This window comes from Oryctolagus cuniculus, chromosome 4 (assembly GCF_051225735.1).
Source record: "Oryctolagus cuniculus isolate XC-2025 breed Fujian yellow rabbit chromosome 4, ASM5122573v1, whole genome shotgun sequence".
Taxonomy (NCBI): Eukaryota; Metazoa; Chordata; class Mammalia; order Lagomorpha; family Leporidae; genus Oryctolagus; species Oryctolagus cuniculus.
The window spans coordinates 142,813,157-142,884,003 of record NC_142870.1 but is presented as its reverse complement, the minus strand read 5'-3'; the positions used below and the strand labels follow the sequence as shown (position 1 = coordinate 142,884,003).

At 49.8% G+C, this 70,847-nt stretch overlaps 2 long non-coding RNA genes and 1 pseudogene across 7 annotated transcripts; 2 read left to right on the top strand and 1 right to left on the bottom strand.

Moving 5' to 3' along the window:
- The first annotated feature begins 12,434 nt into the window (after positions 1–12,434).
- Positions 12,435–13,346, top strand: LOC100352941 (THO complex subunit 7 homolog pseudogene; annotated as a pseudogene). The gene has a single exon (XR_016232791.1). The product of XR_016232791.1 is annotated as a THO complex subunit 7 homolog pseudogene (transcript).
- Positions 13,347–26,017: 12,671 nt separating this feature from the next.
- Positions 26,018–33,283, bottom strand: LOC149127150 (uncharacterized). The gene is made up of 2 exons (XR_016232790.1): positions 33,150–33,283; positions 26,018–26,940 (listed from the first exon to the last, which is right to left on the bottom strand). It is a non-coding gene; the product is annotated as an uncharacterized LOC149127150 (long non-coding RNA).
- Positions 33,284–42,048: 8,765 nt separating this feature from the next.
- Positions 42,049–62,306, top strand: LOC149127149 (uncharacterized). Of its 5 annotated transcripts, XR_016232786.1 has the most exons (4): positions 59,029–59,171; positions 59,676–59,795; positions 60,332–60,515; positions 62,177–62,306. It is a non-coding gene; the product is annotated as an uncharacterized LOC149127149 (long non-coding RNA). The 5 variants fall into 5 exon arrangements; XR_016232788.1 differs by lacking the exons at positions 59,029–59,171; positions 59,676–59,795 and adding an exon at positions 42,049–42,129; XR_016232785.1 differs by lacking the exon at positions 59,029–59,171 and having other exon boundaries at positions 59,178–59,795.
- Positions 62,307–70,847: the final 8,541 nt, after the last annotated feature.

Below are 70,847 nucleotides of genomic sequence, written 5' to 3'. Positions count from 1 at the left end.
TTATTAAGAGACCCAAGTGGGTATCCAGGGCAAGGTCACAGGCTGCATGTTGATGATCTCTCAATCAGGATTGTGGCACTGTGCAGGCCACCCCTTCTTGGTCCACTGCCTTTGAACAAACAAACTTTTGTTTTACCAAACCAAAGGCGAAATGTGCTGACTAAGCCTTTTGTTGCCAGGAAAACTGTATTGTATTTCTGTGTGTGTGTGTGTGTGTGTGTGTGATACAAAAGGTTAAAACAAAAATATGTGACCATGCAGCTCTGAGCTCTGAGGTTATACTACATGGCTATGAAAAAAAACCCTGCATTTAAGTGACAGATTTTATCTGAAAAATTTATGTATTTTTCTGCTTAAAAGCTTTTTCTTAATAAAATGCAAAATTCAGATTCCTTGTCCTCAAGGAGTTTCTAATCTAGTTGGAGAAATAAGATTAGTTCAAGCAGAATTATGGATTATGGGACTAAAATATCTTATTTTGAATGTTGGCTTAGAAACCCATTTAGGGCTCAGACAATAATATCCCAAAATGTGCCACTTTGGACTTCAAACTGAGAGCCCCTGGGATACAGAAAATGCAGGAAGAGCTTTCTCTGCAGTTCTTTTATCTATAAAGTCCAGATCTGCCAAAGAGGAATACAATTGTCTTCTATCTTCCTACTGAAATTTCATTACCCAAGAAAGATTAAACTCCTATCACAGATGCGGGCATTGTGGTGTAGCGGGTAAAACTGCTGCACCTACATGGGAGACTCAGAAGAAGCTCCGGGCTCCTGGCTTCGGATCGGCCTAGCTCCCGCTGTAGTGGCCATTTGGGGAATGAACCAGTGGATGGAAGACCTCTCTTTCTCTGCCTCAGCCTCTCTGTGATTCTGCCTTTCAAATAAATAAAAATAAATGTTTAACAAAAAAAGGTTTTTTTTTAAAGATGTACTTATTTATTTTGAAAGTCAGAACTACCAAGAGAGAGGGAAAGACACAGAGAGATCTTTCATGTACTGACTGACTACCCAGATGACCGCAATGGCCAGTGCTGGGCCAGGCTGAAACCAGGAACTCCATCTGGTTCACCTGAATGGCTGGCAAGGGCTAAATACTTGGGTCAGCTTCTACTGCTTTTCCCAGGCCACTGTCAGGGAGCTGAATCAGAAGTGGAGCAGCCTGGACACAACTCAGTGCCCACATGGGATGCTGGTGCTGCAGGCAGCAGCTTTACCCGCTACACCTCAGTGTCGGTAAGAGACTGGAAACAGAACATCATACCCAGAGCTCAAAGGAACTTAGGTCATTGTCTGTTCTCTGAGCTGATCTTTTTCCCCTAAAAATCATTTACTTTGAAATTTCCTAAATTGCCCCACTTTCTTCTTCCTTGAAAAGTGGGTATGTAAGCCTCAATTATCTGGTCCTCCTTTGAGTTTCATATTTTGTGTGGCTCCTCTGTACATCTGAACATTAATATATTTGTATACTTTTCTCTTGTTGACCTGTCTTGCTAGTTTATTTTGGCAGGCTTAAAAACTGAACCTTGGGGCTGGCATTGTGGTGTACATATTAAGGCACTACTAGCATCCCATATGGGCATTGGTCCAAGTACTGTCTACTCCACTGCTGATCCAGCTCCCTGCTAATCACCTGGGAAAAGCAACAGAAGATGGCCTCTGCACCCACACAGGAGACCTGGATGAAGCCCCTGGCTCCTTGCTACGATTTGGCCAAGCCCTGGCTGTGAGGTCATTTGGGGAGTGAACCATCAGATAGATTTCTCTCCCTCACCCCCCCCCCCATAAACCTGACTTTCAAATACATAAATAAATAAATATTTAAAAACAAACAAAAAAATATTGAACTTCCCTATACCCATCTGGTCTGAAACTGCCTGCCAAGGTGGAATTCTTCGTACAAGATACTCAGTAAATAGTCTTTTTTTAAAAATTTTTTTTCTGTGACAGGCAGAGTTAGACAGTGAGAAAGAGAGACAGAGAGAAAGGTCTTCCTTCTGTTGGTTCACCCCCCAAATGGCTGCTACGGCCGGCGCACTGTGCTGATCCAAAGCCAGGAGCCAGGTGCTTGCTCCTGGTATCCCATGTGGGTGCAGGGCCCAAGCACTTGGACCATCTTCCACTGCACTCTTGGGCCACAGCAGAGAGCTGGACTGGAAGAGGAGCAACTAGGACAGAATTCGGTGCCCCAACCGGGACTAGAACATGGGGTTCTGGTGCCGCAGGCGGAGGATTAGCCTAGTGAGCTGCGGTGCCGGCCTCAATATTTTCAATTGAATAGGCTATCTCTTCCCACTGATTTATAACAACCTGAATTTATACACGCACACACACACACACACATTTGGATACTTCAAAAATTTGTGGAAAATAGAATTAAAATTTAAGTTTAGGGGTGGGTGTGTGGCACAGTGAGTTAAGCTGCCATTTGTGACACAGCATCCTGTGTCAGAGCACTGTTTCAAGTCCCAGCTGTTCTGCTTGAGATCTGGCTCCCTGCTAATGCCCCTGGGAAAGCCATGGAAGATGGCCCAAGTATACGGGTCCCTGCTACCCACAAAGGACACCTGGATGGAGTTGCTGGCTCTTGGCTTCATCTTGGACAGGATGGCCCAGTTTTTGTGGCCATTTAGAGAGTGAATCAGCGGATGAAAGATTACTCATCACTCTCTCTGTCTCTCCCTCTGTCACTCTCTGCCTTTCAAATGAATCTTTAAAAACTTTTAGGTTTATTTGGATGCAAAAATATTTGAAATCCATGTATAAGGGGATCTTCAAAACATACATGGAAAATTATGGAAAAACTATGCATCAATTTCCTTTTCTTTTTTGTATCATTTGTTATTATTTTCTTTAAAAAAAAAAGATTTATTTATTATTTATTCAAAAGTCACAGTTACACAGAGAGAGGAGAGGCAGAGAGAGAGAGACAGACAGAGAGAGAGACAGAGAGAGAAAGGTCTTCCATCTGATGGTTCACTCCCCAGATGTCTGCAATGGCCAGAGCTGTGCCGATCCGAAACCAGGAGCCAGGAGCTTCTTCCTGGTCTCCCGCGTGGGTACAGGGGCCCAAGGACTTGGGCCATCTTCTACTGTTATTCCAGACCACAGCAGAGAGCTGGATCAGAAGAGGAGCAGCCGGGACTAGAAAGGGTGCCCATATGGGATGCCGGCGCCTCAGGCCAGGGCATTAACCCGCTGAGCCACAGCACCAGCCCCATTTGTTATTATTTTCATAAAATGAGGTATTTCAATGTGCTATCAGATATAGTATAGTATTAAATATGTGCATTCTGAAGAAATTAAACACAGAATTTTGCATTTACCCAGTTCCATGCCTCAAACATGAACAAATACATTAACAAGAAGAAACAGGCTAGGAAAAACATATTTACATACATATATTTATGTATATATCTTTAAAAGAAGTTTCCTAGTTCAAAAATGATAAAGTAATATCTATTCAAAACTTTAAAAATTCATTTTCATATGAAAATTATGAGTATCAAATTTAGTTATGTCTCAGCATCATACTACAGCATATGGACAATGTAAGAATTACTACAGTATATAACAAAGATTAACAATATATTTGCATATAAAACATGCTCTTCAAACATTTAGGTATTATTACAGAACTCAGGTGTGTGCTGCCAGCCTGATATTGGCTGCAAAAGCCATCTCTTATTACCCAGGATGTGTACAAAAGGCAGCTGTGTCAATGGTATTTGCAGAAATTCCCCAGGGATATGAAATGGCAACTCCCTTTTGGCATCTGCTGAAACAAAAGCACCATTTGTAAAAGAAGGAAGGACTTTCTGTTGTTCAGAAACCTAGAACAAACAAGGTGATTTCCACAGCCCCGAGGCTTCCAAACTGTTATTAGCTGAAGCTAGAAGGACCATCAGCATTCATCACATCACCAAGCTGAGGTTCCAGCAGAACCCCACATGGTTTCCCACCCCAGACCCAAACTCAACAGAGGAGTGATTTCAAAGTAAACCAATATTCTTAATGTCAATACAATGTTTGTTTACAAAAAAGATAACGACATCAAAACGTGCAAAGTGGTAGTAACTGTCCAGTTTTGAGAAACATTTAGCAAGTCCAAGTGTGTTCAGTTTTCTTTAGCAACTGTGCTGTCTCACCTGCAATTTTTCCCTTTCCAGCAAAAGCAGGTGCTCCTGGGTCTGAGGGAGTGGACGTACTCAGCAGCCTTCATTGGCTGGCCATTAAGACACTGCTGGGGATGCACACATTCCATATTGGACTGTCTGATTCAAGTCTGAGCTACTCCACTCCTAACCCAGCTTCTTGCTGATAACGCATCCTGGAAGGCAGCAGGTGATGGTCTATGTACTTGAATCCCTGCTACCCATGTTAAACACCTGGATTGAATTCTGGGCTCCTGACTCTGGCTTGGCACAGCCCCACTGTTGGGGGATATTTGTCTTTCAAATAAAATGAAACTAATAAATTGTTACATTTATAGATTAATTTATTGTGAATTGTCATCTTTATAGTAGTCAGTCTATCCTATATATAGGGTATGTATAAATCTTTGACTATATATATTTACAGATTTATTGATTTATTTGAAAAGCAGAGTGATGAAGAGAGAGAGACACAGATCTTCTATCTGTGATTCACTTCCCAATGTCTGCAATAACCAGGTCTGGGAGAGGTCAAAGCCAGGAGCCAGGAACTCTATCCTGGTCCAGGGGCCCACATACTTGGATCATCTGCTGCCTCAGAGGCACATTAGCAGGGAGCCATATTGGAAGTGGAGTAGCTAGGACTTGAACAGGAGCTCCAATATGGGATGCTGGTGTGGCAAGCGGCAGCTTAATCTGCTGTGCCATAATGCTGATCACCCAAAATATCTATTTTCCTCCTACCAACCTACTTTTTGAGACAACCCACTCAATCATTGGATGGTTCTGATTATTTTTATTTTATTTTTTAAAGATTTTTTAATTAATTTTTTTATTAATTTGAAAGAGCTACAGAGAGAGGTAGAGACAGAGAGAGAGGTCTTCCACCTGCTGGTTCACTCCCCAGATGGCCGCATCTGAAACCAGGAGCCAGGAGCTTCTTCCATGTCTCCCACATGGGTGCAGGGGCCCAAGGACTTGGGCCATTTTCCACTGATTTCCCAGGCCATAGAAGAGAGCTGGATTGGAACAGGAGCAGCTGGGACCAGAACCGGCACCCATATGGGATGCCAGTGCTTCAGACCAGGACTTTAACCTACTGTACCTCAGTGCCAGCCCCCAGTTCTGATGATTTTTAAAGTTCTTCCTTATTTGATGTACATCTCTTTCCCTGTATTTTCTAGGCATTGGTTCTAATTTTGCCCCTTGTAAGCACATGAGAATCAAAATGATAAATCTTTATTCTCATTTTTTAAAGATGTATTCATTTATTTGAAAGGCATAGTTACAGACAAAGAGGCAGAGAGAGGGAAAGGGACAGAGAGAATCTCTTCCATCTACTCCCCAAATGGCCACAGCAGCTGGGGCTAGGTCAGGCTGAAGACAGGAACCACTTTTTTTGGGTGCACATAGCCTGGAGCGAGTGCTGTAAAATAGTTAACAAAGTGGATGCCATTCTTATTATGGGACTTAAATTAAGATATTATGCCAATAAGATATTTAACACGGAATCAGACATAGTGGCCCTACCCCTATCACAATTAGAACTGTCCACATTGATGCAGAATAGCATGCTCTTTCAAACTTTAATGATAAATTTCCCAGGACAGGTTGACAATCACCTGCCGGCGGACAGACTACTCCAGATGTTACAAACCTTAGAAATAGACTATCCAAACATGCTTTCCCCGCTAATCAATCTATATCCATGGCACCATGCGTATTTACGGATGCCAACAAGTCACTATTTGGAGTAGTGATCAAATCCTCAACAGAAAAAGATAAGATCCATGTAGAACCCCACAGGGATCAGTACAGTTGGGAGAAAAAAGGGCAATAGTCATGATTCTACTCCTTAGCCAAGATGGGATGGTAAATATATTTTCGGACAGCAAATACTCAGTACAGGTAGCAAAGACAATCCCTTTTGCAGTCTTTAACCTGACCAATAAGCCAATTGACCAGATGTTCACAACACTTAAAGAGCTAACTGAGAATAGAAAACACCCACGGTATATCTCACATGTAAAATCACATACTGAGCTACCTGGCTTTACTTCCCAAGGCAACGAAAACGTTAATCGTCTTATCTCCTGCAACACAGCTTCCATTGTCCACCTAGAACAAGCCCGTATTCTACACCAAAAATTTCATGTCAGCAAGCAACATAAAATCACTTTTCCCGGAGCTAACAATGAACCAATGCAAACACCTAGTGTGCTCTTGCAAGAATTGCACCCCCCTTGCCCCGTTAGGCCCACTGCAACAAGCGGGAGTGAACCCACGAGACCTTGCTCCCAATATGCTCTATTTTCAGCAAGAGGACGTCACCCACATTAACTCCTTTGGTAAACTTAAGTTTGTCCATGTGGTGGTAGATACTTATTCAAAGGCTGTTTCTGCAACAGCTCAATCCAGAGAAAAGGCTATTAATGTCAAGTCAGCCATGCTGGTCCTTGGTGTCCCCTGGACCATAGAGATGGATAAAGGGCCAGTGTATACATCACAGGAATTTAATTCCTTCCTGAGGTCCTGGAACATACAGTCTGCCACAGATATCCCATACAACCCACGGGGACAGGCAATCATTGAAAGAACTCATAGGACGATTAAAGATCTCTTACAAAGAAAAACAATCATATGCCACCAGACCCACAGCTTGCTTTGATTGAGGTCCTTTTCACTATCAATTTTCTTACTTTTCATTCCCAAGGAGTCAGTCCAGCTTATAAACACTGGGGATCCTTTCCATCCCAGACCCCGGCCCCTGTGGTTAGGTAGAAAGACCCTTTGACAGGAGAATGAAGGGACCACACCCTCTGCTAACCAAAGGCAGAGGATATGTTTGTATCTTTCCAGAGAATGAGGGACAGCCCATTTGGGTACCAGCCAGAAACATCAAGCCTGCAACTGACAGTCAACCAGAACCAGCTGAACAAGACTGAGAGTCCACCTTGTTAGCAGGCACACCTGCTACCAATTGTCAAGCTGCTGCCCTATCATCCTGCCCTGAGGAACTGACCACAGCCCCATCCACTACTGCTTTATACCCCTCTAGCTCTGGTCAGCCACTCGAACAGCCAACAGCTTGCACGCGGTCATACCATTCCTGATTGCTATTGTTCCTCATTCCTACTCGATCTGAGCAAGCACTCCTGTGTTCTGTTTTGAAGGCTGGTTAGTCAACGATGGGTAAGATCCTCTGGGGGACAACCTAAGACAGGCACAGCTACATGAGGAGACTACAAGGAAACGGGGTCAACAATGGTATGGCCAAGGATCATGCCTCCCGTTGCTCAAAAATAAATGAAAAGGGGGAAATGTGGTGGAATGAGAAGGCCGTGCCAAGATGGTGCTAGCAAGTGAGCATCAGTTACTCAGGAATGGCTTCGGAAACCACATGGCAAAGGAGCCTGCCTGGCAACAGGCAGTGATTGGTTATGATTGGTTATAGCATAAACCGCCCCTTCACCAGATTGACTGCCTCAGCTATACAAGCTGCTGCACCAACTGAAATAAACGAATCTGTGAGCTGCTCACCTCTAGCCCCGCTTTCACCCAACTCCCAGTGTCTGTGTCATGACTCTGTGCCTCTTGCCCCCACCACGCTTCTCCTCTCAGAATGAATCCACAGCAACACCTGAAGCTCCATCCAGATATCCCATGTGGGTATAGAGGCCCAAGGATTTGGGCCATCTTCTGCTGCTTTCCCAGGCATATAAGCAGGGAGCTGGTTTGGAAGTGGAACAGCCAGGACTGGAACCAGTGCCCATATGGGATGCATGCATTGCAGGCAGAGGCTTAACCTGCGGTGCCACAATGCTGGCCTCCAAATTATAAACCTTTAACATGACCTAAAGAAACCTGCTTCAATACTTCCCCCTCCTTGTGTACTATGAAACACATAATAGTATATGTCTATGGAACACCAGGGTAAGTACAGTGAACTTTTTATAGTCCAAGGTGGTAGGGAGGGAATCAAGCTGCCTAGGGCCCTACTCTGATTTTGAGTGCTGGGGGGATGAACAGTGGGACCAGGTGGGACCCCGCCCGTGACATATCATCTAGGAAACCCTTCACTAGGTAGGGGTGTCCACTCTTTGCCCTCTCTGTACCTGTTTCTTTATTTCAGCTGCAAGAGCCAGTTTTTTTCTTTCTAACACATTCTCACTTCAGAGTTGAAACAGAAGTTTGCTGTTCCTTCTACCTAGACTGCTATTGCCCAGAAATTTACACAGCTCCCACTCTTTATTGTTTTATAAGTTTAATTTATTTGAAAGGCAGGGAGCAGGAGGGGGAGAAGACAGACACATAGAATGGTTCATTCTCCAAAACCTCCAACAGCCAAGTCTGGGCCAGGCCAAAGGCAAGACTTGATGCAAGATGCAGGCATCATAAACAGTAGCTTAACCTACTATGCCACTATTCATCCTTTAAATCTCAGCTTTATGTGTGTGGGGAGCAGCCCGGACTGGACTGAGTTACTGGAATTAAGACTTATTCTATGCATCTGCTCTCCCACAATATGGCGCTGGGAGAGAAGTAAACAGCTTCCGCACAGCTGCCTCCAGTTCAACCAATAAACTGTAGGACTTGCTCCTGATTGGAGAGCAGCGTACTCGGCGTGTGGGCAGCCGAGTTGGGATTGGCGGAGGAGGACTATAAAGGAGGAGAGAGACAGCATGCACCAGGAACATCTATGGGGAACATCTAAGGGAACCCGTGCAGCCCCCGAGAAAGCCGGCTGGCGGTGTGCCGCTCCCCTGCGGAAGTGGGGAATGCGGCCAGGGGGAACTGCCCTTCCACGGAGGTGGAAGGGATAGTAGCCAACCCGGGAAGAACCAGCAGCAAACCCGGGGAGGGCCGAGCAGACGAAAGAACAGCGCAGGGTCCTGTGTCGTTCCTCCACGAAGAGGGGGAGCGACAATGTGGACTCTTTAGGCTGCCCTACCTAAGGGAGCAACCTATTCTCTAGTAGTGGTAACACTACTTCCAGAAAATATCCAAATGATTTGTATGCTCATTGCTTCTTTTCCCCCACTAGAAAATAAGCTCCAGAAATGCAGGATTCTTGCCTATTTCGTTCCCATCTATGCCCAAAACTTTAGACTGTGTCCCACATAGGCACTCAGTAGGTATTTACTAAATAGATTAGTAACTGGGCTCCCTATTCTTGGAGGATATTTTTCATGACATTAGTTCTTAATTCCAGCTTAACTTCTCTTCCTTAACTTGCTTCCCACAGCCAAACTTCTTGGTATCATCAAAGGGCTCTGGGAGAAATTGCTTGCCCAGTTATGACTCTTGCTAAGTGCCTTCTCTCCTACTTTTCCTCTTGGTCACAGAGAGATCATCAGACCTTATCAGCCCTCTTGCAGAATCTAGACACACTGTGACTGTAGTATTCTCGGAACCCATCCAGTTTAGTAAACCTATCAAAAACGGAAATGAGGTTAGCTTGGCAGGAAATGAGATCAATTTGGCAATTGATGGTGAAACACTGAACAATGTGGGAGTTAACAGTAGTCTGAGTTAACACAAGGCGTGTCCTAAGGCACTACAATAAGACCAAATAGATAGTGAGGTGTGCAGGGCGATTTGGGCTCACAGAGGGACAATCCTTGTAAACTGGTGATTTATTGCTATGTACCTTGGGCAGTGGATGTGCAGTGGAGAACTGTTGAGTCTTCCACACCTGAGATACAGATCTCTCTGGGTATCTATAGGATAATGGCAGAATTAATAAGCATAATTTATTGGGTCTCTTACACCCTGTACTAAGTGTTTGTTATTTGTAATCCTCCAATATCTCTTAAGTGTAAAGGACTAAAAGACCTACCCAATGTCATAAAGTGCATGGTAAGGCAGGGGCCCTTTTATCTTTTCCTATGGTGAGGGGGAGGCAATGCAAACCTTGGGCTCTAAGGAGTTATTTTTCAAGCGAACATTGGTTTGAATTATCTACTATATAAACTGCTTAATCAACTCTGAAACATTACATTTAATTTGTTAGCATTATTCTTAACAGACCACAAAACTGCATTAGAAGGTTAAGAGTGGGGACCAGCGCTGTGACGTAGTAGGCTAAGCCTTTGTCTGTAGTGCTGGCATCCCATACCGGCACCAGTTTACATCCCGGCTGCTCTTCTTCCAGTCCAGCTTTCTGTTTATGGCCTAGGAAGATGGCCCGCGTGCATGGGCCCTTGCACCCATGTGGGAGACCCGGAAGAAGCTCCTGGCTTCCAATCAGCTCAGCTCCTCCCGTTACAGCCGTTGGAGAGTGAACCAGCAGATGGAAGACCTCTTTAGTCTCTCCCTGTCTAACTTTGCCTCTCAAATAAATAGATCTTTTAAAGAAGAAGAAGGGGGGGAGGAAGGGGAGGAGGTAAGAGTCAATATAGAACTACAGAACAAGATGAGATGGTTATCAAAGGTGATCAGCACACTCATGTTTCTTATGTCACAGCTCATCAAAAGCTGGTGGGAGGTGGTGCTGTGACAGAGTTAAGCCACCTGGGAAGTCAGCATCCCATACCAGTGTGCTGGTTTCAGTACCATCTACTCCATTTTCGATCCAGCTCCTTGCTGGTACGGTTACAAGTACTCAAGTCCTTGCCATCTACATAGGAGACCTGGATGGAATTCCTAGCTCTTGGCTTCAGCCTGGCCCAGCCTGGCTGTTGTGGACATTTGAAGAGTGAACCACCAGGCCTGCTTTGTGGCATAGTGGGTGAAGTCACTGCCTGTGAGCTGCATTCCCACATAAGCAAGGACTCCTATCTGGGCTGCTCCACTTCTGATGCAGCTCCCTGCTCATTGTCTGGGAAAAGCCCAAGTGCTTGGGCTCCTGCTACCCATGTGGGAGACCCGGATGAAGCGCCAAGCTTCTGGCTTCAGTGTGGTTAAGCTCTGACCGTTGCAGCCATCAGGTGAGTGAACCGGCACATGGAGGAGCTCAATCTCTCTCAAATAAATAAATAAATCTTAAAAAAAGAAAAAAAAAGAGTGAGCCACTGGATTAAGGTCCCTCTGTCATTCTGCCTTTTAAATAAACCAACTTTTAAAATAATACAAGCTAACAGGCATACAAACTAACCAACAAAATATGAATGAAACTAATAACGTTAAAAAAAAAAAAAAAAAAAAAAGGCCGACGCAGCGGCTCACTTGGCTAATCCTCTGCCTGCGGTGCCGGTACCCGGGGTTCTAGTCTTCCAGCCCAGCTCTCTGCTGTTTCCCGGGAAGGCAGTGGAGGATGGCCCAAGTGCTTGGGCCCTGCACCCACATGGGAGACCAGGAGGAAGCACCTGGCTCCTGGCTTCTGGTGGGTGCAGTGCCGGCCGCAGTGGCTATTTGGGGGGTGAACCAACAGAAGGAAGACCTGTCTGTCTGTCTGTTTCTCTTTCTCTGTCAAAAAAAAAGAAAAGAAAAAAAAAATTAATGATGTTGTTAACATGAGGGATCCAGTTTAGCCCATTAACCTATTTCATCCACATCTTTTCTTAATTTGTAGAAATAACTATGAAATTATAACTAGCAAGAACCAGAGGCCAATTAGAATTATAAGGCCATGTGGAAGACAATATTTTCACTGATAGCCTCACATCTTCCACTTCTCATAGTCCAAGCCCCCCGGCTGCTTCCCTTCGCCCCCTTCCCCAATCCCGGGCCCCAGCTCTGCCCTAGGATGGCTGAGCCGGTCCCAAGGGAAGAGCGTAGAGCTCTTCTGGGCAGATGTGGCCTGAAAACGCGCCCCAGCGAGCCTGGCATTCACCTGCAGGGGCGACGGGGCTGAGGCGGCGGAGACGCCCCCCCGCCCGGAGGACACGGGGACAGCGTGTCTGCCGCCCTCCAGGAGCCCCCGGGCCAAGCCAGGGGGTTGGGTCTTTCTCCCTTGCGGCGAGGGTCTGACTGACCTAGCTCGCATCTCAAAGACTCCAGCCCTCCAGGCCAGGCCGGAGAAAGGGACTCCGTGTGGGCTGGTGAGGAGGCGTCCCCTCCCAGCCTCTCTGGGGCGTCTCTATCCTGGCCAGTCTTTCGTCCCCAGCTGTTCCTGGGACCTGTGAATACGTTTTCACAGTGACTTAGCTGAAATAAAGTTAGTTGTACGTGTTAGACCAACCTCATCTGTTAAAAAGAAACAAAAAACAGTACTCCTGGGGCGGCGCGGCTCAGGCGTCGGGGCCCGCGGGCGCGACGCCGCCCGGCCCGCGGCTGTTGGCCCCGCTGCATTGTGGGAGCTCGGCCGCCGCCGCCGCCAACCGCCGCCAACCGCCGCCTGCGCCTGCGCCTGGGCCGCCGGCGCCGCGCACGCCATGGGGACCGTGACCGACGACGAAATCATACGGAAGCGTCTCCTGATTGACGGGGATGGCGCAGGGGATGATCGGAGAATTAATCTGCTGGTGAAGAGTTTCCTTAAGTGGTGCGGCTCTGGCTCGCAGGAGGAGGGACACAGCCAGTACCAGCGTATGCTGAGCACGCTGTGGCAATGTGAATTTTCCATGGGCAAAACGTTGCTGGTATACAACATGAATCTCAAAGAAATGGAGAATTATGAAAAAATTTACAAAGAAATCGAATGTAACATTGCTGGAGCGCATGAAAAAATTGCTGAGTGCAAAAAGCAAATTCTTCAAGCAAAACAAATACGGAAAAATCGCCAAGAATACGATGCGTTAGCAAAGGTCATTGAGCAGCATCCAGACAGGCATGAGACTTTAAAGAAACTAGAGTCTCTGGGGAAGGAGTTGGAGCGTCTTTCACACATTAAAGAGAGTGTTGAAGATAAGCTGGAATTGAGACGTAAACAGTTTCATGCTCTTCTCAGTAACATCCAGGAACTGCAACAAACTTTGGAAAATGATGAGAAGCTTCCAGAGACAGAAGCTCACAGAACAAGCGTGGAAGCAGATCCCAAGCCAGGGACAAGCTCATCCCTCTTCATTCCTGAGACTACTGAAACAGCGACGTGATCTTAAGATAGATTTAGAATGTGTGGTGCTCTTGAGATACTTAAAGTGTTGGCAGTGAAATTCTTTTGCTTTTAGGTATTAATGCAGATTTCATATTTCTTCACATGAAGATGACTTCAGTATAGATTTGTTTTTGTTGAAATGCATTTTTTTTTAATTCTAGAAAGCAGCATTCCAAAATGCTTAATAAAATGTTTACAAGCTGGGAAAAAAAAAAACCTGAGTGTGATGTCAGCTGTGGGATGGTGAATAAAGTACTGGGTTTGGAGTCAGGACAGAACTTCAATCTTTGGGCAAGTTTCTTCAAAGTAAATTAATCCCCATCTGTTAGATGAGCTGCATATGGGCAAGCACCTAGTTTGGTGCCTGGTGCACATTGCGTACTCAGTATATGTTTCTTAAATGAAGAATTTGATCAAAGAATTGAATCCCCATGTCCCTTTTTGAGTCTGCTATACCGACAATGAGTTCCCTTTGATCTGTAGGTCTCAAATTCATTCTTAGCCTATGGGACCAACGACCCTGCTCCTCTCAGTGTGTTTAAATACCAAAGCCCTAGGAGAGAGTATTAGATTGGCCAAGCTTCTGTCATGCCCCAGGAGGGCAGAGAGCGGAAGTTTCTGTTGGATGTCTTCTCCAAGGACAGCTGCAGCTTCCTTAATGAGAGGAGAGATTCTTGCATCTGGCCAATGCGTGATGGGGAATCGCTAAAAAATTGAATTCAAAGGTTAATTTACCACCAAATGGTCACAATGCACTTCAAAATCACATACGTTCCTGGAGTTAATTCTCAGGGATTGTGCGAGGCTTTTCTCTGCTCCGTTGGCGGGAATGATTAGATGTGACTACAAAAACTCCAGAGCTTCGCCGTCAACCACGGTTATTTTACGGAGCTAGAGCCAGAGAGAAGAGCTGGGGATGTGGAGAGGTGGCGGGTCCCTGGTCTCAGCCATGGAGACCTTACTACAGCAGTTTTCACTTAGGAATCCACACACCTGCTTGCTGAAACTGCTCTCGGGGCCCAGATGGCAGGTATACATCCGTGCGCCTTGTGAAAAGGGGTTTTAAAGCATTAGACTATCTTGATAATTTCCAGGCTTTAATATGCTTTCCTGTCTCCTTGACTCTTGTAAAGTGAATGTTTATGTCCTCTGATTATGAGTTTATTATGATTATGAAAGTCCTGTGGAATCTTATCCCCTGGTGTTCAGGTTCACAACTGGGTTACATTAAGATGGTATCCAAGTGGCAGCTGCTTCTCTGGAAGCCCAGGCCCTCCTACCCACGAGCAGGATTCAGCTTGCTCCAGGCGAGTGCTGTTCTATGTAGCGCAGTTTTGGGCCCTGGCAGGTTGTCACAAGAGTAGTTTGAGACCAGCACCCAAGCTAGGCCTGCTTCTGTTGGCCATTGCTCAAGTCTAGAGGGGTGTTGCTGAAGGCTGTTTTTGTTATGGGCTGGGTTGGGCCTAAGTTAATTTCCCAGACTCTTGCCTTTTACTTAGAGAATAATTTTTTTTTTTTTTTTGACAGGCAGAGTGGATAGTAGCTAGTGGATCGGCGTAGCTCCGCCCGTAGCGGCCATTTGGGGGGTGAACCAACGGAAGGAAGACCTTTCTCTCTGTCTCTCCCTCTTACTGTCTGTAACTCTACCTGTCAAATAAATAAATAATCTTTTTTTTTAAAAAAAGCATTGTCTTAAAAAGTTATGTTAAATATCATTATGATCAGATCTGTTCTAAAAGTATTATAATCGCCCTGACTAAATGTTAAGAAATTCTATTTTGACCAGATACTCTAAGTTCTCTTGGCACCTTTAACAGACTTTCTGAAAATCAAAGTTTAAAATTCTCCAGACTTTTGATACCTCCAGAGGGGCCCCTGGAGATGTCAAAAGATGTATCCCTCATCTCACAGAGATAATAACCAATTGGGCTGTTTAGATTAAAAGTGGTGCCAAGATGTGAAATGATGCTAAACTTCAGTTATAAACGTGTTTCTTCCTCGCTGCTCCAGTCTCTGGTTCAGAAGCTAGATCCTTTAAAGAGGGACTGACAAAGTCTAAGAAGCGTCCCATGGTCGTGATTTACATCACCTTAATGCCCAGACCTTAGGACTAAGATATGGAATCACCCAGGAACAGGCAAGGCAAATTGTCAAATCCTGCCCTTCCTGTGTTACATTTCTCCAGGTCCCTCACTACGGTGTAAATCCTAGAGGATTTATGCCTAATCAGCGTTGGCAGATGGATGTTACCCATTTTCCTAAATTTGGTAAGCTAAAATACATACGTGTCTCTTTAGATAACATGTTCAGGTTTTGTTTTCACCACCCCGCAATCGGGTGAGGCTGCCAAACATGTCATCTCTCATTGCCTTCAGGCCTTTGCTGTTTTAGGAACCCCTATACAAATAAAAATTGATAATGGCCCAACATATAAGCACTTCTGTACTAACTTCCACATCTCTCATATCACCGGGATTCCTTATAATCCCCAGGGACAAGGTATTGTGGAATGTGCACATGCCACATTAATAAAATTATTTACAAAAAATAAAAAAGGGGGAATATGGGACCATAGCACATTCCCCACAAAAATGGCTATCACATGCTCTTTTCATTTTAAATTTTTTAATACTGGATAATCAAGGGAAATCTGCGGCCGATTGTCACTGGCATCCTGAAGCCAAAAGACAACAAGTCTATGTGAAGTGGAAAGACCCTCTAACTGCTCAATGGTATGGACCTGACCCTGTTTTAATAGAGACAGAGAAGGAGGAATTGACCGTAGGAGTTACTTTAACAGTTTTAACCAATACATTGGCCGGCACCATGGCTCACTAGGCTAATCCTCCACCTAGCGGCGCCAGCACACTGGGTTCTAGTCCCGGTTGGGGCCCCGGATTCTGTCCCGGTTGCCCCTCTTCCAGGCCAGCTCTCTGCTGTGGCCCAGGAGTGCAGTGGAGGATGGCCCAAGTGCTTGGGCCCTGCACCCCATGGGAGACCAGGAGAAGCACCTGGCTCCTGGCTTCAGATCAGCGCGGTGCCATGGCGGCCATTGGAGGGTGAACCAACGGCAAAGGGAAGACCTTTCTCTCTGTCTCTCTCTCTCACTGTCCACTCTGCCTGTCAAAAAAAAAAAAAAAAATCAACGAGGCCTTTTTTCCAGAATTAACAAAGGTATACCCCGGAGTCTGACAATGTGACCAGTTTGATATGCTAAAATCAGTATTCTCCCTTTTCGATTGATCAGTCACATTAAGCCATTGATTTTCAACTATATCCCTCCCAATACGGAACAAGGTTTGATTGTTCCTTACCCATTGTACAAACCCTGCTGTTTTAATTCCATTATCATAAGTACATGAACAATTTAGAACTAACAGCGAACCAACAGAGGTGGTAACGTAGGTTTGACTTGATGTAAGCCGGCAAGCTTCATTCATTTTCAGGGGGATCCCGATCAGTAATGTTATCATGATGAAGATCAAGGGGCTGCTTCGTGACATTGTCTGTTTGCTGCACCAGTGGCTCAGGTAACCACCGCACTTCATTGTCTTTCTGCGAGAATATAGAAACATGTCCTTCTCTGTCGAAAGTAGCAATTTCTGGCTACATTTAGCTGCCTCGGCTAATACGTCATCCTTTTGTGTAAATACAGCAAATTCTCCCACCAACCTGTTAACTAACAATATCCCGGGAGTTCCTTCTACTAAAAAGGAGTTTACAAAAATTACCGGCATAAATCCTACTTCTCTAAAAATTAGCAATTCGACCAAAAGGTTATACTATGTGCCTTGGCAATTAAACAAAACTCAGCTTTCTCACTTCAATGGGAGGGAAGCTCCTAAAGGATGTTTTTTTTTTTCTGTGTGACTATTATGCATATAGCTCTCTAGCTCCCCATGATAGGCATAGATGCTCCCTTGGACGGGTTGCACCCCTCCTTCTCAAACCTGCTGATAAGAACCTGTACAAAAGAAGATATACGCGTATGATTTATGAAGGATGTAATGATAACTTCCATGTTCCCAGGGATTGGGAAGCTTTTGGTCTTGCTGCCTCCATGGCAGGAGCTGCTGGTCTTGCTTATGCAAACACTCACAGATTAAGAGAACTAGCATGTATTGTTACCAAAACTGTGAACACGACTGCTGCTGCCTTAGCCAATATCGATGAGGAACTTGATCGGGTCCGGACAGGTGTGTTGCTCAACCGGGCTGCCATTGACTACTTACTACTGAAATATCATATAAGCTGTGACTTGATTCCTGGAGGTTGCTGCTTTAATATCTCAAATAATGTTCCTTACATAAAATATCTGGTACAGAAGCTAATAGGTGAATTCAGCACATGTTTCTAACTAATCCCTTTTCTTTTGGTGGATTTCAATGGACCCACTGGCTTTTGATGTTGCTGGGTCCTTTATTGCTGCTCCTGCTTTTCTTCCGTGCCTCCCCTGTATATTCCAAGGCCTCTCTGTGTCATTTGGTGCCATTTGGTCTGAGATTTTAAAGTTGCGTTCACAGCTTCACCCCGAGCCAAAAAGGATGGCAATGAATTCCAATGACGGGTAAGACTCGGTCTCCTTGTACCAACCTAAGACAGGAGCCTCAGAGAATGTCTGGGGTGTCCAATGACGGTTAAGGACAAGAAGAGACACGGGCAACCTAAGACAGGAACAATGCCTCAAAAAATAAAAAAGGGGGAAATGTGGGCAGCTGCAGGCAGTTTTGTTTACACTTAAACATATGGATGGAGACATCCTGGCACAGACAAAAGGCTAAGGAGATTCCAGGAAGAGGCAGGAAGAACTGTATTTCACTGCTAGACTTCTCACAAGAAATGATGTAGATAATCAGCCACACCTGAAACCAGTATTTATTACCTAGGTGTTTCATTATACCCTTGTAATCTATGATTGATAACATTTTGTGATCTGTTAAGCAAAGTCTTTTAGATATGTAAATTCCTCTGTGTGCCTTCTTGTGTACAACTGGTCATGTTTAAATACTACTGGACTTGTTGAATAAACGAGCCTTGATCAGAATTTGTCTTGGCTCCATTCTTTGCATCCTTGTCCCCACATTCCCACTCTCTGTTTCAGGAAACCCGGTTCATTGTGCTGCAGGCTGGCACAATGGCCAGGGTGAGGAGCTTCATCCCAGTCTCCCACATGGGTGCAGGGGCCCAAGTACTTGTGCCATCCTCCTCTGCCCTCCCAGACACATCAACAGACAGCTGGATTGGAAGTGGAGCAGCTGGGATATGAACCAGCACCTATATGTGAGGTTGGCATTGCATAACATGCTAAGCCACAACACCAGCCCCTGGAGTCTTTCTGATCTAGAACAACCCCAAAACTAGTTGGAGAAGTTTCTATAGAACCCCAGAACTGGGTCTGCTCACCTGGTAAGCAGGAAGCCAGTCACCGACTCTCTGGTGGAAAAAAAGTAGGTATTTATTGCAATGCACAGAGTAAGGAACCAGGCAGATATGCTCAGTTCCTGACTTCCCAAGAGAGTAAAGGCAGTGAAAAATCCAAAGTTGGGGCTGAGCAGTACTCAACTGTGGGCCTCTGATTGGTACACAGTGTACTTGGCCTTTGATTGGTCAGTGATGGGGCTGCCATGTTAGGGATAGATTGGGCATTACTTTCTGTGATCAAGCCTTGAAATTTCTGAAAGACATCTCAATTTAAGTCTTAATATGAGGATGCTGGGGTGACAAGTGAATTTTCAGGCCTGCAATTGGAATTTCTGCCTGTGTGTTCTTGCAAGAGCTGTCAGAACAGAGATTAGCAATGAGATGTTAAGGATAGGGACAATTGTGCTACCTCCTTAACTTAATGAGCTGAGTTTTAAAGAGGAATTGCAAGCTAAAAATTGCATGCTAAGGACGAGATATTGGGACCTGATAATTCTACATCAAAGGATACTATGGATAGGACTTGGTTACACTTCTAGCCCAATGTGGCATTAACTTCTACCATGAGGCAGAGCAGGAATGAAGATAATGAAGATAGGGACTTCAATAGAAGAGGGAGTGTTCCAGATTAGATAACATCTTTGGACACAGACTTCCAGTGAAGAAGGAACAACACAATTTGAATGCCTTTCCGTGTGAATCTCAACTAGGTTAAAAATTAGTTACACAAAGAAAAGGGTCTGAGAATATTTCATTAGAAAAGTTGATAGGGCTTTCTATTAATGATAGGATTTCAGATGATTTGTCTCCTTTTATTTATTTATTTATTTTTTGGATTTTCTACAAATCTGTATTACCTTTTCCTTTTTGATTTTTTTTTTTTTAATTTGAGAGGCAAGGAGAGAGAGCTCTCCCATCTGCTTGTTCACTCTAATGTAGGCAGGGAACAATGAGTGAAGAGGAACTGACACTACCAGCAGCATCTGTGTTGCAGCCCCCACCTCCCAAACCCTAGCACCTTCTGTGCTGATCAAACATGGCTGCAGGCTGGGCACACTCATTCCCCATGGTACATCTGAGTCCTACTTCCCATCATGCACCAGAAGCCATGACACTTTTCTGGAGAGCACCATGCGCACTGCAGCCCCGCCCAAAATTCCAGCTTATTGGAATAATCAGTTAAGCACTGGCCCAGGCACCACCCCCTATCTTATAGCAAGATGACCCCAAACTTTTTGTAAATAACAGTTCATTCACTTTCCCGAGCTTTCTCCTACTTGTGTCTGAGTGTGTATTATTTCTTTCAATAAATCTTGCTTTCCTGTACAGCTTTCTGTCTACACTTCCTCCTTGAATTCTTTTCTGCCTTGGAGGCCAGAATTTGGAACTAGTCCAGCCAGGGGTTGAGTTCCCACACAACAACTCCAGAAATGCCCACAACAGCCTCCTGACTGGCCCAAAGCCAGGAGACCAGAATCCAGGTCTCTCATATGGGTGTCAGAGACCCAACTACTTGAACCATCATGGCTCCCTCCCAGGATGCACATGAAGAGGAAGAGAGTTACACAGAGAGAGAAGGAGAGGCAAAGAGAGAGGTCTTCCATCTGCTGGTTCACTTCTTAATTGGACACAAACACTAGAGCTGTGCCCATCTGAGGCCAGGAGCCTGGAGCTTCTTCCAGGTCTCCCACGTGGGTGCAGGCAGACCCAAGGACTTCGGCCATCTTCCTTTTTTAAAAAAAGATTTATTTTTATTTATTTGAAAGACAGCATCATAGAGAGAGGTGGAGACAGAGAGAGACAGAGGTCTTCCATCCAATGGTTCACTCCCCAGATGGCTTTAGCAGCCATAGCTGAGCCGATCCGAAGCCAGGATCCAGGAGCTTCTTCTGGGTCCCCCACATGGATGCAGGGACCCAAGGACCTGGGCCATCCTCTACTGCCTTCCCAGGCCATAGCAGAGAGTTGGATCGGAAGTGGAGCAGTTGGGACTTGAACTGGCGCCCTGGCGCCCAGAGGGGATGCCAGTGTTTCAGGTCAGGGCCTCAACCTGCTGCACCACAGCGCCAGCCCCTCAGAGATCATCTTGAAGGGGTTAATGTTCCACTAACCTGTTTGGACAGTATTGATTAGATTATAAACTCTGGTTTGGCAGTGATATGGTCAAAAGTTACAATTTGGAGAGGCTGGCATTGTTGTACGGAAGATTAAACTGCCCGTCATGACACTGGCAACCCATTTTGGAGTTCCAGTTTGATGGGCCATCTTCCACTGCTTTCCCAGGCCATAGCAGAGAGCTGGATCAGAAGTGGAGCAGCCAGGACTTGAACAGGCACCCATATGGGCTGCCGACACTGCAGGCAGTGGCTTTACCTGCTATGCCACAGTACTGGCCCCTCACCACTGTTTTTAACATTGAATATATAATATAGACTCATTGTAAAAAATCTTCAAATCACACAGACAAATCTATATGAAAAGTGAAAGTGTCACAATACCATTTCCTTTTATGCCGGTCCTTTCTCAAGATGTAAACACTGATAAAAGTGTATTGTATGTGTACACATGCAAAGATATGTGTATTTAAGGATAATTCTATTTAAACATGACACGGTTTCTCTTAACACTGTGGAAAACCTTTCATTGCCGGCTCTATTATTCTTTTAAATTACCTCTTGGTATTTTACATCATGAACGTAATTGGCTAAATTTCTTACTAATTGGACTTGGAGGGTATTTTCAATCTTTTGCAATTACAAACTACACTGAATTCAAGATTATTGCATGTGCGTCCCTGTGCACATGCCTGTTTCTTTATGATCAGTTTGGAGAAGTAAAACTTATTGGTCCAGGCCGGCGCCGCGGCTCAATAGGCTAATCCTCCACCTAGCGGCACCGGCACACCAGGTTCTAGTCCCAGTCGGGGAGCCGGATTCTTTCCCAGTTGCCCCTCTTCCAGGCCAGCTCTCTGCTGTGGCCAGGGAGTGCAGTGGAGGATGGCCCAAGTGCTTGGGCCCTGCACCCCATGGGAGACCAGGAGAAGCACCTGGCTCCTGCCTTCGGATCAGCGCAGTGCGCTGGCCGCAGCATGCCGGCCGTGGCAGTCATTGGAGGGTGAACCAATGGCAAAAGGAAGACCTTTCTCTCTGTCTCTCTCTCTCTCACTATCCACTCTGCCTGTCAAAAAATAAAATAAAAGAATAAATAAATAAATAAATAAAAAGAACTTATTGGTCAAACATATATGCACATAAATTCTGGATAGAACTTATTAAATTGCCCTTCCAAAAGCCTTACCAATTTTTGTTTAACAATAAAAGAGGTAGGGCAGCTGTTTGGCAGAGCAGTTAACTCACTGCTTAGAACCCCTGCGTCCCGTATTGGAGTGCCATGGTTCAAGTCCCAGCTCTCCTTCTGTTTTCAGCTTCCTGCTAATGTGCACCCTGGGAGGCAGCAGATGATGGCTCAAGTTCTTAGATCCCTGTCACCCACGTGGGAGACCTGGATCAAGTTCTTGGCTCCTAGATTTTGCCGGGCCCTACCCAAGTTGTTGTGGGATTTAGGGAGTGAACTAAAATAAGAAGAAAAGTGTTTTTAAATATAAAACACAACAATAGAGGGATGAGCATTTGGCATAGCAGTTAAAATGCCTACATTTCATACCAGCAGACTTGCATGCGAGTTCCAGCTCCACTGCTGATCCGGCTTCCTGTCAGTGCACACCCTGAGTGGCTGCAGGTGATGGCTAAAGTACGTGGGTCCCTGCCATATACATGGCAGACTCGGGTTGAGTTCCAGGTCATTTGGGGAGTGAACCAGCACACACAGGAAGGCATCTCTTTGTCTCTTGCTCTCTCTGCCTTTCAAATAAAATAGAGTAAAAGCAATAAAGAGGGGTGTGCATTTGGTGTAGTGGTTAAGATGCCTGCATCCCATATCTGAGTGTCTGTGTTTGAGTCCTGTCTCTGCTTCCCATCCAGCTTCCTGCTAATGCAGACCCTGGCGGCAGCAGGTGTTGGCTCCAGCAGCTGGGTCCCTGCCACCCACCCAGGAGACTTGGGTTGAGTTTCTGGCTGCTGGATTCAGCCTCCTGGCCGGTGCAGACATTCCAAGTCTCAGTCCTACAAAGGCCAGCGATTAATTATTCAGTGGTGAGGATAGGTGCATGAGTTTTTCACATTTTGGTTTCTTACATAAATGGTGATTTATAAGAATCTATTGTAAAGTTTTATATTTGTGTTTAAATACCACTGTAATGGTATTGAACTAACTTTTAAAAAAGAAACTTTCATGCCCTTCCCATCTTCCCACCTAGAGGTGTTACTACTGTAGTGTGAAAGTCATTTCATTTCTTTCTTCTTTCTTTTTTTTTTTAAGATTTATTTACTTATTTGAAAGGCAGAGTTACAGAGAGGGGAAGGGAGGGGAGGGGAGGGGAGAGAGAAAGAGAGAGACAGCGAGCTCTTCCATCTGCTGGTTCACTCCCCAAATGGCTGCAATGGCCGAGGCTGGGCCAGGCTGAAGCCAGGAGCCAAGAGCTTCTTCCAGGTCTCCTACACAGATGCAGAGGCCCAAGGACTTGGGCCATCTTCTACTGTTTTCCCAGGTCATAGCAGAGAGCTGGATTGGAAATGGAGTAGTTGGGACTTGAACCAGTGCCAATATGGGATTCAGGCACTGTAGGCAGTGACTTTACCTGCTACGCCGCAGCTCTGGCCCCTCTTCCTTCCTTCCTTCCTGCCTTCCTGCCTTCCTGCCTTCCTGCCTTCCTTCCTTTCTCTAAGATTTATTTATTTATTTATTTGAAAGGCAGAGTTACAGAAAGACAGGGAGATACAGAGATAAAGAGACATCTTCCAACTGCTGGTTCACTCCTCACATGACTGCAACAGCCAGCTGGACCAGGCTGAAGCAAGGAGCCAGGGGCTTTCTCCTGGTCTCCCACATGGGTGTAGAGGTCCAAGGACTTGGGCCATCTTCTGCTGCTTTCCCAGGCGCATTAGCAGGGAGCTGGATCAGAAGTGGAGCAGCTGGGACACTACCCAGTGCCCATATGGGATGTTGGTGTTGCAGGTGGCTGCTTACCTCCTTACGCCACAACACTGGCCCCAAGTTATTTCATTTCCACATATTCCCTTGAGTGGTAATCACACACAGTCATATTTTTGCCTGGATTGCCATGGTGTAAAGAACGTTTGCTAATGCAAATATTTCTCATACAGGTGACAGGTGTTTTTTTTTTTTTTTTTTTTTTTTTTTTTTTTTTTTTTTTTTCTTCTCTATTAAGATGACCAAAACAAAGTGTAGCTGACCCAGGACAGGCATTTAGAAAACTCAGAGCTATGGTTCCAGCCCCGAGGCCAGAGCAGGTGATTTAGCTGTAGCTCCTGAAAGGGGAAATTCCTGGAGGATGTTAGCTAAACATCACACAGCCTCTTAGCCAATGTGCCAGAATGGAACCAGGGTCTGAACTGCAAACCTTTCTACCAAGGAAAGTGTTGGGTCAAGGGTATGCGACTTGGGACACTGGCACCCCATCCTGGAGTGCTGGCTTGAGCCCTGGTTGCTCTGTTTTCTATCCAGCTCCCTACTAAAGCACCAGAGAAGGCAGTGGAAGATGGCCCAAGTCCTTGGGCCCCTGTTACCCCTGTGGAAGACCAGGATGGAGTTCCTGGGTCCTGGTTTTCACTTGGTGCCTCGCCAACCATTGAGGCCACTTGGGGAGGGAATCAACAGAGAATATCTCTGTCTCTCCTTCTTGCTCACTCTGCCTTTCAAGTAAATTAATAAGTAAATCTAAAAAAAAAAAAAAAAAAAAAAGGTGGGGGCCAGCATTGTGGTGTAGCGGGTTAAGTCACTGCCTAAGACGTCGGCATCCCATATGGGCATCAGTCCGCATCCTGGCTGCTCCACTTCGAATGCACACCTCGGCCAACAGAAACCTGCTGTGCCCACCTACAAGTCCCAAAACAGAGAGCAGCAGAAGATGGCCCAAGTACTTGGGCCCCTGTAACCATGTGGGAGACCTGGGAGAAGCTCTTGGCTCCTTGGCAGCCCTGGTTATTGTAGCCATGTGGGGATTGAACCAGTGGATGGAAGCTCACTCTCTGTCTGCCTGTAACACTGTACTTCAAATAACATATATATATATATACACACACACACACACACACACACATATATATATATATTTGAAAAAACTGTGCTCTCTGTTTTGGGACTTGTAGGTGGGCACAGCAGGTTTCTGTTGGCCGAGGTGTGCAGAGATTTCTTGTTCTTGGAGAAGAAGAGAATAGTGAAATCTACCCGAAGTGTCTGCTCGCCCATGGTCACCTTGAGGAAGCAGCTGTGGTCCTTGCTATGTGGGCGTCCCCAGATTGGCTCCCCAAATTTTCCTCCTAAGTTCTGTTTTCAGGTTTATCTGGACTCTGACCTCCATTCCTGCCTCACTAGCTATTCTCACACTTCCATAAAACTCCCCAGTTAGCAGTCAGGATCTCAGAATGGCCAGTGAATAATTAACCACACGGGGCGGGGGCGGGGTTTGGAAATGTCCCTCAAAAATGAGGAACTCCCAAATTGAAGAGTCTATGTTGGTTGATCCAGGGCAATTGTACTTTGTTCTGCCCCAAACAAACCTCACGCAGCTCTAATTTCAGAAAATAACATGTGTTACTGAGAAGGTGGAGAAAGTGGAACCTGTGTGCCTTGTTGGAGGGAATGTAAAATGGTACTATGGTTACTCTGAAAAAAGCATGGCAGTTCCTTAGAAGATTAAAAATAGAATTACCATCTGATACAGCAATTTCACTTCTGCATACATGGCTAGAAAAAATGGAGTGTAGAGATTTGAAGAAACACTGTACACCCACATTCAGAGCAACATTATTCACAGTATCCAAGACATGGAAGCAACCCACACGTCTGCTGACAGATGAATGGCTAATCAAAATGGAGTTCTTACACACAGTGGAATGTGATTCAGTATCGGAAGGAAGGCGCTGTCACATGCGGCCACACACGTGAATCTTGCAGCCGTTATGCTGAGTGAGATAAGTCAGTCTGCAAAAGACAAATATCATACGATCCCACTTCTGCAAGGCACTTGGAGTAGTTGAATTCATAGCAAGGGAAAGTTGAATGGTGGTTGTCAGAGGTGAGGCATAGCAAGTTGTTTCATGGGCACAGAGTTTCAGTTTTTCAAAATGAAAAGTTCTGGAGATTGGTTGCGTAGCAATGTGAATGCACTTTTAAGAGTACACTTACTGGATAAAACATAAGGGAGAGGGAGGAAGGGAGAGGGGGAAGGAGGGAGGGAGAAAGGGAATATCATTATGTTCTTGGAATGTATCTATGAACTATATTGAATCTGTTAAAAACTAAAAAAAAACCTAAAAATAAAAAAGGATAAAACAGTACATTTTCTGTTTATAGTTAAAATATAAAAAACCAATAATGAGTATGTTGAGAAGTGAATGAGATATAATTGAGAGGAAATTAATAAACCAGAAGATGAATCTGCAGCAATTATCCAGAGTGTGGTGCAGAGAAGCAGAGATGTTAGAAAACAAGAACGGTGCAATAAGAAGTCCTCACACAGAAAGAGTGGAGAAAATGGAGGCGAGATAATATTCAAATAAAAAAAGGCCTGAGAAAATGTTTAAATTTGATGGAAAACGTAAATTATCTGATCCAGAAAACACAATGAATCTCAGGAATGATAAGCAATAAACCTACTCCTTCACTTTTCATATGGCAACTGCAGAAGATTAAAGATAGGGAGAGCATCCAGAGAGAAATGAAGATGAAATTCAGCGGGTGAGTGGATAAACCACAGTATATGCATAGAATGCAACATTATTCAGCTTTTTTATAAATGAGGTATCAAGCCATGAGAAGACACAGCGGGCCTGGTGTTGTGGTGCAGTGTGTTAAGTTACCACATGGGATGCCCAGATCCCATATGGGAGTGCCAGTTTGAGTCCCAGGTGTTGTCGTCGTCTTCTTCTTCTTCTTCTTCTTCTTCTTCTTCTTCTTCTTCTTCTTCTTCTTTCTTGAAAGGCACAGTTACAGAGAGGGGAGGAGAGGAAGAGAGACAGAGAGACTTTTCCATCTGCTGGTTCAGTCCCCAAATGGCTGCAATGGGTGGGCCAATCTGAAGCTAGGAGCCTGGAGAATCTTTTAGGTCTCCCATGTGGGTGCAGTGGCCCAAGCACTTTGGCCATCTTCTACTCCTTTCTCAAGTGCATCAGTAGGGAACTGGATTGGAAGTGGACCACCAGGTCTCAAATGGCGTCCTTGTGGGATGTCGCAGGCTGAGGCTTGACTTACTGTGCCGCAATGCTGGCTCCAGCTGTTCCATTTCTGATCCAGCTTCCTGTTAATGCACCTGAGAAGACAGTGGAAGATGGCCCAAGTACTTGAGTCACTGCTGCCCATATGAGAAACCCAGATGCTGTTCCTGATTTCCAGCTTCAGCCTGGCCTAGCCCTGTCTGTTGGGGACATTTGGGGAGTGAACCAGCAGACAGAAGATTTCTCTTGGCCTCTGTCCCTGTCATTTTGCCTCTCAACTAAATAAATATTTTTTAAGACACAAAAGAAACTTAAGTGGGCATTACCAATAGAAAGAAGCCAATCCAAAAAGAGTGCATACTATAATTCCAATTATATGACAATCTGGAAAAATGCAAAGAATCCTGCAGAACTAGGAGTTAAGATTCAGGTTTAGGGAGGGATGAGTAAGTGGAGCTGGGACAATGTTTTGGACAGTGAATCTATTCTGTGTGATACTACAATGGGAAATACATGTCATCATATGTTTGATCAAACTCACAGAATGTGAAACACCAAGAATAAACCCGAATGGAAACTGGACTTCGAGTGATAATAATTTGTCAGTGTAGGTTTACTGATTTTAAACCACTCTGATGGGGATGTTTATAATGGAGGAGGCTGTGTGTATGTAGGGGTTGGGGATAAATAGGAACTCTCCGTACTTCCCACTTAATTTTTCTTTAAACCTAAAACTTCTCTAAAAAATGAAGTGTATTAAAGAACAACAACAATAACAAACCAAGGCTCCCCCAGAAACGCATCCACAGGGGAAAAAACAAGTGATAAAAATAAACCAACAAAAGAACAATAAGTATACTGACAGCAAACACATTAATAAACAAAACAAAGATTTTACATTCAGAAAAAGGGGTGAGTGTTTGGTGCGGCAGTTAAGATGCTCTTTGAGACAACTGCATCCTGTGTTGGAGTGTTTTCGTTGCAGTTTTGGCTCTGCTCCTGACTCAAGTTCCTGCTAATGTGCACCCTGGGAGGCAGCAGGTGATGGCTCAAGTCACTGGGTCCCTGACTCTCAAGAGGGAGATCTGGGGCGAGTTCCTGGCTCCTGGCTTTGACACGGCCCAACCCTGGGTTTTACGGGTATTTGGGGGCATGAACTAGCAAATGGGAGATCTCCCTCTCTTTCTCTGTCTCTCTTTCAAATGTTTTTAATAAAGAAAAACATACACATGTAACAAGGAATGTAAGGTTAGCTCTTGGCTGGTATGGTGGTGCACTAAGCCATACTCCCTTCCTTCTACTCTGCATTAATGTCAGTGGCAGCTCTTATTCTGCAACTAGGAGAGAAAAGAGGCTGAGGTGAATGAAAGGATGGGAAAGGAAGTTTGTTGAAGGAGAAAAGGGTATTAGTTTTAAATACTGGTATTGACCTGAGGAGAACTGGAATCCGGAAAGGCCATTAATCTATTTCCATTTTAAGAGATGTTTATTCCTACATCAGTCTCTATGGGGCAGGGGAACCCTAGAGACAGTTTCTTTGATGTTACCCATCTTATAGGAGTTCCAAATGATACTTACATTGTTTCATTTAACTCTGAGAGCTCATGCTGCTGCTCTGTCAGACAATGCCAACACCATTCCTAGGTGTCTCGGAACGTCTCCCACTTCCTAATATGATTTGGTTGAAATTGTGCAGATTTCTCTGATTCCAACGTTCCGTTTTGTGACTGAGTAGACAAAAGTAGGCTAAGTTTGAAATTTTTATCTCAAGCCTGCACCTTTCCCAGAAACTAAGGACTGTTACTGAATCTCACCTCTAGAATGTCTAAATAGGAGGTCTAAAACCTCAAGCTTATTTTGTCCAAAGAGTCAATCTGTTGAATTAGCTGTTTCAAGCTACTTGTCTTGTAGTCTTTCCTATCTCGGAAAAATTCAACTTCATCCTTCCAGAAACTTAGATCAAAAACTTTGGAAGCATCCTTCTCTTCCCTCATACCTCATGTCTAAGACATCATGGGGGGGAGGGGGGCTGGCGCTGTGGCTCACTTGGTTAATCCTCCATCTGTGGTGCCAGCATCCCATATGAGCACCGGGTTCTAGTCCCAGCTGCTCCTCTTCCAGCCCAACTCTCTGCTGTGGCCCGGGAGTGCAGTGGAGGATGGCCCAAGTGCTTGGGCTCCTGCACCTGCATGGGAGACCAGGAGGAAGCACCTGGCTCCTGGCTTCGGATCGGTGCAGCATGCCGGCCATAGCAGCCATTTGGGGGGTGAACCAATGGAAGGAAGACCTTTCTCTCTGTCTGTCTCTCTCACTGTCTATAACTCTGTCAAATAAATAAAAAATAAATAAAAAAAAACATCATGGAGCCTTGTTGACTCTGCCATTTCCAAATATATGCAGAATCCAACCTCTACTTGTCGTCTCTTCTACATTGGCTCAAGTCTCCATCATCTGTCATTTGGATCATTGCAGGGGTTTCCTTAATGGCCACACAGGGTAAGAGTTCAACAAATAACTATTGAAAGGATGACTAAAGTACTGCTCAGGTATGGGTTATTATTGGCTGTTTGGTAGCTTGTGCTTAAACTGGAGACCCCTTGCCATATCTTGGAAGAGTGTGGAAAAACATAATATCTGGGCACAAAGTACTGTGGGCCCATGGAGGAAATAGCAAGGGATAAAGTTAAGGCAAACATGAAAAGATAGAAGGGAAATCAGCAGAATTCTAACCTGAGTGGGACTCTGGAAAGGTGCCAGCTCATGGAGGGCTCCTGTCCCCAGCATTGCAATTGCCCATCCTTTGCCCCTGTCGAATGCGGCTGGATCCTCTGCTCCCCTCTGCTGACCAGTCCAACTCAGGATTTTTTTTTTTTTTTTTGACAGGCAGAGTGGACAGTGAGAGAGAGAGACAGAGAGAAAGGTCTTCCTTTTGCCGTTGGTTCACCCTCCAATGGCCGCCGCGGCCGGCGCGCTGCGGCCGGCGCACCGCGCTGATCCGATGGCAGGAGCCAGGAGCCAGGTGCTTTTCCTGGTCTCCCATGGGGTGCAGGGCCCAAGCACCTGGGTCATCCTCCACTGCACTCCCTGGCCACAGCAGAGGGCTGGCCTGGAAGAGGGGCAACCGGGACAGAATCCGGCGCCCCAACTGGGACTAGAACCCGGTGTGCCGGCGCCGCTAGGCGGAGGATTAGCCTAGTGAGCTGCGGCGCCGGCCCCCAACTCAGGATCTTACGAGGTGAGCTTCAACAAGCCGGGGCAGGAGAATGGCTTTCCCTGAGGACTAGGTGAAGGGAACAGCTTCCTCTGAGACTGGGGGCTGCATCCTATGGAGGCAGGGAATTGAGGGTCAGCCAGGCCCTTTAAACTAGGGCTGGAGAGGAAAGGGAAGGAAGACATGTGGGTTGGCCCGGCCTCAGGTCCCCTTCTCCCTTGGGCCACTCCTGGTCCTCTCCCTCTCCCTCTCTCCATAGGAAGCCCAGAAGCTGCTCCCTGTAGCCCAGATCTGCCTGCTCTGGGAGTCCTTGCAGAACTTCCTCTTTCTTCTTCTGCTTTCCCCCCTGTTTCAGTAGGTGACTAAGGCTTGGTTCTTTCCTCTTGATCACTCCGGGGCTCTTCCTCAGACTGGCTAATGAGGTATGACCTGGGGAAAGCGCTTGGCTGGGTCTCCTACACATTGAGTCCCGTTTCCTCCTTTGGGTGTGTTTTAGCTTCCAGCTGGGATCTCTGCCACAGTGATTATCACAGTCACACACCGTGTGGAGGCTCTCAAAGCTATACAGGCAAACAAATAAGCAGAAAGGAACTCCTGAGGGAAGCCAGGCATTGATCCGAATCTCCACCCTCACCGCTCAGAAGGCCTGTACTGCCTGCCCTCCTGTACTCAGCGAGAATTAGCAACCAGCTTGAATTCCTTCTTTTTTTTTTAAATATTTATTTATTATTTTATTTATTTGAATGAATATAGAGTCACAGAGAGAGGTAGAGACAGAGAGAGGTCTTCCATCTGCTGGTTCATTCCCCAGATGACTGCAACAGCCAGAACTGCACCCATCCAAAGCCAGGAGCCAGGAGCTTCTTCCAGGTCTCCCATGAGGGTGCAGGGGCCCAAGCACTTGGGCCATCCTCCACTGCTATCCCAGGCCATAGCAGAGAGCTGGATCGGAAGAGGAGCAGCGGGACTAGAACCTGTGACCATGTAGAATTCTGGCACTTCAGGCCAGGGCTTTAACCTGCTGTGCCACAGTACCGGCCCCTTGAATTCCTTCTATAACTACATTGAAATCAGACATCCTGAGGGCAGGGAAAGTTCTACCCTACTCCAAACCTGTTCTTCCCAAGCCTTTCTCAGCTCACCAATCACATTGTCATTCACATGGCCGCTTGAGAGGAAAACCTAGATTTTGCCTTTATTCTTCTTCATCCTTCATCCTTATCTTAACCATCAGGGAGGCCTAATTTTGGCCTCTACAAAATCTGTTTTGAATCCTTATGCTCTCAGCCATTCAGTGACAATCTGTGTTCATTCTGGACAGCTGGTGACTGATCTCCCTGCTCCCACTCTTGCACTACTACAGACAATTCTTTTTTTTTTTTTTAAAGATTTATTTATTTATTTGAAAGTCAGAGTTACTTACGCAGAAAGAAGGAGAGGCAGAGAGAGAGAGAGAAAGGTCCTCCATCCGCTGGTTCACTCCCTAACTGGTTGCAATGGCTGGAGCTGTGCCGATCCGAAGCCAGGAGCCAGGAGCCAGGAGCTTCTTCCGGGCCTCCCACGTGGGCACAGGGGCCCAAGGACTTGGGCCATCTTCTACTGCTTTCCCAGGCCATAGCAGAGAGCTGGATCAGAAGTGAACTGGTACCCATATGGGATGCTGGCACTGTAGTAAGCAGCCCTACCTGCTATGCCACAGCGCTGGGCCTCTACAGACGATGCTTAACAGTAGCTAGAGTCGTCTTTTAAGAAGGTCAATTCAGGGGCTGGTGCTGTGGCCCATCGGGTTAAAGCCCTGGCCTGCAGTGCCAGTATCCTATATGGTTCGAGTTGCAGCTGCTCCACTTCAATCCAGCTCCCTGCTAATGTGCCTGGAAAGCAGCAGAGGATGACCCAAATGCTTTGGCCCCTGCACCCATGTAGGAGATCTGGAAGAAGCTCCTGGCTCTTGGTTTTGGCCTGGCCCAGCCCCGGTCATTGTGGCCATTTGAGGATTGAACCAGCAGATGGAAGACCTTTCTCTCTGTCTACCTCTCTCTGTGACTCTATCTTTCAAATAAATGAAATAAATCTTTAAAAAAATTTTTTAAAGGGAAGCTAAATCCAGGGTAAACATATAGCTTAGCAGTTAAAACATCCATGTCCCACGTCAGAGAACCTGAATTCAATGCCTTGCTCTGATTCCTGATTCCAGATTCCTACAAATGAAGACCCTGGAAGGCAGCAGTGATGGCTCAAGTTACTGGGCTCCTGCCACTGAAGTGAGAGCCGGGACTGAGTTCCTGGCTCCTAGCTTTGGCCTCAGCCCTGACCTTAGCAGGCATCTGGGGAGTGAAACAAGGGTAGAAGCTCTCTCCATCTGCCTCTCAAATTTAAAAAGAAAACAGGTGGCCGGCACCGCAGATCAATAGGCTAATCCTCTGCCTCCGGCACCGGCATACCCGGTTCTAGTCCCGGTCGGGGCACCGGATCCTGTCCCGGTTGCCCCTCTTCCAGGCCAGCTCTCTGCTGTGGCCCGGGAAGGCAGTGGAGGATGGTCGAAGTGCTTGGGCCCTGCACCCCATGGGAGACCAGGAGAAGCACCTGGCTCCTGCCTTTGGATCAGCGCGGTGCGCCGGCTGCAGCGCGTCGGCCATGGCAGCCATTGGAGGGTGAACCAACAGCAAAAGGAAGACCTTTCTCTCTGTCTCTCTCTCTCACTGTCCACTCTGCCTGTCAAAAAAAAGAAAGAAAGAAAACAGGTGCTAAGCCCCATCCTTCCTCTTCTCACAACTGCCTAGAGGCTCCCACTAACTTTTGGAACATCTCAAACTTCCCCCCATGGCCCATGAGGCTCTGAATAATGTGTTTCAGGCTTGCTTTCCAGCCACGTGCCTTCCTGCAGTCCCTGTCAGCCGCGTGGCCTTGTCTGTTCCTTTGGTAGGCCAAGTTTGTTCCTGTCGTTGAGCCATGGCTTCTGTTGTGGCAACGCTTAAAATGCTCTGTGAAAATTTCCTCCTGGCTGACTCCTTAGCAGCTAGGCCTCGGCTCAGCCATGGTTACTCCACGAGGAAAGACCCCAAACGCAGCGGCTTCACAACAGCGTCCACTTACTCTGCTCACGCGTCTGCATTTGAGGCTGGGCTCGTTGGAGGAAAAGCTCGTCTTTGCTCCGTGCGGCAGCAGCTGGGGCAGAGGGACAGCACTGAGGGTGTGCTTCCACGTCAGCTGGCTCCCACGGCAGCCACGGAGGTGCTGGCAGTGCCCCTGGGAGGCTGGGACCTCGGTTGTTCCTGGGCGAGTGCCCCAACAGAGTCAGGTGGAAGCTGTATTGTCTTTCTGACCTAGTCTGGAGATCACGTAGCGTAACTTCTGTTCAACTTTATTAGCTGAGAGAGTCAGAAGACCTGGCCACATTCAAGTGGAGAGAACACAGACTCTCCCATTTGTTGGGGGAGCAGCAGGAACACGGCAGGAAATTCTGCTCGGCTGGATGATTTTGGAAAATACTGTCAGCCACAGCTACCTTCACTGACTGCTCCGTGTAAATTAGTTCCTTCTCCCACCCCAGTCATTCTTTGCCATTTCAACCTCTGAGTCCTCCAAGCACCCATCATTAACTTAAGCTGTCTTCTTTATTTGTTCGCACGAAGACTTAGACAAGAACGGAAGCCCGTTAGAGCAGAAGTCTTGCATTAAGGGAGGCCGGATGGGGCGGGGCGGGGGAGGGCTGTTGCCCAGAGCCCAGGCTGCGGCAGCTGAAAGCTGATGGCTATTTAGAGCAGGGTGGGGAAGTTGGTGATTGAAGGGCTGTAGGGGAAGAGGGAACCAAGGAGGCTGCTGGGCTGCGGGTCTGTCTCAGACCAAGGAAGAACAGAGGGCGTGTATAGCCAGGGAATGCCGGGCAGAGGCCGGGAGGGGTCAGCAGTGTCGCAGGTGTGAGAGGGTGGCTAGATGCTTCCTCAGCTCCTCCAGAACCTCTCTCTCCCAAAGCATCTGGCCAGATCACACTTCCCAGCTCTCACAGTTAGAGGGCAGGACGTGTGAAGCTGAGCCAAAGCAATGTAAGCGGAAGCTGACGTATACCACTTCAGGCTGGGCCTGTTGGAAACCGTTGTGCAACATCCCTCACGCCCCTTGTCTCCTGGTGGATGTGCAGGTGTGTGTTAACCAGGGCAGCATCACAGATGGGAGAAGTCTGGGCTCTCAAATGACTGCATGGAATAGAGAATGCTCCCCCTCCTAGCCTTTATTTCTTGACATAATTTTTATTTTTATTATTATTATTATTCTTTTTTTTTTTGAGAGAGAGCATGACAGAAGGGGCCCGTGCTGTGGCGTAGCGGGTAAAGCCGCCTTCTACAGTGCCAGCATCCCATATGGGTGCCGGTTGGAGTGCTGGCTGCTCCACTTCTGATCCAGCTCCCTGCTTCGGCCTGGAAAAGCAGTGGAAGATGGCCCAAGTGCTTGGGACCCTGCACCCACATGGGAGACCTGGAAGAAGCTCCTGGCTCCTGGCTTTGGATCGGCGCAGCTCTGACTGTTTAGGCCATTTGAGGAGTGAACCAGCAGATGGAAGACCTCTCTCTATCTCTCTCTCTGTCCCTGCCTCTGCCTCTCTGTAACTCTGACTTTCAAATAAATGAATAAATCTTTAAAAAATATATAGACAGAGCTCCCATCTGCTGGTTCACTCCTCAATTGCCCACGATAGCTGGGCTGGACCAGGTGGAAGTTGGTAGCCAGGAAATCAATCCAGGTCTTCCATGTGGGAGGCAGGGACTCAACTACTTGAGCCGTCACTGCTACCTCTCAGGGACCACACTAGCAGGAAGCTGGAATTCGGAGTAGAGACAAGTATTGAACCCAGGTACTCCGAAATGGCACCTGGGCGGTCTCATGTGGGAGGTCTTAATTGGCCTTTTAGCCGCCACCCTAAATGCCTATTCCCCGGGCACACAGTTTTTGGCTTAAAAGTATTTCAAAAGCAACATACCTAGAGGGACCCCGTGTTAGATTGTCCTGCTGCTGCTAACACCATACCTGAAGATGAGTTCCAAATGTTGGTGGCTGAGTCTCTCTATTGTAAAGGCACTTCCCTCCCTTTGAAATTAGGCATAAACTATGGGGTAACCTTTGGTCATCATCCTAACTTCCTGTCTCTGAACCACATTTCACCTAATGTTTTCAGTATCCATTCTGGTTCCTTCCCTCAACTGCTCATATTTATCCTTTTTCTAGCGCTTTCTGTGTGCTGGACCCCATTCTTAGGGTTTTACCTGTATTTTCCTCTTGGGCCATCACAACACCCTTTGAGATAATTTTGTTTCCCTCATTGTATAAATGAGGAAAGTGAAGTTTCCCAGTTTTCTGTTGCAAAACATCACAAAATCATGGCTTAAAACAACATCAACTGATTGTCTCATGGTTCTGGAGATCAAAAGTTTGGACTGCAACCAAGGGGTGGGCAGGCTGCTTTCCTTCTGGGGCTTTAGGGAAACAGCTATTTCCTTGCCTTTTCCAACGTGTAGAGGCCACCTGCATTCCTTGGCTCGTGGTCCCTTCCACATTGAAGCCAGAAGCAGCAGACCCTCCCTTCTAGCATCAGTCTGATCTTGCTTCCATCGTCACATTCTGTCTCAGTCTTCAGTCTCTCTTTATTCACCCTGAACCACTTTCAAGGGCCCTTGTGATTACAGTGGGCTCACAGGATAACCTAGCGCCATGTCCCTTTCTTAAGATCCATTGACCATCTTCCACCTTAATGCTCTTTTGCTGAAGGACCTAACCTGTGAGAATTCAGGTTCTAGGGACTGGGAGATGAGCATCTTTGGGGAGTCATTCTTCTGCCAGCCATGGATAAGTTATTGCTTTGGTCATATAGCAAGTCAGCAGCAGAGCTGGGGTTTGCGCTCTGAAAGGGTGGTCCAGAGTCTGTCTGTCTTTCTTTCTTTCTTTCTTTCCTTCTTTCTCTTTTTAAGCATATTTATTTATTTATTTAAAAGGCAGAGCAACAGAGACAAGGAGAGATCTTCTAGCCCCTGGTTCACTCCTGAAATGGTTACATTGGTCAGAGCTGGGCCAGGCCAAAGCCAGGCACCTGGAACTCTATCCTGGTCACCACATGGTGGCTGGGGCCAGGTATCTGAGCCACCCTCTGCCACTTTCCTAGGCACATTAGCAGGGAGCTGGATCAGAAGCAGAACAGACGGGACACTGGATGCTGGTGTCACAGGCAGAGGCTTAATCTGCTGCATTGCAACCCTGGCCACAAGGGCTCACATTTCTAAATCTATCCTTTATTTCCTCTACACACCAGTGAGGCTGTGAGAGTTTATTATGACTTGTTAAGACATTGCTCCAGCTTCCCTCTTCCCTTAATTTCATAAGGTGTAATGAAATCGTCTATTACAATTTGCCTTCTTATGTGCAGTGTGCTGTAGTGTCTGTGTCAAGAGCCTGGACCCAGCTTGGCTTGGGCTTAAATCCCAGCCAGACTTGTTGGCTTGCTATATAGTGTGAGTATGTTATTAAAGTTCTCTGTACCTCTGTTTCTGTAGCTAGAATGTGTGGAAAATACTATTATCTATCTCATAAGAATGTTGTAAGAATAAAAAAGTCATTGGGCCTTAAGTGCTTACATAGCAAGTGTTGTGCTTTAGCCAGAATTGTTATTTCTGTGTTTTCCTAAAGGGCCCCCGGACAAGATTGGCTTTCGGGCCCCTTCCAGGTTTGGTTCTTGGTATTAAAATGCATACAAACTCCAGCTCCCACATCTGCCCATGGAGTTCAGGCAGTGGACAAAACAGTGGATTTGCTCTAGGAGAAGGGGACACATTCTAGATCCAAGATTCTAGATCTTGGGCCATGGAGAGCTCACCTGGGTGCAGCCTCTGCCTGGGGCTTTATTCAGGAAGCTGTCTGAGGGATGTCTCTGCTATGAATGTCTCCGAATGCAGCCCACTGCAAGCTGCCCTCTAGGAATGATGGCATCCCACATGCTCATCTTCCCCTAAGGTCAGCGAGCGAGGCAGCCACATAGGGAGCCACCTGCCACAAAGAACGCAAAACTCCAGCAGAAGACAGTGGTCCATTATCATGCCCGCCAGCACTGATATAAAAATCAAAAGTGATGCATTTTCTTAGAGTCAGCCCACAGACCGGGGGCCTGAAACAACACAGTCCAGTCTGTCACTAGTCTAGAGGCTGGAGGTCTGAAATCAGAGTGTCAGCAGGCCCGTGCTCTCTCTGAAGTTTCTAGGGAAAAATGTGTTCCCTGTTTTTCTCGAGTTACTGCTAGTCATGCCTGGCCTTCCCTGGCTTGTCGACACGTGGCTTCCAGCTCTGCCCTGTCAGCACATGACGTCCTCTCCCTGTTGTCTTTGTAACTCTCCTCCTTAGCAGGACACGGGTCTGTTGGATAACGGCCTACCCTAATGACCTCATTTAACTTGATTCCATCTGCAAAGACCCTATTTCCAAATAAGGTCATAGCCACTGGTACTGGGCTTAGGACACTAACATATTCTATTCCCCCTGCCTTTTTTTTTTTTTTTTTTTTTTTTTTTTTTTTTTTTTTTTTTTAAGAGAAAGAGAGACAGAGAGTTTTCCATCTGCAAATTAACTTCCTAAATGACTTCAACAGTTGGAGCTGGGCCAGGCGGAAGCCAGGGAGCTGGGAATTCATTCTTGGTTTCCCACATGGCAGGCAGGAACCCAACTGCTTGAGCCATTACTGTTGTGTCCCAGGGTCTGCATTAGCAGGAAGCTGGAGTCAGGAGTTAGAGGCACATACCAAACCCAGGCATCCTAATTAGTGTCTTAACCACTAGGTTAAACACCTGCTCCAAGTATCTTTTTAAGGGACACGATTAAACCCAAAACATTGGGGAATATTTCTATAATTTGTCTTCTTTCGAGTATTTGGTCAAGTATTTCATTAAAAAGTTATTTTTTTTGTTTTTAATTGGAAAATAGCTATTGTGCATGTTCGTGGGGCACAGCGTGAAATGTCATACATGTATACAGTGCCAATTGATCAAATCAGCATATTTGGCGTGTCTGTCACATTGGACATATAGTATTTCTTTGTATTGGGAACACTCCAAATCCTCTATAGGAGCTATTTGGAAATACAAAATTAATTGTTGTCAATCATAGTTATCCTACTGTGCCAAAGATCTTTAGAAGTTATTCTACCTATTCAATTATACTCCTGTACCTGTTAATCGTCCTGCATTCTCCCGCCTACACCCTTCTCAGCCTCTGCTAAAGGATCTACATAAATTATTTGGAATTCTTCTGCATTGGGGGTCTATCACTTCTCCCCCAGTTATTTATTTATTTAGTAATTAATTTACACCAGTATGAACTGTCATCTTGTTATACTTTACTGATTGTCTCTAGAAGTTGTTTCATTGATTCATTGGGATTTTCAAATATCTATTTATTTTCATATACTTGAATGGCAGCCTGATAGAGAGAAAGAGAGGGAGAGGGGGAGGGAGAGGGAGAGGGAGAGGGAGAGAGCTGTTCCATCTCCTGGTTCACTTCCAAATGCCCACAGTGTTGAGCCACAGTTAGGCCAGGCCAAAGCCAGGAGCCAGGAAATCTGTCGGGGTCTCCCATGTGGGTGGTAAGAAGCCAAGCACTTGAGCCATCATCCGCTGTCTCTCAGGATGCATTAGCAGGAAACTGGATTGCAAGTGGAATAGCTGGGATTCAAACCAGTACTGGGATATGGGCATACTAAGCAGCAGCTTAAGCCACTGCATCGTAAGACTCACCCTCACTTGGCTTTTCTACATAGAAAATCTTGTCATCTGCAGTTCCTCCCCAATCTGCGTACCTTTATTTCCTTTTCTTATCTCAGCAGCTTCGGATTTCTAATACAATGCTGAAAAAGGGTTGTGAGAGACAATAGCCTTGCCTTGTTCGTAATTTTAAGGGAAAGCACCTTGTTTTTTATTATTAAGTGTGTTAGTTGTAGGCTTTTTGCTCATCCTGACACTTTTAATTTATGTAATTAGACCATTCACACTTTAAAAATATTTTTAAACAGATTTTATTTTTTTAAAGAAATTTATTGAAAGACAGAGTTACAGAGACAGGTAGAGACAGAGCGAGAGATCTTCCATCCACTGGTTCATTCCCTGAATCGCCACAATGGTCAGAGCTGAGCCAATCTGAAGCCAGGATCCAGGAGTGTCTTCCGGGTCTCCTATATGGGTGCAGGGGCCCAAGGACCTGGGCCATCTTCTACTGCTTTCCCAGGCCATAACAGAGAGCTGGATTGAAAGTGGAGCAGCCGGGATTTGAACCGGTGCCCATATGGGATGCCCATGCTGCTGCCCACAGGGCTGGCCCCCAGATTTGAAGTTTTAGAGCAGTGATTATATAGAAAGAGGGTTCTCAAATATTTCCTCCTAACCTGTGGCTTGGCTTCTCATTTCCTTGAGAGCATTCAGATTGAAAGTGATTGTTGGCCATTGCCGTGGCTCACTAGGCTAATCCTCCACCTTGCTGCGCTGGCACACCCGGTTCTAGTCCTGGTCGGGGCGCTGGATTCTGTCCTGGTTGCCCCTCTTCTAGGACAGCTCTCTGCTGTGGCCAGGGAAGGCAGTGGAGGATGGCCTAAGTGCTTGTGCCCTGCACCCGCATGGGAGACCAGGAGAAGCACCTGGCTCCTGCCATCGGATCAGCGCGGTGCGCCGGCCGCAGCGGCCATTGCAGGGTGAACCAACGGCAAGGAAGACCTTTCTCTCTGTCTCTCTCTCTCTCACTGTCCACTCTGCCTGTCAAAAAATAAAAAAAAAATTTAAAAAAAATTTTTCAAAAAAAAAAAAAAAAAAAAAAAAGAAAGTGATTGTTGTTCCAGGCCGCTCTGCTGGCCTTGTTTGGCTCTCAGAGCCAGGAGGACTTCCCAGCTCTAGCCGATGGCCATCCACCACATTTACAACTGTTCCCCATTCGGTGTTCTTCCTGCCTCTCTCCTTCTTTTTCTCTTCTTCTCCTTTTTCTGTTTTGATCATTGTATGTAATTACATTTCATTTTTTAAAAAGATTTATTTGTTTATGTGAAAGGCAAAGGCTGCTGAGAGCAGGAGAGAGAGAGAGAGGTACCCTCCATTCACTGGTTTACTGCTCCGATGCCTGTGACAGCCAGGGCAGGGCCCACCCAAAACCAGGAGCTGGGAGCTCCATCAGGTCTCTCATGTGGGTAGTGGGCACCCGAGTACTTGAGTCATTGTCTGCTGCCTCCCAGCATGCCTTGGCAGAAGCTAGATAGGAAGAGGAGTAGCCGGGACTCAAAACATCTCTCCCACACAGGGTTTGGGCATCCCAAACAGAAGCTCAGCTGCTTGCGACACAGTGTCCTCCCCAATCCCATGTTAAATTTGATCACTTTTTTAAAAAAATGCTTTACTGCTCTTCATTACATCTGTGGTTCCTAAATGGTGGTGACTTTGTCCCCAGTGAGTGTTTGGCAAAGTCTGGAGGCAGTTTTGGTGGTGAGGGTGTTGCTATTGTGCAGTGGTAGAGGCCAGAGTGGCTGCTAAACAGCTCACCAGGCCTAGCGGCACCCACACAGCAGAAAAGGATCTGATCCAAGTGTTCCCTGTGCTACCAGTGACAAACAGAATTAGATAGTGAGAACCAATGTGCAGGGGCCAGCTCTGTGGCATAGTGGGTAAAGCTGCTGCCTGCAGTGCTGAGGCATCCCATATGGGTGCTGGTTCAAGATCCGGCAGCTCCACATCCCATCCAGCTCTCTGCTGTGGCCTGGGAAAGCAGTAGAAGATAACCCAAGTCCTTGGGCCCCTGCACCCACGTAGGAGACCCAGCAGAAGCTCTTGGCTCCTGACTTCAGATTGGTGCAGCTCTGGCTGTTGTGGCCAGTTGGGGAGTGAACCAGCAGATGGAAGACCTCTCTCTCTGCCTCTCCTTTTCTCTCTCTGTAACTCTGACTTTCACTTGAATAAATAAATCTTAAAATAAAAAAAAACCAACATGTGTGAACCAGGAAAGGTTGGTTATGAAAAGGATCCCCCAAACCTCACTGATGAGGGGCGACTCATCTGATCAGCCTGTCTCAGCAGTCCAGGCAGTGAGGCCCACCAGCGTGCCTGGAAGGAGGGGACCTGGAAGGAGCTGACACAGAGCACGGGGCCCGCTGTGTGTGATGCAGTCCTTCTCCTTTGACATCCATGGAGCTCAGGACTCGGGTTCTTTATTTTTGTTTTTAAAAGATTATTCATTTGTTTGAAATGCAGAGTGACAGAGAGAAAGGAAGTGACAGCGAGAACTTCCATGTGCTGGTTCACTCCCTAAATGGTCACAACAGCCAGGGCTGGGCCAGGCCGAGCCAGGAGCCAGGAGCCAGGAGCTCCATCTGGGTCTCCCTCATGGGTGGCAGGGGCCCAATACTTGGGCCATCCCCTGCTGCTTTCCCAGGCACATTAGCAGGGAGCTGGATCAGAAGTGGAGCAGCTGGGACTCAAACCAGTGCTCCAGGTGGATGCTTAGCCCACTACACCATAGCGCCGGCCCCAGGGTCTTTTAAATTTTAGCTACCTTAATGAATGTAAAGCAGTATTTCATCGTGGTCATTTTTTTTTAATATTTTATTTCCATTTTCCATAAACTGTGTGGTTTTTTTTTTTTAAGATTTACTTATTTATTTATTTCAAAGGCAGAGAGAGAGAGAGAGAGAGAGAGAGAGAGAAAGAAAGAAAGAAAGAAAGAAAGAAAGAAAGGAAGGAAGGAAGGAAGGAATAAATGTGGGGAGCAACTGGGAGCAACTCGGACTAGACTAAGCTACTGGAATTAAGACTTATTCTATGCATCTGCTCTCCCACAATATGGCTCTGGGAGAGGAGGAAACAGCTTCTACACAGCTGCCTCCAGTTCAACCAATAAACTGTAGGACTTGCTCCTGATTGGAGGAGAGCAGCGTACTCGGCGTGTGGGTAGCAGAGTTGGGATTGGTGGAAGAGGACTATAAAGGAGGAGAGAGACAACATGCACCAGGAACACCTGAGGAACATCTGAGCAGCCCCCGAGAGAGCCGGCCGGTGGTGTGCTGCTCCCCCGTGTAAGTGGGGAAAGTGGCTAGGGGGAACCGCCCTTCCACGGAGGTGGAAGGGTCGGTAGCCAACCCGGGAAGAACCAGCAGCAAACCCGGGGAGGGCCGAGCAGACAAAAGAACAGCGCAGGGTCCTGTGTCGTTCCTCCACGAAGACGGGGAGCGACATAATGGTGCCGTGACTCGGATAGGAAGCCTAGGCAGGGTTTAGTGTCATTCCTCCATGAAGAGGGGGAGCGACAAAGAAAGAAAGAATCTTCCATCCTCTGTTTCCCTCATGTAGCACCTGGGGCTGGGCCAGGCTGAAGCCAGGAGCCAGGAGCTTCTTCCAGGTTTCCCACATCAGTGCAGAGCCCGAGCACTTAGGCCATCTTCTGCTGCTTTCCCAGGCCATCAGCAGGGAGCTGAATAGGAAGTGGAGCAGCCGGGACTTGAACTGGTGCCCATATGGCACACTGCCAGCATTCACTATGCCACAGCATTGGCCCTATGTTTTTTTGTTTTGTTTGGAATATTTATTTATTTTTGATAGATTTATAGAGAGAGAGAGGGAGAGACAGAGAGAGTGAGTGAGCTTCTAACCTCTGGTGCACTCCCCAGATGGCCACAATGGGCAGTGCTGGGCCAGGCCAAAGCCAGGAGCCAGGAGCTTCTTCTGCTCTCCCACGTAGCTGGTAGGGGCCCAACTGGGACATGAACTGTCACCCAAGTGGGATGCTGGCATGGCAGGGCGGTGGCTTTACCCTCTACGCCACAATGCTGGCCCCCACTGTGTTTTTAACTTAATACATCTTGGAGATTTTTCATATCAGCATATAAAAAGTGGCTTCATTAATTTTCGTGACTTCACGACCTTTCCCAGATGCATCACTATTTATTTAATGGGTCCTCTGTTGGTGGATGCGTAGGTTGTTTTCATCTGTGACAATGCTGCCACACACCCTGTTCATGATGTGCAGATTGCAAGCCCATCTGTAGGGCAGACAGCTAGATGAAGAATTGCTGGCCAATGGGTTGTGGGGATCGGGACCCCTGAATTTTGTTGTGGGGTCAGAGCCCTGGCTGGGATCACAGAGACCCCCAGGCTAGACTTAGTCCAGATTCCTGTCTTCCACATGTAAGAATACAACGGGAAGATATAGATAAAAGTGAGCGGGAAAGCAGGACTTATTGAAAGGCAAAGGGATGGTCCACACTCAGGCCAGGGGTCATCCTTGTGGGGTCAGGGGTGGTTCGGGGCAGAGGCTGAAAAGGCTCACAGGCAGAGAGTTTGGGGTAGGGCTGCAGTGCACGCGCTGATCCCCAGGCAGGTGTCACTGGAAAATAAGGCTCCGGTGTGATGAGTAGCGTGCGTGCCAAGTCTGCAGGCAGGATGAGTCGGAACAGAAGTGATGGGCTTGGGCGGTGTACATGGCTTGGGCAGTGGCCGTCCTCTGCTCATCGTCCCTCACTGACAGCCTGCCTACCCATGTCAGAAGAATGTGCTACTTTACAGCTTTGATTGACATTGACTGGCTGTTCAGATGATCTCTCCTATGGGAGAATGAGTTCCCTAGAGGCAAGTCCTCCCACACACCCCAGCATTCCACAGGACTCACCATTTTTGGACATTCGGTCTGACTTGCTAATATGGCTCTCAAGATGTCTCCCATTAGCACAGTCTTTTAAAATGACATTGTATTCTAAAATATGGTTGTGTCAATATCTGATTAATCACTTCTCTATTGATGGAAATTTGTTGCGGTTGCTCCAGTGTGGAGCTATACAGATAATCTTGCAAAGAGCATTTTGATTAAAAAAAAAAAAGCTAACTTGCACTTTCCTGCAACTTATTGAAATGAAGAGAATACATGTTCCTCCCCCTTTCACATCTTGATTAACAAAAGTGAATTGCTGGGGGCTGGCACTGTGCTGTATAGGCTAAACCTTTGCCTGCAGTGCCAGCATCCTACAAGGGCACTTGTTCGTGTCCCGGCTGCTAATCTTCCCATCCAGCTCTCTGCTATGGCTTGGGAAAGCAGTAGAAGATGGCCCAAGTGTTTGGGCCCCTGCATCTGTGTGGGAGACCTGGCGGAAGCTCCTGGTTTCTGGCCGGGATGGGCTCAGCTCCGGCCGTTGGGGCCATTTGAGAAGTGAACCAGTGGCTGTGAAACCTCTGTCTCTCCTCTCTCTGTCTGTACATCTACCTCTCAAATAAGTAAAAGCTAAAAAAAAAGGGGGGGGTTGTAATTGCTTATCTTATGACTAATTAGTAATATGTTTTAACAGACAAATCATGCTTAGTTGAGAATTCCAGGGACTGACTACAGGGAAACATCTAGAAAAATGAGACCTAACCGGAACAGTGACTACCTGCTGTAAACAGTGAAGTCTTGGATCAAAGGGGCCGATGTCCAACCGGTGGCACGCCTACCTTGGACACCCGCCTACCAATCAGCTGAGTCCATTAGCTACTCCAGAATTCCTCCAAATCCCATTCATCCTTTAAACATGCTCCTGCTAACCAGCAAGGCAGCAAGAATGCCCCTGAGACTGCAGATTCCTCCCGAGATTGCTAGCCTCTTGCATAAACCTGTTCCACTCATTGCATCATCTTTTGTCCCTGGTAAATGGGCCATCCAGTAGCAAGCACTGCCCGCTTCCTTTCCTGTGTCACTGTTGTCCAAGCTAATGATAATAGCTAACACTTGTTTTTATATTTATTTTCATTTTATTTGAAAGGCAGAGAGAGAGAGAGAGAGTCTCCATCTGCTGGTTCACTTCCAAATACCACCAACAGCCAGGGTTGGGCCAGGTGGAAACCAGGAGTGGAGAACTCCATCTGGGTCTCCCATGGGTAGCAGGAACCCAAGAACTTGAGCCGTGGGCCACTGCCTTCCAGGATTGCATTACCAGGAAGTTAGGTCTGAAGCAGACGGGTTGGGATCAAACCAGGCACTCGGATATGAGACGTGGACTTCCAGGGAGAGGCTTAACCTGCCGCACCACCACAGCGGCCACCGCATCTCGCTGTTAAATCAGCCCCTGGCACTCCCGGCCAGGCACTGGACGTCGGCCAGCTTACTGCCCCACCGCGCCCTCTGGCGGCTGCGAGGGGCCGCAGCACCTCCCTTCGCGGGCGCGCTGGAAACCCCGGGAGCTCCCGGGGCCGCTTCCTCCCGACTGTCGGGCACTTCTGCTTTTTCGCGGGAAGAGGAAGCGGGGCTGGGGGAGGGCCGAGCGCTGGGCGCGGGGCGCGGCCGGCGGGGACGGGGCAGGAAGGGCCAGGTGCCTCCTTCCCAGCCGCCACCCGCAAGCTCGGCTTTTTCAAGGACGGAGACCCCTCATTTTGGGGAGCGCCTGGCTTTCCCACGGCTCCTTTCGCATCCCCGCCCCTTCTCCCCGCGGGAGGCCAGGGGCTGTGAGGTCCGAAGGCGGGCGCGAGGACCGTCCCTCGGGCCTCGTGCGAGGGCTCTGGGGCCACCGCAGTTGGTGCAGTCCTGTGTTGGGGTAGGGGTTCTTCGCGGTCCGCGCGCCCTGGGCGCGGCCGCCCCGGCCCGGGCCGAAGTCACGGCGCCGCCTGGCGGTCGCCGCCCAACCTCTCCCTCGGGACCCCCGGGCCGGCGGGACCCTGGTGCTAGGGTGTCCCCTCCTCGTCCCGCCGCTTTCGCAAGCTCGCGGGTGCGTGTGGTGGTTGGGGTCCTGGGCCATGGTTTCCGCTGGGGCTGGCGCGGGGTTTCTGCCTTCGAGGCTGGAAGAGGCCCCCCGCAGGCCCGCCCTCTCTCCCTGCTCGACCCCTCTGGTCCTCGTGTTCTTGTCCACTCCGTTTTCATAGCGTGCAGTCTGAGAGGGGTACGCGGTCACGGGAGACACGGCAGAACATTCTTTGGCTTCGTACTGGGAGTTCTCCCCTTCAACGGAACATAGGGGACTTCAAAAAGTTCGTGGAAATGGCATTAAAAGATGTGTACTTTGCTTTAGAATGTTTGTAAGAATGTAAGAATGTTAAATAACCTCCAGGCATACGGGGTTATTTAAGCAGTTCATGGAAAATGAGTATTGGAAAACTGCATGAATTTCAAAATTATATTTTGCACTTAAATAAACTATTTTTAAATTTAGAATCTAACAGTTTTAATGTTTGGCCATATTCGCTTCCTATGTAGACAAGATATATGCACATATATACTATGTTTCATTTATATCAGCAAGGGAGGAATTGTTGACTGTCATAACTTGGGAAAGAAAAATATTGTCACGTACGTAGTATAATTCAGTGAAGCAATATTTATAACTATATACCCAGTGACATCTACATGATTTTTCTACTCCACAAATAAGGGAAAACATGAAGTTCGTCTTTCTGTGTCTGGCCAATTTCATTTAGCACAGTGATCTCCGGTTCCATCCATTTTGTTACAAATGCTAGGATTTCATTCTGTATTATGGCTGAGTAATATTTCACTGTGTATTTGTGGCACATTACCTAGTCATCAGTCAATGGGCATCTATATTTATTCCATATCTTTGCTATTGTGAAATAAGCTGCTATAAATAGGGCGTGCAGGAATCTCTTTCATACGCTGAAAAAAATTTCACTTCCTTTGAATAAATTCTCAGGGATAGGATAAGTTTTTTTTTTTTTTTTGAGGGACAGAGAAAGACCACAGAGAGATCCTCCCTCTGTTGGGTCACATCCCAAATGCACACAATAGCCAGGAAGCTGGGAACTCAATCCAGGTCCCCTACATGGATGGCAGGAACCCAAGTGCTTGCGTTATCACCTGCTGCCTCCCCAGGTCCTGTACTACAGGAAGCAGAATCAGGGGCAGGAGGAGGTATTGAACTTGGGTACTCTGATGTTGCATGTGGGTGGCCTAACTGGTGCTTTAAACCCTAGGCCAAACACGTGCTCCTACACTTGTCTTTTTTTTTTTTTTAGATTTATTTATTTATTTGAAAGAGTTATGGAGAAAGAGGGAAACAGATGTTCCAATTTTAGTATATGTGCTGCCGAAGCGAGCACAAGACAGATGTTCCATCCGCTGGTTCACTCCCCAAATAGCCGCAACAGCATGCACTGGGCCAGGCCAAAGCCAAGAGCCAGGAGCTTCATCTGCATTTCCCACGTGGGTGCAGGGACCCAAGCACCTGGGGCATCTTCTGCTGCTTTCCCAGGCGCATTAGCAGGGAGCTGAATCAGAAGTGGAGCAGTCAGGGCTTGAACCAGTGCTCATATGGGATGCTGACAGTGCAGGCCATGTCTTAACCTCCTGGGCCACAACTCCGGCCACTACCCTTGTCTTTTAATTCTATTTTTCCCATGAGTCTTCTGCAGTCTTTTTGGGGTCTGTGCTTGTTGGAAATGCAGGTTTGTTGCTTCTCCTTCCTTGGTCCTGGCAGGACCCTGGCAAAGGGCTGGGGGTGCCCTCTTCCTGGGGTTGGCAGGACTTGGTCCATCTTCCTGCAGGGTTGGAACCACATTGCAGGCAGCTCTGGAATCGGTGGAGGCCTTTGGGGGTAGGGGTAAGTGGGACGTCAAAGGGGAAGAAAGGTTATCCCCAAGGTTTTTTTTTTTTTTTTAAGATTTATTTATTTATTTTGAAAGTAAAAGTTACAGAGTGAGAGTGGGAGACACAGAAAGAGAGAGAGAGAGATCTTCCATCCTCTGGTTTACTCCCCAGATGTTTGCAACAGCTGGCACTGGGCCAGGTCAAAATCAGGAGCTTCCTCGGGGTCTCCCACATAGTTGCAGGAGCCCTGGGACTTGGGCCACCTCTGCTGCTTTTCCAGGCCTATTAGCAGGGAGCTGGATCAGAAATGGAGCAGCTGGGACTCGATCCGGCACCTATACAGGATACTGTTGTCGCAGACAATGGCTTAACCTGCGGCGCCCCAATGCCGGCCCCTCCCCATGGTTTCTTACTCTCTTTTTGTGTAATTTGATGCATTTTTTTCCTTGTCAGCTTCTTGCCCATCCCAAGACCATGTTATTGGCTGCTTTCCCTTTTTTTTATTACTATTACTCTTACCATGGATAATCTCTTTCCCAGCTGATCTGAGTTGCTTACGAAAGCCAGTAGCCTGGGTCTGGGGTGGCAGAAAGCAAGGTTTGTGGTCCAGCGTCCTATATTGCCAGGGGCATCCACTTCCAGAGTGTGGGTTGCAGCCACTGGCAAGTTATAGCGTCTGCGTTTTCTACCTTAGTACAAAACTGTGCTTATTTGTTCCTGATAAACACTTCTGGGTGCTCCGTTCAGCGGTTCTACCGATAAAACGCCGACACCAGGGTGACTCCTTTCAGGGAGCCGACGGCCTGTGTGATGCATTTTCCTCAGGGCAGCCCTGGGCAGACAGAGTGAGGGCCAAGTCTGAGTGCAGATGCCCGGGCTCGCAGAGGTTCATGGGAGGCGAGCAGCCGCGGCCTGGCGTGCCGGGTCCCAGCTGGGTGGAGTTCACAGGCAGGTTAGGGGACACCACGGAGACTTGTCCCCTGTTGGCTTGCCGTGCCGGGAGTTAGCAAACTCAAGTTCAAGGGACACTCTTAACACGCAGGGTCTCTAGAGAGAAGCTCTTATTGCAGGGGACTGGGAGAGTGGGCAGGCAGCAGCTGGGTTTCTCTTTGGGCACCTGGGGGCCCTGACTCCGTCCCTTCCCAGTACCTGAGGCCTCAACAGCCAGGGAGGAGAGAACCGCTCAGCGAGTGCGTCTGACAACACAGTCTTCTCACTGCCAGACCAGCTGCTGTGCCTGCCCAGCGAGCCGCTGGTCTCTGTGTCCTGGGACTCTGGGGACAGCCCCAGTCCTTGCACCGCCCACCTCGTTTCCAGGGTCCGGCTGCCGCCCTCGCTCAGCGGCTTGCTGGCTAAGACCGGGGCCAGGCTGGATGTGGCTGCCGGCTGCCCCACACTCAGCCGGTGCTCACCAAATGCTTATCGCCCAAAAGAGTCATGTTCAATGTCACTCCTTTGTATTGCCAATTAAATAATGCTGGAAGCACTTTGTGTTTTAGTGCTACTTCAAAATGAGAGGGGAACTTAGGAATTTTAGGCTGAGAGAGGAAATACACATGTTTTTTTTCCCCCCTCCTCGGGCTACTTAAAAACCGCGTGATCTCCTGTGGGCTGTGTGCTCCCTGCCGGGGTGGTGTCTACTCCCCAGAGCAAGGCTGCTTCCGGGCTGTCGCTGTCCCACCTGCTGCACGTTGGGATCACCATGCTCAGGGCACCGCTGAGCAACGGAGTCAGACTCTCCAGGAATTTGGGCTAAGCATTGGCTGACAGTGCTGAGTGTGAATCCATGAGCGATCCATCAAGTGTGCAAGAGACAGTGGCGACGGGGTGTGTGTGTGATGGGCAAGGAGGGGAACTGGGGTTGCGGACTTGCCCCACCACTTCCTGTGGGTGGAAGTCCCTGGCTGGGTCTTCTGGCCACGGGGATGAGCGTGGCTGCCTCTTGTGGTCGCTGCTGGGAGCAACTGAATGGCTGGCACAGAGGAAGTGCTTGGGGATGGCTCGTGTTATGGGTCCATTTGACCATACCCGGTGTTTGTCAAGCACCAGTCTAGCTGCTGCTGTGAGGGTATTTAATCAACAGTTCCATCAGTAGACTTGGAGTACAGCAGAGGACCCTCCCTGGGGTGGGGGGATGGGCCTCTCTTCCAGGCAGGTGAAGACCTAAATAGAAAAGACGGATGGCTCGGTGCAGGGGCAGTGAGTCTGCCTCCAGACCGAATCTAGACTCAAGGCTGCCTCATGGACTCTGTTGGGGTCTCTGGTCTGCTGGCTTGCCCTGTGTACCAGATTGGCCAGCCACAATCAGGTGAGCCAGTTCTCTCTCCCAGTCTTGCTGCTTCAGTTTCTCTGAAGGGTCCTGACTCTCAGCTTGCTCCATAAAGGATGGCTACTGCTGTTGTTATCATCTAACTCGTAGAGGCTGGGCTGTTTGCAGGCAATAACTATGGCTGCAGCTTTATGGACAGGAAATGGGCATTATCCCGAGGGGGCAATGGCGATGCGCACTGCTATGCAATTCCAGGGTGTGTGGTTCACATGCAAAGATAAAGACCTGGAACCGGGGCGGACATTGTGGTGCAGCAGGTTAAGCTGCCGCATGCGGCTCCAGCATCCTGGGTTGGAGTGCAAGATTGAGTCCCCGCTGCTCTGCTTCTGATCCAGCTCCCTGATCCAGTGCCTGGGGAAGTAGTGGAAGACGGTCAAAGTGTTTGGGCCCCTGCCACCCATCTGGGAGATCTGGATGGAGTTCCTGGCTCCTGGCTTTAGCCTTCCCAGCCCTAGCCTCTGGTTGCAGCTACTTGGGGGGTGAACCAGCAGATGGAAGATCTCTGTCTCTCCCTCTCCCTTTCTGTCACTCTGCCTATCAAAAAAATAATTTTTTTTTTAAAAGCATGGATCAGAAAACCTTTCCCTTGCCTTACCTGGAAAATGGAGATTTCTATCAGGACCCTGCGGTGTGTGGCACAGAGCCCCAGCCCTGGGTTCAGAGGCCTGGTTTTGGCTCCTGACTGTGTCACCAGCACAGTGTGACCTTGGGCAAGTCCCCATCCTTCTCTCTTTGCTGTGTTTTGGCTTCCGGAGGGAGCTGGGCTGGGTGATGTGCCGGCTGCTTTCCATCTCAGCCTCTGAGTCCAGAATTTCCTCTGGCGCTTCCGCTTTCACAGCTGGTTCCCCACAAAGCTGTTGCTTTACCTGTTGGAGTTTGGGGTCCGCTTCCTAAGAAGCTCCAGGTGGGATCACTTTGGCTGACTTAGGGGTTAAGCCAGAGAGCCAAAAAGTGGCCATCTTGTTCAGGGCTTGAGAACTACTTCTGACCTTATCCCCATCTGCATCCCAGCTCTTAGTTGCAAAGGCTGTGGAGCACAGAGAAGCCAGGTACCTGCAGATCTTGTCACGCACGCCAGGACTGTCCCCTCCCGACAGCTTCCTGGAGAGGGCGGAGACCCCTCACCGATGACCTGTTGCTGCTCTACCATGCAGGTGTGAAACATCCTCTTCATTGCCTTGCTGTTTATTTGAGTGGCAGAGAGAGAGAGAGAGAGAGAGAGAGAGAGAGACAGAGTTCCCATCTCTTGCTTCACTCCTCAAATGTTTGCAATGGCTGGAGCTGGGCCAGGTCAAACTTGGGAGCCTGGAACTCAGTGCAGGTATCCTGGGTGGCAGGAGCCTACGCCTTGGATCATCACTGCTTCCTTCCAGGGTCTGCGTTAGCAGGAAGCTGGAGTCGGGAGCCAGAGCCAGGAGTCAAACTGAGGTATTGCGATGTGGGACTTGTGTGTGTCTGAACTGGCGTCTTCGTGACCAGGCTAAATGCTCACCCCTGTGGTCCTCTTTAGATGATCCTGATCCTGATGCTAAGCGCCTATTCTTCCTGACATCAGGAACTGTGGGACTGTGGGATGCCTCAGACATTACAAGGGCACTTCAAAAAGTTTGTGGGAAAAGGAATTCAAAGGCAAATTATTTTTGGTGCAATAAATTCTGAAAACTGTGCATAGTGTTTCCATAATATGGATTTCCGTGAACTTTTGACATGCCCTCAGATTACTGCCGCGTTGTTGGCTGTTCCAGGCGGCACGGTCTATTCGGAGCTGGCAGCTCTGCTGTTTCAGTGCCAGAAAGCCCGGGTGCCCAGGTCACGGGTGCAGCTGGTGCTCATCTGCTCCAGCATGTGCCACATCCCCAGGGCATCCTCAGGAAAAGTTACTGAAACATAGACCCCTGGAGCTTTCTGTTGATGGGTGCTGAGTGTCCCAGCCCTAGCTCAGGCGTCAGTGGCTCCAGTCTCCACTTAGAGAATGCAGAAGCTCAACTCACTGCAAAACTGCTTGCTTCCAGGCACTTCCTGGAGTTACACATTGAGTAACTCCTGAGGGCTCACGGGCATGTCACCTTCGTCTTTCCATTCTGGACTGCCCTGCCCCCTTGTGGCCGCCTGTTAAACTGTTTGAGGGTGGTGGCTCTTCACTGCCTTCCTGACTATGCCCAGGAGGGCTCTGAGACTCTTTCCCTGTCTTGGGTCATCTGCTAGCCCAGAGGTGGGGAATGTCTGGCCCTTGGGCAGTATAAGCCCTAAGAAATCACTTGATCTGGCCCTGCCAAGGCAATTACAAGCTGGACTCAAAATTCAATAAATCTGTAACAGGCTAATTTCTTTTTTTAACAAGATTTATTGGGGTCTATGGAGTAGGCTAAGCCTCTGACTGCGGTGCCAGCATCCCATTTAGATGCTGGTTTGAGTCCCAGATGCTCCACTTCTGATCCAGATTTCTGCTTATGGCCTGGGAAAGCAGCAGCAGATGGCCAAGTGCTAGGGCCCCTGTACCTGCTTGGGAGATCCAGAAGAAGCTCCTGGCTTCAGTTCAGCCCATCTCCTGCCATTGCAGCCATCTGCGGAATGAACCAGCTGGTGGAAAGCCTTTCTCTTTGTCTTTCCTCGCCCTCTCTCTCTCTAACAACTCTACCTCTCAAATAAATAAACACAAATATTATTTATTTATTTGAGAGGCAGAGTGAAAGAGAGAGAGAGGAACAGACAAAGAGAAAGATCTTCCATCTGCTGGTTCACTCCCCAAGTGACTGCCACGGCCAAGGTTGGGCTGGGGCCAAAGACAGGAACCTGGAATTTCATCCAGGTCTCCCATGTGGGTGCAGGGGCCCAAGGCTCCTTGGCAGGGAGCTGGATCCAAAGCAGAGCAGCCAGGACTCAGACACCATTTAGGATGCCAATATCAACATCACAGGTGGTAGCCTAAACTGCTGTGCCTCAAAGCCACCCAGGGCAAGCTAATTTTTTTTTTTTTTTTGACAGGCAGAGTGGACAGTGAGAGAGAGAGACAGAGAGAAAGGTCTTCCTTTGCCGTTGGTTCACCCTCCAATGGCCGCCGCGACCGGTGCGCTGTGGCCGGCGCACCGCGCTGATCGATGGCAGGAGCCAGGAGCCAGGTACTTCTCCTGGTCTCCCATGGGGTGCAGGGCCCAAGCACTTGGGCCATCCTCCACTGCACTCCCTGGCCACATCAGAGAGCTGGCCTGGAAGAGGGGCAACCAGGACAGAATCCGGCGCCCCGACTGGGACTAGAACCTGGTGTGCTGGCGCCGCAAGGCGGAGGATTAGTCTAGTGAGCCGCGGCACCAGCCGGAGCTAATTTTCAAGTTGATAATTTTGTATGGCCCGTGAATGAGATTATAACATCCAACTGGCCCTTAGCGGAAAACAGGCTGCCCACGCCGATGACGGCTGCAGTCCTGGAGGATCCAGAGGGCCCACGGCGTATGTGTTCTTTGCAGCCAGGCTGAGACCCCTGCTAAGGTGGAAGCACGCCTCCCTCCTTGCTCAGCTTTGTGCGTGGTGACCTGGGCACGGATGCAGTGCTGCCTGTGGTCCTGGGGCTCCTGGGACCCTCCTGCCTGAGCCCTGTGATTTTCTCTCTATAACACAGTTCCCACATGTCAGCCAGAGGACTGCAGCAGCAGGTAATGGAAATTCAGCCTAGGGGCTGTATTGGTTTATGTCACTGCCCACATGTGGCAAGTATGTCTTCAGGTATGGCTGGGTCCAGGAGCTCAAACAACATGGTCAGGGCAGTCTGTCTCCTCTCTGGTTGGCTTGGCTCTCAGCACACTCTCTCCACGTGGGTGCCCCTCAAAGTGCCAGTCTTGTAAGTTCCCTATAGCTCTCTCAATCTTAGTAGAAGGAGAACTTCTTGTCATCTTTTATCCCTGCACAAACTCTGGCATCGGGTCCCCTTGTGAGGGAGCCCGGGACTAGAAGCAGGCCAGACTGGCTCCATCCTGAGGCTCCTTCCCGGCCCATACGACTAAACAGATCAGGATGGAAGCCCTTGCAACAAATATTACCAACGAGGGGTCTCCATAGAAACAAGCAGGAAAGGGCCCTGTTAAGATTGCCCCCGGCCTTCACAGTAACTAATGTATAATGACTACCTCTGCTTCTTGGAGATGATGTGATAAAGACAAACAACAGGGTTTTTTTTTTTTTCATATAATTTGTTGAACTGTTTACTCAATATAGAGTTAATCTTCTGTGTATAAAGTTCATTGAAAATAGATCTTAGTAAAAAATAAGACTGGGAATAGGGGAGGGAGGAGGAAGAGGGGTGGGAGTGTGGATGGGAGGGTGGGTATGATGGGAAGAATCACTGTGTTCCTAAAGTTGTATTTATGAAATGCATGAAGTTTGTGTTCCTTAAATTAAAGGTTTCTTTGCTGGGGTGGGATATGGGGGAGACATACAAATACCCCTAGATGGCGAGCTGTGTGGCTTGGTCTCTCTCTACCAGCCCCTCCAATTGGGTTGTTCAGAGCTTCTTTTTACTTAAATAAAACTTCTTCCAGTCTCACGGCTGTGTCCGGTCATCGGCGCCAGGACACGGTCTTGGACTCATCTCAATGCTTGGCTCAATCCACTTGCCTGTCCCTGAAGCAGTCTCTGTGAAAGATGGGGCTGAAATACCCATCCTAGGCCAGGAGAGTGAGAGTGAAGGTGGGGCGTGTGTGCCTGTGTCTGAGCAGTGGGGCCAAGTATCGGGGAGGAGCGGCTTCCTGAAGGAAAGCAGATGCCCGGCTTATACAGTTTCAGGTGTGTGCTACTTTCGACCACACGGGAATGCCTGTGTTGGGAGCAACTGGGGCTCAAGCTGGAGTCAGGGCTGCAGCCCAGTGCCAGCATGGAGGGTCTGGACACGTGGGCTGCAAGTGTTCCGAGGAGAGTGAATGAGAGCCCTGAGGCTGCATCACAGAGCATGTGACTCGCCTTGGACCATGTTCAAGTGTGGACACTTGACTCAGAGGCTTGGAGCACTGCTTCCCAACCAGGGCTTTTGCTCCCCAGAAGGAGGCATGGCAGTGTCTGCATGGTTGGGAGGTGGGGGCCAGGGATGGGTGCAGCAAACGGGGCAGCCCTGTACAATGAAGAATCCCCCGGCCCACAGCCTCAGCAGTGCCTCCCCCACCATGGTCTTGAGTGCGTGGAAGTAGGCGAGGACATCCCAAGGAAAGGCAGTGCCTGAGCGAAGGTGCCGGTGGAGAGACTTTTGGGAGCAGGAGGAGAGGGTGCACGCAGTCACCAAACCACAGCTACCGGGGGCTGGAAAGCAGTGCAAGGGCTACCTAGAGCCTTCTATGGAAAGTGTGCTCCCCATGCTGGGACAACATCACCTGGGAGCTTGGCAGAAGCACAGAAGCGCAGGCCCTACCCCCAAAGCCCCTGGCTGAAAGTCTGTGTTTTACCCGGATCTGGGTGATTTGCATGCATGCGAGAGCACTGGTCCACAATGGCCCCCTAGGACGGGGGGACACCCAGCTTGTATTTACTGAACATCCATGGAGTGCTCAGAGTTGCTTTTGCATTAGACACTGACTGGCCCAGAGCACAGACTGGATGATAGAAAAGCAAAATGAGGGGCTGATGTTGTGGCACAGGGAGTGAAGGGGCCACCTGAGATGCCAGCATCCCATGTGAGCACCGGTTCAAGTCCTGGCTGTTCGACTTCTGATCCAGCTGCCTGCTGATGTACCTGAGAAAACAGCAGAAGATGGCTCCAGAACTTGGGTCCCTGCCACCCACACCAGGGACCCAGATGGATGCGGTGACTGTTCCTCGCCACCGCCGGAGAATTAGGCAGGCTGCCCGCAGCTTGCCTTGACCGAGGAGGGGAAGTGCGCCACCCGCCACTCAGCCTTCCCCAAACCCGGGGGACAATCAGGTGCGGTGGGGAGCCCAGTCGAAGCAGGGTCTCACTTTACTGTAAAAGGGAGGTGTATATATAGCTGAGGTACAGAGCGGATGGTACAGAGTGGATGAGCAGATGTGGGCAAGGGGTGGGGTGATGTGATGCAAAAGGGTGCTAGCCACTCCTGTTATACCACCTTAATGATCCTTAGGCAGAAGCGTCCTGGGGCTGGGGTGTTTGCTACCAGGGATTTGAAACTTAAAGTCAGGTTTTCAAATTCAAGGCAGGCTCAGGAAGTTCCTCTAGGCCTCTCCAGATTCAGCGTCCCCCACAGATGGAGTTTGAGACTCCTGCATTTGGCTTGGCCCAGCCCTGGCCATTAACCCGCTGCTTGTGTCACTGGCATCCCATATCAGAATACCAGTTCAACTCTCAACTGCTCCACTTCCAATCCAGCTCCCTGCTAATGCACCTGGGAAAGCAGTAGAGGATGGCCCACATGCTTGGCCTCCTACCACCCACATGGGAGACCCAGATGGAGTTCCTGGCTCCTGGCTTCCGCCTGGCTCAACCCTGGCAGTGTTGGCCATTTGAGGAGTGAACCAGTGGAAGGAAGATATGCCTTTCCCTTGCTTTCTGTTGCTCTGCCTTTCAAATAAATCTTGGGAAAAAAAAGGTCAGGCCATCAAGTGGAGACTGCCCCTTATCGCTGGACCTTTCCCAAGTGGTGGCCCCCAGCAGTCAGGCTTCTGACAAGCAACCCTGCCCTCTGTCTTGGCCAGGTCTGGTTGGACTGGGGGTGACTTCTGACTGCACCAGCAGCCTGCCAGGCCGGTGCCCTCTGAGGTGGCCTGTCCCAACCGGATGAGCAGCCCCAAATGAAGCTCCCTCTGCAGAGGTTGTCCGTTTGCAGAGGGAGTGGGGGCTGAAGGGCCTTGGGTAGCCCCGTGTACACCAGACCTGGGGTAGGGGACAATTGGTTCAGCAGGGAAGCCTGGGGATGGCTGGGCAGTTGGGGAGACAGAAAGAGGGGGGTCAGCCTAGAGAAACCTCTGCTCTCCATGGCAGTCTAGTCTCAAAGCCTTCAGGAAAGTTCATAGTTAAAACATAATGATTGGAAAATGCACATCTCACTGATGGATTCACAGCTACAGAGCGAAATTTTCAAATCGCATAACATACACATATACGTATGTAGCTCACATATGTGACTTTCTCGGTTCTACTTTCCTTTAAGATGATGGCGTTTGCTGCCACCCTAACGGCCATTTCCCGCTCTTTTCTGTGTCAGGTCAGCGTTGTGGGCGGTGAGAATTCACCGGCGCAGCAGAACTCAGAGAAAAGCAAGCAGAGTTCACGTTTGCTGACCGCACTGCGGGGAGCAGTGGGCGAGCAGGCCAGCCGGCAGCTGACTCCGGCTGCAGCATGGATCCGAGTCTGCCAGCCACGGATCTGAGGCAGGTTGCTGCTGGCTAGGGGCTTTCCCATCACCAGGGATTTCCCTACGGCTGGGTGTGCCAGGGGCTGGCTGACCTGCTCGTCTTCCTTCTTCAGAGAGCTGATTCGTTCAAGGGTTTGAGGAACTCAGACATCGCTGAGGTCCTACCCTCCGCTCTCGGGCAGGCTCTGGTTGGTCTGAGCCAGCCATGGTGGTCAGTGTTCCAGGTGCAGGAACAGGTGTGTCACAGTCCCGGCTCGTAAGCTGATCGGGGAGGGCTTCTGGGAAAGTGTGGTTCAGACTCCTAGCAGAGAGCCTGGAAGAGATGGTGCCTTTGAGTGTGACGCCTGCTACAGTCAACAGAGGTGAACCGTGACAAGTAGCAGGCCGTGTGCCCAGGCCTTTGAGTGACTGTACCCAAAGCCTGGAACCACAGCTCACTGTCTTTTTTTTGTAAGATAATTAAGCCCTCACTGTTTAAATTCTTTAAAAGAAAAACATTGTAATTGATGCAAAGATACTGGCCCAGGATTAATCACAATGAGATTAATAGAACCCTGAATCAGAAGAGATCATGCTGACGTAATTCTACTCTACATCTGTACAGTGGAAAGAGCCTGCTTGGGGAGTCAGCTTCTGTCCCAGGGTTGCTTTTTGTACCCTGGGGGGACCCTGCCCACATTACTTCTTGCTCAATCTTACTTTCCTCACACATTGAAAGGAAATAAAATATAGTTTGTGTGAATTAAGTGAGACAATGAGTTAACAGCCGGCACCCAATAAGAATGAGCTGCAAGGGTTATCCTCCAGATCGAACAAGGTCTGATCTTTGCCTTCAATAATATCACAACTATGGAGTTTGGAAAAGACAATGGCTATGAAAAAAATAAAATAAAATGGGGCCGGCGCCACGGCTCACTAGCCTAATCCTCTGCCTTGAGGTGCCGGCACACCGGGTTCTAGTCCCGGTCGGGGCGCCGGATTCTGTCCCGGTTGCCCCTCTTCCAGGCCAGCTCTCTGCTGTGGCCAGGGAGTGCAGTGGAGGATGGCCCAAGTCCTTGGGCCCTGCACCCCATGGGAGACCAGGAGAAGCACCTGGCTCCTGCCATCGGATCAGCGTGGTGCGCCGGCTGCGTCGGCCATTGGAGGGTGAACCAACGGCAAAGGAAGACCTTTCTCTCTCTCTCTCTCATTGTCCACTCTGCCTGTCAAAAAAAAAAAAAAAAGGACCTCCCAGATAAGACGGAGGCAGATCCCAGGCTACAGGAGCTGTGTTGGTTCAGAGTTGGGAAAAGTTGAATAAGCCAAGGGGTGTTGGGATTTCAGCTGATATTTATTTGTATGATGTGTCAAAGTTTTCAAATTCCCTGCAAAACTACCTATCAACCTCATCATCACATAGAAGTTATTAATACACAGGGTGCACTCTTCAATAAACAGTTTTGACGGGTAAGAAATGGTCAAATATCAAAAGTGCCTGCTGCAATACTTTTTTTAAAGTAGGGAAAAACTTGGAAACACTCTAAATTAGGCCACAACCACATGCTTGAAAATCTTGCAGCTGTTAAGTCTGTGCATAATGACACAGAGCAAGGAGAACAAGTGCTTTGCTAGGGATCAGATCTATGCAATTGTAGACTTTCTACCAGATTTTCAAGTCACCCCAATTACTACAATATTATTTGTGCGATTAAAAAAATAAAATCAAATACTTATGAGTGTGGCATTTGACCTGAACTTTGTTTTTTTTTTTTTTTTTTCTTTAAAGAGTTATTTATTTATTTGAAAGGCAGAGTTACGGAGAGGCAGAGGCAGAGAGAGAGGTCTTCCATCTGCTGGTTTACTCCCCAGTTGGCTGCAACAGCCGGAGCTGTGCCAATCCAAAGCCAGGAGTCAGGAGCTTCTTCTGGGTCTCCCACGCAGGTACAGGGGCTCAAGGACTTGGGTCATCTTCTGCTTTCCCAGGCCACAGCAGAACGCAGAATCGGAAGTGGAGTAGACAGGACTCGAACCGGCGCCAATATGGGATGCTGGCACTGCAGATGGGGGCTTCAACCAGCTGCACCACAGAGTTGGCTCTGGGGCCTTTTGAGTTGGGTTCTTTGCTCTGGGGGTTGCAGGGGTGTTGGGTTGCTTCCCTGAGCCCTGGCAGGTCCCCAGCACAGACCCTTTGTTACCCTCAGGGGGCCAGGATGTGGGAGGCCAGGCACCTTGATTTGGGCCTGGATGTTCCCATGGATGCAGGGGAAATTAAGGCAAGGGGGCCAGGTGTGGCTTCTCTGTTTTGATAATCTCTTCATTGATTTTCCAAACCAAGCTAGGAGAACAACAGGTCTACCACGTTTCCCGGAGCAGCTGTGCTGGGCCCGGGTTCCGGTGCGGTGCTGCCAGGCAAAGCTAAAACACGCGTTCCGCTCCCGCTTTCAGGACAACTCTGTGACCTATTCCGCCCTAGGTGGCACTTCTGGCAGGCCCAGGTCTGAAGGCTTCCACAGGAGAGCAGGGCCGTGTGTGATGCTGAAAGGGGCCCCTGGCGCTGTAGGGCAGGTGAGCTCCGGTGCGGCTGCCCCAGCCGCCCAACCCGCCGTCCCTGGAGGCGCGGCCCCCGGGTGTCGCGGCGCGGAGGCGGTCAGCTGCGTCCGGTTAGCGCGGACGGGCTCTGCACGCAGCCGGCCGCGTAATGGGGACCATGCCCGCCCTAATGGGAAGCAGCCGCCGCGCCCGGCCTGAGCCTCTTCCCACGGGGCCCGCGAGAGGCCGAGATAAAACGGAAGAGCCGCGAGAGGCGCTTTGATTCCAATACGAAACAAATTATTCCTCCCGGAACGGAACAAAATAAGTCAGAGCGGAATCTCACGGCCGTCATTCCTCCCCGCCGGCGGCCCTGGCAGTCTGGCAGGCGCGGGCACGGGGGCTGCCGCCGCGTCTTTCCCATCGGGTGGGCCGGGCCAGGCCAGGGGTCCTCCACTTCCAACAGCGAATCCCAGCACGCGCTAGTGAAAGCACAAACTGCGGGGCCCACCCCAGAGATGCGATTCTGCAGCAGTGGAGGGGGGTGGAGCCTAAGAATTTGCATTTTCCAGGTGCCGCTGGTCCAAGGAAGCCAGTTTGAGAATCGCGAGGCACACACGGGGACGGGAGCTTCTTGCCCTAGATCGCGAGCCATTGCACCCGGCAACTGGATGGCGGAGTGCCGGAGAGATCCGCGGGTGCACTTTGGCCCACCCCAAAAGCCCAGGAACTGGAATTTTCTGGCAGTTTGTGCCGGTGAGTGAGCAACAGCCAAGCACCTTTCAAAAGAACTGGTAACAAACAGGTGGGCGTTTGGCCTTGCAGTTAAGACACCCAGCATCCCGAGTCACCATGCCTGGGTTCAAGCTCTGGGTCCTGACTCAGCAGACTCCAGGAGACAGTGGTAATGCCCTCAGTAACTGAGTCCCCATCACCCACTTGGGAGACTGGGCTTGCGTTTCTGGCTCCTGGCTTCAGCCTCTGCTCAGTCCTAGCAGTCGCGGGCATTAGGTCCTGCTGTCTGTGCTGCCTGGCCCGGGCTGCCAGGAACAGTCCTCGGGGCGATTGCATCTTGGGAAGGGCAGTCTCCGTGCCCGTCCTTATTCCCCCACACAGTCGGGCCTGGCTGTTCCCTTCTCCTTCCTGCCCCCCCCCCCCCCCACCGGGTTTGCTGGCTCTCCCAGTCCTGGGCCAGGCTGCAAAGACCTGTTTGATGACAAAGGATCCATGCTAGGTGAGCCTATAGGGGTCGCTGTGACACTTCTGCTGGCGACAAGATGCCTCTGGGTGACACTTCCTTTATCACCTTATGCCTTGCACACCATAGCTCTTCATGGGATATTTGCTGATTGTTTAGGGACAATTACCGGGGGTGGGTGGAATGAAAGCAAGATGAAGGCATTCCTCCAGACTGCCGTGAACCAGGGACAAGGTGTCAATCAGTGTTTGCCAGCTTGGCTGAGCAGGCAGAGTCCCTCCATCCTGGAAAAGACGGGGCAGGCGTCGAGGGTTCCCCCAGGCCGGGGGAGCCCACAGTTCGGGTGCCTCAGGATCCGCTGAAAGGCAAGTCTGATGTATACCTAGAGGTTTAGGAAATGTCAAGTGTGTATAACCATGGTGCTTTGCATTTGGATTAGGACGCCAGTCCCTCACTTAATTGAAGACAAGCCATTCAATTTTAATAACTTGAAACCCGTTAGAGTTTTAATAACTTTCATCTTAACTGGTTATTTGAGACCGTGTCTTTGGGAAATGGCTAAATTGGCTGTAGTTCTCTGTTTGCTTTCGTTCCATGATTCTCAACCCTGACTGAATATTGGAATCACCAGGGGTGCTTTGAAAGAGTGCCTTGGGGCCGGCGCCACGGCTCACTAGGCTAATCCTCCGCCTTGCTGCACCGGTACACTGGGTTCTAGTCCCGGTCGGGGCGCCGGATTCTGTCCCGGTTGCCCCTCTTCCAGGCCAGCTCTCTGCTGTGGCCCGGGAGTGCAGTGGAGGATGGCCCAAGTGCTTGGGCCCTGCACCCCATGGGAGACCAGGATAAGTACCTGGCTCCTGCCATTGGATCAGCGCGGTGCACCGGCTGCAGTGCGCCAGCCGCAGCGGCCATTGGAGGGTGAACCAACGGCAAAGGAAGACCTTTCTCTCTGTCTCTCTCTCTCTCACTGTCCACTCTGCCGGTCAAAAAAAAAAAAAAAAAAAAAGTGCCTTGGATCCACCTCAGGTGGGGAGCTGGGAACAGTGTTTCTTAAGCCCCCCCCCCCCCCCCCAGGTAATTTTGGAGTGCAGATGGGATCAGGAACCCTTGAGCTATTGATTGAGGGTTGGAGAGGCCAGACTGAAACAAACCAAACCCTAGGGTTTTTTATCTGTCTGGTTTCTGAGACCAGAGAGCCATGACTGCTCTCTCCCCGCAGGAAGGGACCACCGGAAGCCACCACAAGACCCTCCTCTTCATAACAGCTCCAGTGCACAGGACCAAGGGTTGACCTGATCCAGGACTGATCGAGATGGGCCAATCAGCTTCTTTCACACAAGACGACAGACTCTCTTTCTCAAAATAAATAAATAAATAAAAAATAATAAAAAGAAACAGTTGCCTGCTCAACTGAAAAGATACAAAACGCAAACATACATTCACCCCTACACACATATATTCACTCATACATCCTGTGTTTGAACCAGGCTCTTTGTGTGATTCCATGTGGTCCCAGGGGAAGATTCTTTGGAATCTGTATTTCCCAGAGTTTACTTAGAGAAACCTCGGTTTTCAGTTCAATTGGGAAAGCAGTGGCTCCCTAATGCCACCCCATGGCTTCGTCAGAATCACCTGGAGGAAGTCCAGAGCCACACAGGCATTGCCAAGTGCCATCCCCAGAGGCAGAAGCTGTCAGGGTCTTGAAGTCTGTGCTTTAAAATACTCATGAGATTTGCCAGGCAGGTGAGTCTACTGAACCACAGTGCTTGAGTTACATTTTAAATTAAATTCGCTTTAGGTTTTTCCCAGGTGGAAAAAATATCAATTCTAGGAGATGGATTTTGAAGGCTTTTGTTCAGGAGACGTCAAAAACCTGGGTCTTTGGATATACAAAACAGAGCCCAGGGAAACGCAGGCTGGTTGGCTCACAGGCCAACATACACGCAGGCCAACTGGGTCTTTCCAGGATGGGTGCTTGAGCTGGTGAAATGAACCAGATCATTTGCTTTGCCTTCTGAGCTCTGTAGACACAACCAAAAGGGAAAAAAATTGCGTGCGTATTTCTCTCTCTCTCTCTCTCTCTCTCTGTGTGTGTGTGTAAAGCAGCAAATGTACTTTTTATTTTAGAAACAAAAATATCATTTCTGACCCAACAATAGCCGGATCCCTGTGAATGAAGGGTTTGCATATTTTCCTGCTTTAACGGGTCTAGTATAAACAGCCCAAGCCCAGGCCTGATTGTCAGTAGGTCCTGGCAGCCCAACCAGAGCGCTGGAAATGACTTCTTCAGCCCTGAGAACCTGGGCCCGGCTCGTTGCCAGGATTCGGGCTTGTGTGTAACAGTGGCAGTGGGGGTCAGGAGTTGAGAGAGAGGACAAATGCAGTGATCCCCAAGACCATGGCTAGCAGCAGAAGCAGCAAAAATAGCAGCTGTGCGGCAGAGAGCAGTAGTTACCAAGTGTTGAAGATTGTGTTGGACAGCCACCAGAGCAAGTGTGCAAGTATTTATTTGAACATTTACAAAAACTTGATGTGACAATCATCTATGTTTCCAGCACGTAGGAGGAACCTGATGGGCTTTTCTGAGGTCACACAACTTCGAAGAGAAGCTCCAAGGTCAACTGAAGGCATCTTAAACTCTTACCCACTACACAGCTTTGAATACAGAGACCTGGCGCGTGAATACCATTTTGGGGGCCAGCTGGGGCTTGGGTCTCACTGGCAGGATGACACTTTGCTGGTTCTAGTTTCTTTCAAGACAACCCTCCCATCATCACCCTACCTCCAGGGGTTTCTGGCAGAGGGAGACAGCTGTTGGCAGGGCCCTTCTCTAACTCGAGGCAACCCCAGATATCCGGGTAAATTCTTTGCATCCTGGGAATGGGACCATGGCTTTCCTTGTAAGGCTGGAAAAAACTCAACATTGATTGGGCAACTACTGGGACTGGTAGGTGTGCTGCAGTGGGTTACACCTTCGCCTGTGACACTGTCATCCTATGTGGGCGCTGGTTCCAGTCCCAGCCGCTCTGCTTCTTGATCCAGCCCCCTGACAATGCAGCTGGCAAGGCAATGGCGATGGACCCAGTACCTGGGCCCCTGCCACCCATGCAGGAGGAGACCCTGATGGAGTTCCAGGCTACTTACTGGCTTCTGCCCGGGTTGTGGCCATTTGGGGAGTGAACTAGCAGTTGGAAGATCTCTGTCTCTCCCTCTCTCTAACTCTGCCTTTCAAATAAATAAATCTTCAAATTGCTTTTAATTGATCAACTACTGATTATAAAGTGACTCAGCGTGGCTCAGCAGACTCCAGGGCTTGAAACGAAGAGAATTCGTGTTGGTAGATCAAAGAATTATGGTTCATCCATGTGACAGATTATTAAGCAGCCATTGGAAATCATTTTTCAAAGAATAATATAAGGGGAGATCCTTATAGTGAAAGGTTAAAACAAGCAAGATCCAAACTTGCAAATTTTATATAAAAGGTAGTCCCTTAACTATGGAAGTTATACTTATTTTTATTCAAATACATAACAGGCAGGAAGAATGTCACCAAGATGTTGTTACCTCATGGGGAAAGGGAAGGATTAGTATGATTTTTGTTTTCTTTGTGCATCTAAATCTTTCATTGTCCCGATTTCCCTCAATTTAAATGAACTTCTAAGTGGGGTGGGGGGGGGCGAGAATGTGCGAGGGCCTGACGCACAGCCCCGGAAACGCACCGGGAGGGTGACAGGGGTTTTCTCCCGACCTCATCCGGAGTGGATTTCACGGACCGAAGGGTGTTCCTGCCTCTATGCTGGGCTCCTTCCAGAGCGAAGGTGGAGGCGTCTCGAATCCTGGGCGGACGGACCCCGGATGAGGCCCCGTGCGGTGCGCGTGGGAGCGGCCGCTTTCTGTCTCCCAGAGGCTCTTAACGCGGCCAGGGTCCCAAGTGCAGTGCAAGATACAGAGGTCGCCACGCACTCAAAGGGCCACGCAGTGGAGTTGGAAGTAAAGGGGAGAGGGGGGGCACGCTCTGCTGCGCGCAGACCCGGACCCATGGCTGCCAACCAGCGCCAGGGATCTGAGTACAGTCTGGGCCCTCCTTGGACCCCCGTCCCCGCCCCCAGTCCCGAGTGTGCTAGGAGCCCGCAGCGCGGAGCCTAGCGCACGCTTCCCACACCGCGCCCCTGGCTTCTCAGAAGGCGGATGGGCCGCGGATTCCCGCGGAAACTGCGGGAATGCAGAGCGGAGCTGCGGCTCTGAGAGCTCCCGCCTCCTCCCCGAGTCTCGTGCTGGCGGGGAGCAGTCATTGGGACTGAGAAATAAGGCAGTGGGCAACCCGGGGATGCAGCGAGGATGGGTCGCCTTTCTCTGCACAAACCCCTACCCAGGGTGCCTCCAGGGCTGCCGAGAAAGGCGGCGGTGATGTCGCTCGGAGCCAGCAGAGGGCAGCCGCGAGTTCGCAGGCGACCTCGCCGAAACCGGGGCTCCGATTCCAGCGCGCTGATGCCGCAGGGTGCGGGGCGGCCTTGAAGCCCGGAGACCTCACCATGCAGAAGCTGGGCGCCGACGCCCAAGGGCGTGCGGGGGTGGGGGCCGAGGGACCGACCACATGTCTCAGGAGGTGAAGCAAGAAAGAAGCAAAACCCAGCCAGAAATCCACGTTTTTCAAAAGCAGTTCACTTGACGCCGGCAGAGTAGTTTTTGAGTCCTTGGCGAAGCAAGTCAGAGGCCGGGAGCCGGCTGGCTGGGAGCCGCGTGCGGGGGACGTGGAGCAGGCAGGCCCTGGCGAGTCGTGTTGAAAGCCAAGGGCGCGGGCTAGGGATCCAGGCCACCTCCGGCTCATTGCACCGGCCTAGCCTCCGACCTATCCCTTCTGCACCACCGGCGTGGGTCCGGTAGCGGCGTGAGGGGTTTGAGACAGCAGGAGCCAACTAATTCGAATTGCATCACCGCTCCGGCCCTGGCAATGTATGGCTCCTGGGTTTGTCGCTGGGGCGAAAAGGCCCTTTTCGCAGGGCGTGTGCCCGACGTGGCTGTGTGGGAGACCTAGGCTGGGCGGTCATTAGCTTAGGTGCGCGTGGGCCGCCACCACCCTGGAGCCGTCGCGAGCGCCTGGGCTGCACTCGGCTAGCCCCCAACTCCTTTCTGGGTCCTTGGGTCCTGGGGCTCTGGAAGGGCGCTCTCATCCGCAAACGGATGGGGACCATGCGCTCCGTGCGCTGAGTCTCCCGGGAAGTCTGGCGAAGGGTCCAAAGGGCCTGCGGTAGCCTGGGGAGCTACACTGACCTACCCTGGAGAACACCCGGCAAACACACCCAGGTTCAATAGCAGGCTGTGTGCAAGCGGGCACCCACGAACTCCTCGGGGTTTCTCTGCAAAATTCGAAAGAACATTCTCTGGGGTTTGAAAACTGTAAGGGCCTGTGTAAATGGGAGTTGGTCCCAACGTCCCTGCCCGCGCCGAGCCAACAGGATGGATGCCCGCACACCCTACGAACCGAACCGGGGCGCGCACTCACCACGCATGTGTAAATTCTCATGCTTAGCGGCATACACCCGACAAAAGCACGCACCTATGTGCGTACATGCATACAGGCACAAGATATCCTGTGCGCACTTCGTACGCGATGTCCTATTTGGACAGCGGCAGTGATGGCCGGGGTGCCCAGGACGCACTAAGGGGTGCGTGGGAGGCGCGCGGCTTGGCCGCTGGGCAGCCCTCCATCCCCGCACCCGCAGGCCGTCCGGCTCGACCGCCTTCCTGAACACTGATTTGCCGACCCGTTTCTCCCGAGCTGGGTCACTGGCACCCGAGGAAGTGGTGTCTCGCTCCGATGCCGCTCTGGGGTGCGGGAAAGGCCGGATCCGGGTCTGCCGGTCAGCGCCTTGGCGCCGCCGGGCCCCTTTATCTCTCATCTGCCGCGCGGTGGGCAGCTCCAGTTTCAGTGGGGACCGATCCCCTCGAGCAGGCTGATGGGGGCGGGGAGAAAGAGGAGGTGGCGGAGGACGCTCCAGGCTGAGAGAGGCTGAGGGGCCTCCCTCCTCAGGCCTATCGCCCTTTCTCCCAGAATCCCCCCAGGTTCTGCCCCTAAGAAAGACGGCCTGTCCCTGACCCAGGTGGCGCAGGGAACAGAGCGCCGGCCCCCTACCCCTACAAGTCATGCTGGAAGGAGGTGAAAGGAGGATCGCCATTAGCCCGGGAGAACAAGAGGCTGCAGGGTCCCTTGGCCGACCGGGAGCTTCAGGCCGCAACAAGATGTGCGGGGCTGGGGGCGCGCAGCGGGGCTGCGGGGGAGCCCTCCATCTCCGCGCCCGACGCCCCGCCCCGGGCCTGTCTTTCCTTTCTTCCGACGGATTCTGAGCAGCACATCGCCAGCATCACCCGGGGGTGTCTGCGGACCAAGGGCCAAGGCCGCCACCTCCAAAGGCCATGCCGCGGAGGCTTGCGCCGCGCAGCGCCCTGGGGGTCTAAATCACAGAAAGCCAAACTTAGGGGTCACGCTCGCGCTTTCCGGCCTTCTCCACAGACCCATTGGGAGGACAGGAAGGTGCTGCTCGGAATATTTGAGGCCCAGCGTTGGAGTCTCCGCGGCCGTGAGAAGGCACAGCGGGGCGCAGCGGGAAAGCCACGGCACGGGTTCGGATCCTGGCGGCCAACCGAGCCCAGCGGTCGCGAACGCTGGAGTCACGGCACAGACGAAGGCTGATTCCACTTCTGGGGTTTGAGTCGGGCGGGGAGCCACGGTTCTTCAGCCCTCCAGGAAAACAAAACGCTGGTGGGGACGAGCTGCAGAGAATGCGGCGTTTTCAGAAGGAAACGCGGCTCCGTGCTCTTTCGGGCCTGGGGCGCGGGCAGCCCCTGCTCCGTGGATCCTCGAGGCAGCCGCTTAGAAAGCTCCCCAGGCCGGCTGCAAGTGGCCAGGGGGACGACCCCGCCGCCCCCTCCCTAGGGATTCCGCAGGGCCCTGACCCGGCCTTTATCTCGGCGTGGTCGGCAGTCGCGGGGGCTTCAGGAAGGAGGACAAAGGCCCGATGTCACCGCGGGCGGGGGCTCGGTTTCCTGGCTCTCTGCTCACACTCACAGCCTGGAGCAGTTGTTGGGGGGAGATTTTTTTAAAAATATGTGTCGAATTTCCTTTTTTTTTCCTCCCCTAGAAACAAACGAACAAAAAAGCAAAAGGCGTATTTCCCTCCCCCTCCGCGTCCAGAGAGCAGCGTGTCCTGGGATCCTGCCCTTTGCTTTGCTTCTCCTGCCTCTCCTTCCTACGGATAGGAAAATCCAGGGAAAGATGTTCTTTCATTGGGTTTGATAGTCTTATCACTAATGGCAAACAGGCAGGCTGAGGTTGCCCTGGCTGGCTCGGGCTGCGGCGGCCGCTGCCCGGTGCCCTCGGCACCTCTTGGGCCGCTCGGGGACCCCCGCGCTTCCTCCAGCCTCCCCGCCGTCAAGCGCACGGTGCGCTGCCACCCGCCGAGTCACTGCCCCCCGAATTTTGTTGGGAGCCGACGAGAGTGGCTCAGCGCGCGCCGGGGCATCTAGGCTTTCGGCGCTCCCACCAAGCCTGCGTGCTGCCCAGGCGCGGGGGTCTTCCCCGCGGCTGGCCCCGCATTGCCCCCGTTACCCAACCGCGGGCGGCGCCTCTGCAGCCTGCAGCTCGGCCCAACCCGCTTCCTGCGTTCGCCCCCTCAGGTTTCCCGTTTCTCCACAAAGGCCTAGGAGGGCCTCGCCCACAGGCTGACCCCTCCCCCTCCCCCGCCCAGCGGGTTACCTTTGGCTTTTCTGAAAAAGGAAAAAAAGTTCACACAGTCCCGCGTCCCCAAGGGAGGCGCCTGAGCGCCGGAGAGCCGCTGCGGCGGGACAGGCGGTGTGTGTCTGGCTGGGTGCCGCTTCGCCGGTCCGCGGGGCCTTTCTCGGAGAAAACCCGGAACGTCGGTGAAGACCGCCTAGGGAGAGGCGAGGGGGCGGCCAGAGAAGCCCACAGGCCGCGGTCCCAGAGCCCGGGCGTTCCCCGCGACTGCGCCGCGGTGCCTGTCACCTCCGGCTGCCCAGGGACTGGGACCCGGCGCCCGCAGCCGCGCGCGCGCGTCGACGCAGGAAAGTGCTCGGTTGTCGAGGCTCTGGGGCGCACAGGATTGGCCGTGTCCGCTCTGCTAGGATTCGGGACCCCGCAGTTACAGGGGAGGTTTTTCCTCCCTTCCCCACCTCCTTCCCCCTTCTCTCCCTACCTTCTTTTTCCCTCCCACCTTCCCTCCCTCTTTTCCTTCCGCCCCCCCCCCCGCCCCCCGGGAAACTGTTATGGGACATCTATCAACTGGGCACTTTGGCATCAGAACCTAGGCTGACATACGCAATACATGTATTTATTTATATGTAACAGATGAGAAACTGAAATTCTAGATGGGTACTTTGCGCAAAGGTTACATGGGTATTTAAAGAGGGACATTAGACACCACACCGGTTCTTCCTGCAGAACAAGCTCTCTCTGCCTGGTCCTGGGTAGGCCACCTCCCTGGGATGACAGGGTTCCAGGAGGAGCTTGTGCTCATCACCGCGGGCCGCAAGCAGGCAGCACAGCGGTAGTTTCTGTGGCAGACGCAGGCCCCTGCTTCCTCCTCCTAGCAGGCTCTGTCTTCACTGGCTGAGCTGCCTGGGCCCACATCAGGTGGCTGAGCCTGTGTCACTGAGGGCCGGGATGGTGGACAGCCAGGTCCAGCGGCTCTCGGCCCTCCCTATGAACTGTTCAAGGCCATGTGCTTTAGTGTCTGGCTGTCTGTGCTGGGGCACAAAGGTGGTTTTTGCCAGCTCTTAATCCCTACCACCCGGGAGAAAGGTGTGGGCTCCCAGGCCCCTCCCTTCTCACAGGTCCCACAGCTTCTCTGAGGGGCTGGGTCACCAAACACGATGGTGCGGAGCTTGGAGGGCACGGCCCGGGCAGCCCTGGGTTCCGTGCTAGACTAGGGACCTGGACTCCAACAGGCTGCTTCCTGGGCCCCTGCCCCTCCGGGAGGTCAGGAACCTGGCCCAGTGATTGGGGTGCTGCAGGCCTTCATCAAGGGAAGAGCTCGGTGGAGAGCAGACTGTCTTGGGCCCCACGGAGTTCTCTGGCTCATCCTCTCCTGGTGCAGATGGCTGCGTGAAGTCCGAGTCTGCCCTTACCCCAGATTTCATCCACCACTAGGGGGCGCCGCACAGCCCACCTTCCCCAGTCCTCCTGCAGGAAGCCTCAGGTGAACCGGCTGTGCTTCTTGCTAATCAGTGCTGGAGCTGGGGGACTGGGAACTCTTTGCTGCCTTCAAAGGGAAGCAGGCCATCAGCACCTTCCTGAGTGGAGTGTGGGGCTGTCTTGGGGATGCCCCCAGGTCTCTACCCCACAGTCCCTTGCAGCACGTACTGTGCTGGCACGGATTTTCCCCCAGGTCCCCTTGAGAACAAGATAGACCCCCCCACAACGTGGACTGGTTGAGCATTTAAGGGGCAGGGGTGAAGAGCGCAGAGGTGACTGTATGAATTTATGTGGAAATGTGAGAAGGGGCCTCATCCTGTCAGCGGTGAGCCTAAGGATGTTTACACGCACGCACACACACAGTTCATTCAATGCCATGTGCAGCAACTCACTACCTAGGACGTGCATGGATCGGCAGTGTGTGCGTATCAAACACTGTACTTACAGTACACACTGGCAAACAGGCATCCATCCACCCACGTGGGCCGGCGGCCATCTACACCGCACTGTGTACGTTAAGGCATAATTGCTACATGTCAGGAACTCTCTTCAATAGCTTTGCTAATTCCTGAAATCAGCTTCTCTAACAGAAACGCTGAAGTGCAAGGAGGGAGAGGAGGGAAAGGAAATGCGAGATGAAGAAAGCCTGCTGCCTCCAATTTTTTTTTTTTGTGCTGGGGGA